The sequence below is a fragment of the Diorhabda carinulata genome, chromosome X (genome assembly GCF_026250575.1).
Source record: "Diorhabda carinulata isolate Delta chromosome X, icDioCari1.1, whole genome shotgun sequence".
Classification (NCBI taxonomy): domain Eukaryota; kingdom Metazoa; phylum Arthropoda; class Insecta; order Coleoptera; family Chrysomelidae; genus Diorhabda; species Diorhabda carinulata.
The window spans coordinates 24,923,475-24,984,422 of record NC_079472.1 but is presented as its reverse complement, the minus strand read 5'-3'; the positions used below and the strand labels follow the sequence as shown (position 1 = coordinate 24,984,422).

The window sequence follows — 60,948 nt, the reverse complement described above, 5'->3', positions numbered from 1 at the left end:
CATCTGCTGCCAATAATAGCATATTGTTGAATATTTTTTTTATTTTTCTTCTTTTTCACGAGTTCAACAAAACTTTTTCATACATCTTTGTCAAACTCCGATAGAATTTGACGTATGCTTTCAATCACTACCGCACCGTAGATAAACGATTATATTTTTGTAGTTTTGCTTTTAATGTACTTCAAACCATTTCTATAGGATTAGACACACAATGATATGACCGACACTCTCAACTCTCTTACAGGCCCATTATGATTCTTAACCTGGCTGGACGCAATTCATCTAAGTGATCAAGAACATTTATTATTGTTCCGCCGTGGAACCAGCCCTGCCTTTGACGTTTGTTTTTTTATATAACTTTTTAGTCGAGTCAACGTTTTGTTTAAGTTGTACAGTAAATCGACAAAATTCTTCTTACTGGGCTTGGGAAAACCCCCACGGGATTCGATTAAAAGACACCCAGCGCCATCAGAAACAATTATTTTTGGGTAAGAATAGTCAGAGGAAAATGTATTGGTCCTTATTTCTTTATTTCTTTATTTAACAGCTGAGCGATATTTGGAATATCTTTGTATGGCAATGCTTCTAATTGCCTCATTTCCCAATCCAAATATTGGATCATATCGTGAACTGCCAATTTTTTTTGAGCTTCTCTGGTGTTAATATTGTCAAATCGAATGCATGTTACAAGAAATTGATAACGGGATGACACCGTATCACTTAATACCCGTCCTAACCTCTCAATTCTTACAAGGATTGCCGATCACTCCTTAGTACCTCATCCAAATAGAGTAATTCGACAAATTCCTTCAATTTAGCAATCTCTGTAGGTCTTTAATTCGTAGAAAGCGATTGGGAAGATAATTTGAAGCTTTGCTCTCTGCTGTTATTGTTATGACCGTCATTTTTGTAAATGATTCAATAACATACTCATTTTTTAAATTATAACTAATTATTGTTTTGCACGAGCCGCAAAGCGGCGAGTGTTGAAACGTAACGAGTGCGAAATACACTTTCCAACGAGTTGTGTACACTATTTTTCTTGCCACCACGTAAAAAAACATATTTTGATGAACGTATTTGTTGAAATACCTTTCAACACACGTGTGATATTGTTTAATTGACTTTCTTATGTAAAAAAAACGTATTTTTTAAATAAGAAAGTCAATTAAGTGGTCGTAAGAATATATTATTCAACTGCGGACAAGAGGGGGTAAGAATCTATACATAAACTATTGATGATTCGAGAAATTGATTTATCATATCTATGTTTTACGGAAACATTTACTTCTAGAGTTACCGGAAGTGGTCATTATCTCAGGAAGGATAATAGATTACGAACCATGGATAACTTTGTTCGATAGATAATTTTTTCAGATGGCTGGCTAGCCTATCGGTGTCTCAGCAATGATGGCTACACTCTAGAGTGGGTCAATCACAAACAAAGATTTGTTTTTGATAGCTTGGTAAATACCCAAAAAATCGAGGCCAGCTGGAGACCTCTGAGAGCATTCTTCCGCGATAGGCATGTACGTTCAGAAGATTGGGAGACATAATCATAGAATATACATGGCGAAGAATATTGAAAATCTGAACTAAAAATAGACCCATTCATTTCATTAATAGAAGAAATCAAAAAAGACTTTCAAAACTAAAAAGTTATGGATTCAAGTCCAATTAAAATATTTGATTGAAAAAATTTTTTTTGTTTACCTTTATTTCAGTCTCTTACATAACCTAACCTAACCTTACAAAAATTACTAAATTTTCATTTGTCTATTGATTTTTCATGGAAATAAGGCATTTGCATACTTGATAAATCGATTTCTCGTAATTTGTATGTATAGAGTTTCATGATGATCGTTGTGGAGTGGCTTATCATAATAGTGCCCAAGAGGGTTCTAAAAGCCAATGTTCGACGGCCCCCCATGTATATCAATCCATCACCGTTCATTTTTTATATAAAAAAATCCAAACTTCATTCTTTTGGACAGCTCTGTCTATAATTTGCAATCTAAATCCATGTACATTGTACAATTGTTAAGTAATTAGTATGGTACCAAGAAAATATGCAATATGATGTAGGGAACAAAATTATATCTTTATATTTATAAAATCAACAATTTTTAGATAATTATTTATGTAACCTGCTTACTCTTAACACACAGGTATCTTATCTTATCATTTAACTGTACCAGTAATAAAAGGTAATCTTATTACGTACTGGACCGTAATAACGTACGTATCAAAATGAGGGAAATCGTACATGTACAAGTGGGTCAATGTGGTAATCAAATTGGGTCTAAAGTAAGTTAAGAATACATTTTCTAAGTAGATATATGTATAAATGATGCAGTTTAATCTATATTCGTTACAAGTTTAATTTTCATTAGTAGTTTGCCGATAACTAGTTTTAATTTACATCATCTCATTGCCGCACCTATGGGAATTAAAGATACATTTTCATTATTAGTATTTGAATTTTTATTGTTGTTATTATTTCAATAATTATCACGATATGATACACAATAATATTCGAATAATGAAATTTATTATTTAAAAATAGAACTTCGTCTATATAATTTTAGGGTATTATTTAGTTGTAGTATTGAAATATAATTATCATCTCTAATGATAAACAAAACTTGTTAAAAAAAATGTTTTGATTTAAAAAAACATATGAATAGTTAATCAATATGAAAATAGTTACAGCTATAAAAATTCATTCCCCGTATTTTTTATTATTCCTCGTATTTTATAGAATTTGCTTACTATCACTACTTCACTTCGATAAAATTCAATGAAAATCCTACAATATGCACATTAGAATTAGTTAATTGGACCGATAATAATCTAATCAATGTTATGCAAGTATCAGTTACATGTCGTGTACAACAGTTTCGATTAAATCGCCAATTGGGAACCTATTCATAAAAAAACCATGAATGATTAAAGGAAAGAGATATTTTTATTACATCCAAAATTCATTTTGCTCCAATGTCTGCATAATTTTTTGACAATTTCGACTAAAATTATCCAACTAGAATTTATTAGTTAAATTCAGGTATTAAAATGTTCAATTTGTTCACAAAGGGGAAATTTAATAATGCAAACTAAATACTTCACGTTTTCTTTTACCAAAAAAAGAACATAGTTATACGAGGATGTATTGATATCTAGTTAGCCTAGACCAGTTCCATGCCTAAACAAAACATTGCGTTACTATAGCAACGAACAATAACTTATTAGAAGTGTCAGTGTAAATTTTGACGTCCAAAAAGTAAACCAGAGTTACGCAATAAATTGAAAGGAAAAAGATGTCCACCGAAATTGTAAGAATCGAAAAATTGGAGTATCGAGCCATCATCAAGTACCTGTATTTAAAAGGGTTAAGAGGTACGAAGATGTGTTTAATACCCTTGGTGATTTCCTTCGTATGAGTCTGTGAAAAATTGAACTGCAAGTTTCAAAAGAGGTAAATTTTCCATTGAAGATGATGACCGAACGGGAAGGTCAGTTTCTGTGTCAGTCCCCGAAAATATCGATGCATTTCATGACATGATTTTATCAGACCGTCGAATTGGGCTAAAACGGATATCTGAAGCACTGAATATTTCATCATACAGTTCACGTCAATTTAGACATGAGAAAAATTGCTGCAAAATGGCTCCCCAAATGTTTAAATGTTGACAAAAAGCGTGCAAGGGTTCGATCTGTACTCGATTTGAAAACGATGTAGACTTTTTAAATCAAATTGTTACTATGGATGAGACTTGGGTACATTTCTACGATCCAGAAACAAAGCAACAATCGATGGAATGGCGACATTCTGGTTTTTCAAGACCTAAAAAGTTTCGTGTCCAAAAATCTGCTGGAAAAGTTCTTGCTTCAGTTTTTTGGGATTGCCATGGACAATAGAACAATAACCGGAGATTACTATTCGACATTACTGACCCCCCTTATTCACCAGATTTGACTCCGTCCGACTATCATCTTTTTCCTCAACTGAAAAAAAGTTTAAAAGGTCGTAAATTTTCTTCCAACGACGAGGTAATAAAAGCTGTGGAGGTCTGATTTGCAGAGCAAGAAGAAATATTTTTTTTAAAGGTCTAGAGACGTTGCAGGTTCGCTGTAATAAATGTATCCCATTAAGAGGCGAATATGTCGAGTAATAAAACATTGTTACGTGGGGTTGTTTGTTCGATTTACACCACTCACAATAATGTTCATACTTCTTAAACTTTACACTACTGTCCAGTATATACTGTTTTATTTATTATTCTTTGCTTCTTCTTCACTTTTCATCAGGAATTCATTATTGCGGCATTTGCACAATAACGCTTGTGGATTATCTCTACCTGCCTTATACATGTTGTTTGTGTACCAGACCCATTTGGTCGATTTATATTTATTGAAATGTCGTTTTTAAAAATTTGATTCATACAAATCTTATCACAAAACTGAGTCAATTGATATTTTGACACATCTGGTTCAATGATATCCTCAGATTTCTTATTAAATTTTTGTTTTTTTTTTCACTAGAATATACATGTAAGTAGAAAATTTCAATTTTTTTTACTATTTTGCAATTTTCCATTTCTATTCATATGAATAGTGAATTAGTTGGTGGAATACCATAACACACATAACTAATATTATTTTAATTCATTTTTCGTCCGATTTAAATAAAGGAGCAAGATGAGGTTCTTCGATAATGGACTTCATTTCTTGGAGGTATTTATATTTGAATTTATTTATCGCCAAATTATGTTTATATAACGCCTCTATCTTTGCAATATTGCTCTAGTTAAAATTTCTCCTTTGAGGAAGCAACCCTATCTTATACATAATAGAACCATCATCTTTATAAAGAAATCTTATGTCTCCCACTTGAGGGTTCCTCGGTTTTTTCCTGGTCGTAATGAAGAGAAATTTGATGTTTTTTTCATAATTGTGGAAAAAATTGGATTCTAGCACTTTTAAATTGTAAGGTTGTAAAGGCCCAGCAAATCTGCTGGTGAATTAATGGGACGCTTGAAATATTTCTCTTCTCGGTATGGCACGGTATGCTATAAGCTTCCATCATAGTGTGTCCTAGTCCAGATATAGTTGCTCGATTAATTTTTTTTAAACTTCGCCAAATCACTTAAAGTAGAGGTTAGGACTTTGCTTCAATCCTAGGAATTACACACGTCGGATATTAAAGTTACTTCTTTAAGTACCTGAGGAAGATTATAAATAAAATCGACAATGCAGGGAGTAAAATCATTGCGGCGCCGCCGTTTCTCTCATGCCAAGCGTACAAGTTCATATACTGTAAAGTTGCAGATTTTGTCTTGGGATGCAAAAAGTAAAGGGCATAATAATACACTCTGAAGGTCTATAAATAGAGCTATTTTTCTTTAGAGGCTTGTGATATTGCATTTGCAATATGTTTATAATATTTGTCCCGACTAACGGTTCCATTTTTAAAACCACCACACATATTACACTAATCTTTCCGAGGCAAATGGATTGCTATATTTTCATCATCCATCACTTTGGTAAACAGTAATCATAGGATGGTTTTATTTCATTAGCAATACATCACTCCTTGTAAACGCTGAATATGTGAAGTTTCGACCAAAAAAGTTGATCCAACTATGGATCAACTTTTGGTAGTTGTCCGGGCCATAACCTAAGATTTTGTTTTCCTTTTTTTCTAGATGTTTCTTTCTTTACATTACATCCCCTCTTCATCTTCAGAATCATGTCCCTCATTTTATTTCTTATACCTCTCGTCGTAACTAATATTTTAATAAAAGCTTGTTTTTCTTTCCAAGTTTTAATTTTCCAAAATTGTGAAGAGGCTTCGGTCTTGTCTTCTTAGGTAAATGAAGCACAACAAAAAGAGAAGCCAATATTTTTTTTATTTAACTTGTGAGAATACTTGGCTTTTATGTATCTTCCAGGTTTAGAAATATTGTTAAAAGCCCTTTTATTGTAACGTTTGTAGCCCAAGTATGGCAAGCCACACACTCGTTTTCTTCTTGTATCTTCTTGAGAAGTCATCTGGCTTATGGTATCTCTTGAATCATTTATTTCTATTGCAGCGGCTTTATCAACTTTGTCCTGTCTTGTATTGTCTTTAACCGATGGAGTATTATTTTCGTGATTGTATGAAAATCTTTCTTAATTTTTTTTTCTCTCTGAAAAACCTCCTGGTCTACCGATATTATTAGATCATTCTTAGACATTTGAATATTTTTAGAGATACTTTTACCCTCAGGTAATACTTCAGTAGGTTCTGTTTGACTAATGGACTCACCACCAATTTCAACAATTTGATTGTTTTTATTTTATAAATGTATTTATTTTCAGTTCTGGGAAATCATTTCTGATGAACACGGTATAGATCCAAATGGAAAATATATTGGAGATTCTGACCTTCAATTAGAAAGATTGAATGTATATTACAATGAAGCAAGCGGTGGTAATTATGTGCCTAGATCAATATTGGTGGATTTAGAACCTGGAACTATGGATTCTGCAAGATCTGGGCCGTATGGGGCGCTATTTCGACCAGATAACTTCGTTTTTGGTCAATCCGGTGCAGGAAATAACTGGGCAAAAGGACATTATACAGAAGGTATTTTTACTTTAAAATTGTAATTTTGTCCATTATATTCATCATTTTTACAGGTGCTGAGCTGGTAGATTCCGTTATGGACGTAATAAGAAAAGAATCCGAAAATTGTGATTGTCTTCAAGGTTTTCAGCTTGTTCATTCTATTGGTGGTGGTACTGGTTCTGGTATGGGTACACTTTTAATAGCAAAAATGCGTGAAGAATATCCTGATAGGATAATGACAAGTTTTTCTGTAGTACCATCACCAAGAGTATCTGAAACTGTAGTAGAACCTTACAATGCAACTTTATCAGTTCACCAATTAATTGAAAATACCGATGAAACTTTTTGTATAGATAATGAAGCACTTTATGACATTGCTATGCATACACTGAAGTTACCTTCACCATCATACGGAGATTTGAATTATTTAGTTTCACTTACCATGTCAGGTAAAATTTTTTAACCGATTTATTGCTCTAGTTCTTAAATAATATATTCGCTATATTTATGTTGTAGGTGTAACCACTTGTTTGAGGTTCCCAGGTCAACTAAATGCAGATCTTCGCAAATTAGCAGTCAATATGGTTCCTTTTCCTCGACTTCATTTCTTCGTACCTGGATTTGCACCCCTTACACCTAGAAACAGCATAAAATACAGAGCTTTATCAGTATCAGAACTTACTCAACAAATGTTTGATTCCAGAAACATGATGGCTGCTTGCGATCCAAGAAATGGAAGGTAATCATTTAAACTAATCATTATATGCGAAATATTAATTCTGATACAATTTTTAATTATTAATACATTAGTCAACATCCTCCTATAAATTATTATTTTTCTTCGGTTCTACTTATTATTCTTTTTTTCTGATCTAATGATATTACCACACTTCAATGTCATAACTATGTTTAATTCAGATACTTCCTCATCTTGTTTCTATTTTACAGGTATTTAACAGTTGCTACTGTATTCAGAGGAAAAATGTCAATGAAAGAAATCGACGAACAAATGTTCAACATTCAAAACAAGAATAGTAGTTACTTCGTTGAATGGATACCGAATAATGTTAAAGTTGCTGTTTGTGATATACCTCCCAGAGGATTAAAAATGTCTGCCACATTCATAGGAAATACCACTGCCATTCAAGAATTATTCAAACGAGTATCTGAACAATTTAATGCCATGTATGCTAGAAAGGCTTTCGTACATTGGTATACTGGAGAAGGTAACTATAATTTTTGTTGTTTCAACTTAAAAAACTATTCATATATGATTTGGATTTAAAAATGATTGTTGCTTCTGCAAATTGACGTTTTTTAATAATCACAATATTATAATATCAATAAAAGTTTTCATAATAATCTGTAACTCTCAATAACCACCTCTTTCAAAATAAAAAAAAAGGTTAAAAATATGGGGAATTAGAATAAAACAAAATAAAAACTTTTATATCAAAGATGAGTCAATATACTCCAATTTTCTTAAAAATAGATATATTCAGATAAATTTAAATGAAATACTTCCTTGTTTCCAAATTAAATTGGAATCAACAAATTACCAAAACTACTAACCAAAGAGAGGACGTGAAAAATGTTTAGATGTGGATACCACAACAAAATATACCGGGAAAAGTTTTCGATAGTTACACTGTAATAAAATGTTTATTTGTGTAGCTTGTGTCACAAACAACAGATGATGATATCCTAAGATAAGATGAAGAGTTTTTCTGTTTTGAAAAGACTCATTATTTCACTTGTGAGAAAATACGACTTGACTACAGCTTAGACAACTAGATGTAAAATATCTTCGGGCTAACCAATGATGGTTGACCATATTCTTTGTATAAAAACTATTTTGTTACTTAATAACCAAAATTTCAATTCTTAATATCTAACCAACAACCATGTTAGTTGGTTAACACACAAGTTAAATGATTCAATTCATTACTTTGGAAAAAAATCTCTATTAATCAAGAAAATATTTAACTAAACTTGGTTTCAATAATCCGACTAGCGTACTCGAAGAATGTCAAACAATTAAGAACCTCGAATCTGTTTACAAACCGCTTTGAATACCAAAATCCTATTGTACAGAAATGCTATAAATAATTACCAAAATGGACACTTACGGACGTTTAGTCACATCAATACAAAATAAAAGTAATTTGATACATTAATGGAATCAAGTGTCTATGAGACATTTGGAATCGCTTAATTAGATGATTAACAGCTGATGATGGTTCCCATCAGAAGTTGTAGAGATATTTTACGCACAAGAGGTTGTATATTTGTCTGGTTTACATTCGTGCAATGTTACCTAATTTTAAATAGGAAATTATTATGTCAAAAGACTAGATTGATTGATTTAAATTAAAAATATTAAAAAAAGAGTATATTGACAAATAAAACTTCTTATTATAATTAATTTGAGGTGACTCGTGATATTTACTACATTTAAGGAAATAAAATTGGTAATAATAAACTTTCATCTATATGAAAAGCTTCATAGTTTGAAATTAATTGTATTTTATTAGGTATGGATGAGTTGGAATTCACCGAAGCAGAATCAAACATGAATGATTTGATATCCGAATATCAACAATACGAAAACGCGGCTGTTGATGATGAAGGAGATTTTGATGACGAATTAGAAGAAGAGCCTGCTGAAGAGAATTGAATAATTCCATATAAGAAATTTAAGACATTCTTTTTGTAAATTATTTCCATTGTCAATCAAAATAAATTTCTTTACTAAGATATTTATTATTATTTAACTGAACTACAATGAGCTTTACAAAAGTCAAACTCTTTGCTTCAAAGTAAATATATACTTTCATCCTTTTCATATTCCTACATTCATCATATGGTAATAAATCATATTATTTTGGTTCTATTTTTAAAAATAGATCGTTCCACATTCACTAAATGAGTAAAAAGTTTAAAATCAGTTCTAAGTATACAAAAAAAAATAAACCAAATCTATTCCAAGATTTATTTTCAACTCAATTATCAAAGGACCTCTAAATTTTTTTTATTACTAATATAATTCTTCAATATATTACATCATATATAGTAACTCAGAAACTTTTAAATTGAAAAATAAATGTTTACATTTCACAATTTCAGACCACCTAAAAAATACAAAAAAAGTGAAAAATAGTCTACATTTTTGGAGATGACGTACAAAATATGAATAAGTGAATTATCAATCTACGTAAAAGCTATAAATCGATTTATTCATTTTATACAAATAGATTGTGAACCATACATGAAAGAAAGTATGTTCCGAAACTTTCATCCAAATTTTTTCATTCATATGCAACATAAGTATTTTCACCAGGTTCTTGTTGTTCTGCAACTTCTTCTCTAGGTTTTAAAACAAACCCACCATTTTCATCAATAACTGCTTCCATTATTATACGATCACCACTTTCCTGTTCCTGTCCTTCTCCTTCTTCTTCTTGAATTACTTCTTCTAATTCTTCTTGACCTTCATATTCCGTTAAATATTCACCAGCTACTATGGAGAAATTTGCAGCATTTATCAATTCGTCAATAACCTCTCCTTCGTAGCGATAGAAACCCCATATCCACAGTTGATTTTCCATGCATTTAATGTAACCTACAAAACGTTAGATAAGAAGAAGCTTCAAGACCTTATTGTTTTTATTATTCCCAAAATAAAAGGTTCATTGAACTAAAGATGAACAATAAGAAAATGATTACAGATGTAATGTTTGCATGTATGTGCACAATAAATAGATTAAAGTAAGTTGCAGAAAATATTTTTTAAAACTGTTCAAATTATTTTGTACAGAGATCCCTGCATGGTGAAAAATAAAAATAAAATAGTTAGTTTTATTGTGATAGCAAATTTCCAAGAGTTGTTTGTAAAACCAAGTGACTAGTAATTTCTAAATTAGGAAAACAGGACAAAGTTCGACCCATAGCATATTACATCCCTCAGTAAGTCATGTGACTGACACACATATAGCACAGCAATTGTCAAATCCATAAGAAGTTTATGAAGTACCACTTTCAAAAGACTATGAGTAAAATTTCATATTTCGATTAGTCAGAAAAAAATGACAGCCATTCAAGTGAAGCTACTTTTAAAAAAAATCGTGTGTTAATACCACATAGAGTTGCAAAAATCAAGGAAAAAAGGCCTCATTTGTCAAAGAAAAAACCACTGTTCCACCAAGACAATGCACCAATTCACAAGTCGATGACAACGATGGTTAAATTGAACGAATTATATTTCGATTATGCTTCCTCATCCACCGTCTAGTCCAGATCTGCCTCCCAGTGACTACTGACTAATTGCTGATCTAAAAAAAAAAAAAAAATACTCACCGGTAAGGAATTCAACTCAAATGAAGAAGTAGTTGCTGAAACTGAAGCATATTTTGAGACAAAAGACAAATCCTTCTACAAGCGCGTCATCGAGAAGTTAGAGAAGCGTTGGAATGATTGTATTGCTCTTAAAGGAGATTACAATGAGGAATAAAATCGATTTTTGGCAAAAAAATGTTTTTCTTAGTCAGTCACACGACTTATTGAGTGATGTGTTACATTTAGTTTAAGAATTTTATTCAACATTTGATATACAGAATCTATAAAATCATTGCAGTAATTTTATTTTTAAACGCACATAGAAGTTTCTAATTCATCTGTAAATAAAACCCCATTAAGGCCATGCACCATTATATTAGAATATATTTCAGAAGTAGGATGAAGTCCATTCTTTTATAGAAGGATGATGTAGTGCAATGGACCTTTACAATTTTTTATTATCGATATTTTTTATCCCCTCTTATATATTATATTCCATTAAAATAATTACTAATCTAGTTACTAATCTAGAATACAACTACTACTGAGTATATATGAAGAGGTTATAAATAATGTGATCTGAAAATGGTCAAAGTAACTTAGAAAATAAAAACAAAATATCTGCTCTTTGTTTCATTATGTTTTAATGAACTTAGTTGACTTAAAAGAATAAAAATAACGCTCACAACATTCAACGTATTAAATACCATGAAATTTCGTTATTTTATATTATTACTAATCAAGAAAAAAATTAGAATTTCATAAAAAGACACTTACCCAAAACTCTTGAAAAGAAATTATTGACGTTAATTCTGGGATGATTTTCAATAAACTGCCACGCCCTCAGTACGTTTTTCTTTTGTGCACTACTTAGGTCCCTAGCAAAAGATTTTTTATTAGGATTCGAATAAGTTATGTGCAAAAACGACTCCAGTTCTATGAGTTTCTCGATAACAGTAACGACATCTGTGGATTTCTGTGACTTTCCTTTGGTCAGCATCAAATAATCACGAAGTTTCTTAAAAGGCGCTATAACATTTTCGTTAATACGATTTTCTAATCTGTGAACGCAGAATAAATCTGGAGTGACCTTCTCAATCCATTCGGATTGAACATGATCAAAAAGATCCTTAGTTAAATCTTCAATTCCCAGGCTTTTTGCTTGTTCTCTAATGTTCTGAAAACCATCTATTATAGTATTTACAGGTAATAATGGCAACATAAGTAGCATGTGATAAATATTTCTGAAAAAATTGTTTGTTTCTAGATCTTTTGTCAGGCGGAAAGAACAAATTTTTTTGTACAAGTTTTGTGTGTAATAAAAGACGGATCCACCTATGCTGGAATCAACATAAATTTCGCCAAGTGCATAATATAGGTTGCCTTCATATTCTGTTACAATTTCATCTGGGCGTAGTCTTGGAGCAAGAGTATCGTGAAGGAACTCAAATATTTTCTTGTATATTTCTTGAGTTTTATAGTTGACTAGAGCGAACATAATTGGAAAGTACTGAAATACAAAAATATAAAATTATGATTCTTCAAAAAATAATAAATATACAAAGTGAGGACAACAAAAAAGGGGAGGAAGAAGGTAGTAGGAGGAAGTTTGGAAACTACAAGAGGAATAAGATTGATAACATGATATAAAAGCCAATTAGGGAAAATATGTAGTAATAATCTATCAGAAAATAATCCAACATCTGCTCAACCACAAAATGAATATTATTGAAAGCAGGAAATAGAAGCCAGTGGGGGAAAATATTCGAAAAGAATCTATCATGAAGTGACTCAACATTTGCTCCCCACCTTACACCTCAAACAGACGTAAAAAATAATTTATTATAGTATTCTTGTTGAATTATTGTTTTCAATGTCACTGGAAATTCAGCCAGTGAGTTTGTATCACCACTTGTTGCTTTTCCTGTAATCTTTATGTTGTGAAGATTATTTCTATGTTTAAATATATTAAACCATCTTCGAATAGCAACGAAAGTTTCACTTATGTTACTTGTAATTAAAAATTCTTGTAGCTTATTCCATTATGATAGATTGGCTTAATGACATATTGTGTTCAATTTCGTCGTTAATCCATATAGACAGTCGTTTTTCCATTTCCTCTATAATGTTAGTTTTAGAACAGGTAATGACAGTATTTTTTCTTTAAACTTAAGAATTGCCCTTTTTGTTGAAGTAACTAAATTCGGTGCAGCACTAATTTGAGATTGACATTACCAGAATCTAATCACTAGCATTTTAGTTTCCAGTTAAATGCTTTTTCTGGTTGCTTTCTTTTCTTGTTTTTTATTATCACCCATGATAAAAGCTATAAATCAATATTTTTCACTGTATTAATCGTTATAGTTTTATATAAATTTATACACTCACAATAATTTAAACAAATGTTTCAAATTATAAAAATGCATCCGTACAACACTGCACCTACCTTATCAACACAACTACATACACTGTTTAGGATATGTTATTTGGAAATCTAGCACTGGGGAGGGAATCCTTAGGTTGAAATAAAAGAGCGCTAAACCGAAACAGCGTTAAGCGGGGTCTTACTGTATCTAAATAATACTGACAAAGAATATTGAATACTACTTACACTGTCTTCTGCCCAAACTAATACAGTTACCAGTTGATATGAAAATGACTCTTCTGTCTCTATTCTAAAGGAAGCATCTATATACATCAGGTCACTTTCTGACATCAACTCTATAGTATTGGCATTAGCAAATACTATTGCTTTGGCATTATCTTCAGCTGTAAATTTCTCTTGATAGAACTGTATTCCGAAATTGGTAAATTGTAATTTATAAAAGGAGTCGTCTTCTATATAATTGTAAAGATCATCAAAAGATTTTATAAATTTTGTTTTGTAAGAAACTTGATGACTACAAATTTCATTGATTACGTTCCTCAAGGGAATGAGTTCTTTAATTTCAGGATCTCTGAAAAATGTTATACATAGTAGTAATATTTTAAAATCAATTTTCAAAATGCGACTTTTTAGTGTAAAAAGGTTGAATGCAAAATTGGTATAGAGACATTATAAGTAATTGCGAATAATCAAATAATAGAAAAGGTCTTATTCCACATTGGTTATACTAGTGAAGCTTATGAGAAGAATTATAGAAATTGTAGTAAGTTAGACTTTTGTACAAGAATTTTTTATAAATTCTAATGTCTAATCAATTTGACAATGGACTAAGAATTTAATGGTAGTCTATAAATTATAAATATACAGTTAAAAATTATGACAATAAAGTAAGTAGTACCTAAGATATAACTTACTTCTCACATACTTCATCATAAACACTTTTAAATTTAAGTGTTTTGTCACTTTGCATTTTTCGTTTCATGACATGGAAAAACATCTGTTTCTTTTTTTCTGCTTCTGTCGGAGGATTATGATCATGGGCCACCAACACCCTTACGTCGTTACTATATAAATTTGAAGTTTCTATTTTCTTTTGAACTGCTTTGGCATTGCACAGTGGTAATAAGCATCTCATATATCTGGAATATAAAAAAAACTGATTTAATTACCTTACATTATTCTGGATAAAACTGTTTTGTCTGCTTCAAAGCTGGAAAGTTTGAATATTTTACTATAGCCAATGGGGTACAGTGAGGGCTCTGAAATAAATCAACTGATCGTTTACCTTAATGTTTAATGAACATGTGACTATTTAACTAACTGCACAACACTGAGACATGCTCAATATTTTCCTCATTTGTACTTTCAAATTATTAAAAAACAGGGTTGACATGATTTAAATAAGTTTAAAACATTTGTTTTAAGCTGAGCTGCTTTAAACCAAATTGTTGTGAACATGTTTAAAACCCTGTTCTTTTAGTTATAATCGTTTCAAACTGTTTCTTTTCAACTGAAATGTTACAGCAAGTGTTTTCTCGTTAGGAATTAAGAGAATTTAATGAAAAACAAAGTATAAAACATATATTTGTATTAATTTAACTAAACTCATTATTTTTAATAGTAACTAAATAAAACTGAAAGTAAAAAAAATTCTTCGTTACTAATAAATGCTAATTCTAAACTTCTTAATAACAGGTCCTCCAGGTAGGTACAAACAAAATTAGTTCTACCTATTTGATAATATCTTAGAATATACAGTATCACTGAAGTATGAGTCTGAATTCAAATGTTTAAAACTTTAACTAATTTTGAAGCTTTTTCTGTGTCCAATCTATTTGGAAGTCCAGCAGATGAAGTAATACCTATGAAAATGGTGAACAAGGTCTATTGTAACTCCGTTAAAGTTATTTCTCAAAGAGTTCCACCACACGTGTTTTGAAAAAGAATAATATTTAAACAGTGATGTTTTTGCTTGATAACTTATAATAAAGGGCATTGCTTCTGGATAATATTGTGACTCATATTCAAGACCTTCTTCTCGTTGTTCCTGGCTTAATTTTATACCCTCAAATAGGTGATCCAAAATATTAGCCATATAGTAGACCGGAAGCAATGCCATTTGTCCCCCCCTCCCCCGAGCTAAGGGAGCGACTGATATGAGATAATAGAGTGGAAATGGGATGTTCAAGTATTAGAGACTAAATGGGCGTAAAAATTGTTATATTAATGGGCAGCAATTTGGTAATAAATAATTTATAATCATTATTTTTCTTGCATCCCTGATTTAAACATGTTTTAAACACTTTTTTGCACATAATTTCAAACTGTTTAAGACACAAAAAGCCAGTTTTTAACAAAAAAGGTTTTTTTCCAACCCTGCTAGAAAATGATTTACATTCAAACTTTGTTTTCATTAGTGTAATAAAACAACAATGGATAAAGTGGGCCTCATTAAACTAGCATATAAAATTATATGAATACAAGATAAGAGTATTCAGATAATCCAAAGCGCACTTTGTACCCAGATGTACACATATTGCTGAATAGAAGAAATATTAAAGCTTAATTACAAATGATTCTTAAAATTTTTTGCAATCACTGTAAGCATTAAAGTAAATTGAATGAATCATTACAATTCCACTCAAAAGCTAGATGATAATTCAAAAGAGTTTTACTTGTCAATAGTGAGATAAAAGAGAAATTTATAGAAATAATATTACAGCTTCTATTTACTGAAATAATCACAAATATGTAAGGCCCTTAGTATGAACTATTTATTCAACTCAATGAAATTATTAGTTACACTTTGGCGACAAATTTTAAATTGTAAGAAATCGATGCTTTGACACGATCAACTTAAATTTTATAGTCTTAGGATTTAAGCTACCCAAAAAAAATTCAAGCTCAAAGTAGAAATTTAACATATTTTTTTAAACATATAAATAACTTACCGAACATTTTGTTTACAGAGCCTGTATTCGAACAAATAATTATCTACTAAACAGAATTCATCCTCATGTAAATAGCTCATCGATATCCCTTGAAACATACCAGGTAGTGACTTGTAAGTTCTTCTTGGTGCGTCATCATCCTCTGACATTCTTCTTCTAGACTTAACTTCAGTTCGGCTTTTCTTAATCCTTAAATCTTCTTTGTTAGCCGATCTAATGACAATTGGTAGTTGTAAATTTGATAACACTGTGCTCTCCTCTGTACTATCTTCATCATCATCTTGAATGTGAATAATTATATTGTCAGCACTAGCTTGCTCTTCTGATAAAGTTCCTTCTAAAACTCGACGAAGTTCTTCTTCCATATTGTTTATAGGTTCATCTTTGAATTTTACTGAAAAGAAAAACGAAGCTAACATTACCTAGAAAATACATCAGTTTTGCACAAGTGGAAATTAAACTAGAAAGAAAGCACCGATAGACTTAAAGTTTACATGGGAGTGCTAAAGAAAACTTGATGAAAGAGAGAAAAATCACAGAGTCACTGTAGTCTCGATTATTGGTTCTAAAGGAATCATAAGAAATGGAAAGGCTTATCACTTACCAGATGTGGGGTACTAACGCTTTGTTTTATGAGCTCGGAGCATTTCTGTGGCGTAGGAAAATGCTCAGGAGAGAAAACCAAAAGAAAAACATTCTGGCTGAAGCTTAGCTCCTTTGAAATGTTAATACCGCCAGATCCAAAAAATCTAGCAGAAAGTGACGTATGTAGATTCTGTGGGGAGGAATATGAAACAGTTGACACTGTATAAGAAATGGGGTCAAGAAAGAAATGTAAAGAAACTGAATGTTTGTGCATTGGAATAACAGCACAATACATCGACCTAGAGGACGGGACAGAAATAAAAAACTGCATGGAATACATAGACTTAAAGAAAGCATTTGACACAGTGATTTAAAACTTTTTTTAAAAAAGTGTGAAAAATGGGATTTCGAAGCAAATACTATGAACTCTTAAAGTCATACTCAACGAAAGAGACACCTTACTGAAGTAAATGGAGCAACATGAAGTGAAATGAGTGTGGGAGTGGGAATTGCTCAAGGTTCTGTGTTGGGTCCATTGCAGTATCTATTACATGTTTATTGTCTGCAGTATGGTAAAATGTAAAATATTTTACATTTGCTGATGATACTGTCTTATTATTCTCGGGTATGAACAAGAATGAGTTAGAAATAAATATTAATAGTGATCTTTAACGTTATTATTAATGGTTGTATCATAACAAATTAACAATGAATATAGAAAAAACTGTATATATGGTCATACAACAGGTTGGAAAAAATCATCAATCGGTAATAAAAATAAATGATGTATGTACTATTAGAAAGAGTGAAATAGTATAAATACTTGGGGTTAATAGTTACAGAAAATCTGACATGGAAATTAGATGTAGAAAACATAATACAAACAGTGTCTCCAATATTAAACTATGCAATCATATGTTGAGTGCTAACGCTAGGTACTTACTGTATAACAGTTTTATTGAACCACATATGCTAAATGATAATTTACAGAGACTGCAAAATAAAGCAACCAATATTATAATTGCAAAAAAATATAACACACCTAATAACTGACTATATTTCTAAGCATCGACAAACTAAAAAAAATTGAGCAAATAAAACTCATACATAAAAAACAAAAAAATCTAATAAAAACTGATATTAAATTGAAACAAAATCAAGATTACCACAATTACAAACTGCGGAAAAAAGAAGCACTTAGGAACAATTGTTTACATACAAAAAGCTCAAAACAAAACCAATATTTGCAAGTATAACTGCATATTATAACAGTGTTTTTACGTCAGAAATAGTGACAAAACTGTGTATAGGGATTTGAAGAAGCTATTGAGAAATGGAGTGAAATAATCAAAAAGTCTAAACTTGCAGATTATTGTTATCTGTTTAGAAATCAGAAATAAATGTTAAAAAAATACTTAGGAATGAAAATAACACAATGGGACCAAACAATATGAAAAGCCAATAAACAACGAATTTATTATAACATTATTTTTAAAAGTATTGTAAAATATAGTAGTGATCTGTGGCAGATGGATTTCTGGAGATGAGCAACGGGCAAATCCTGTAGAGATAGTCTAAGAAATGATAGAATAAGGGAGATAATGGGACACACATTAATCGATGACATCAAAATCAAACAACGAATCTGCTATGGTCATGTACAAAGAATGTCAGACAATAGAATACCTAAAGTGGACACCACAAGGAAAAGGGGGAAGACAAGGACACATGCAACAGAATTTCAATTAGTATATTTATTAACAATTTTAGTCTAGTTAAGTTAGTACAGAATTTCAGAGAAACTTTGAATTGTCTCAATAAGAAGAAAAACAAGTCTAAAGCAGTTCCAAATTTCAAAATACAATCACTTATTGACAAAGAATATTTACCATAAGGGTATTCTTACCAACAAATGTTACATACATAATTAACGACTTGATGGACTATGTAAAGCAGTATTATATTATAAAATATTACCTTTGGCAACAGATGAACTATCCTGATGTTTTGTTTCAGAATTTTTATTGGGCGAATTCTTCTTAATGAGAAATTCCGTAATGGCTCCTAATTCATCATAATTTTCTCCTTCAGTAGCGGTATCTTCAGCATATTTCACCTTCTTTTTCCCTACTGCTTTATGAGCGTCATCCGATTCCTGACTATCATCTGTTTTTTTCCTCTTTTTTGCAGACGGTTGCTGTTTATGCAACGCTTGTTTTTGAATTTTATCATTTTTTAAACATACTGTTCTGAACTTGAAACACACTCGAAGAAGTTCCAAGCATTCACCACATATTATTTTTGGTAAAGAATCTTCATATGAGATCTAAAATAACGTCATATATAATTGTACTTCTTATATTATTTGGGGCTTTGGAGACTACTGAAATGTTTTGATATTACAACATTTAATTTAGTCTCTGAATTGTTACCTTAACAATATGTATTGACTTAAGCTATTTAATATTTGGAAATAAAAGTGCTTGTTTGAGATAAACAACACAAAAAAATTAATTCCTTCAGACATTTAGAAGCCCTGTATATTAACAAATTTAATCGTCGGTTTTGCAGTTTTTTAGGGTTTTCCTGTAACCTGGTGAATTTGTTCACCAGCCAAATGGAGGACGATAAACAAAACTGATTCTGTTATACCTCCAAAAGCTGTTTGGTATAGTTATAAAAACTAATAAACCTCAAAATCACCACAGAGAAATTTTTTCATTTCATTGAACCATTCCAATGAAACTCTCTCATTACCATATTTAAGTAATACTATCAGAGAATAGAAATGAAAAAATGAAAAATGAATTTCGGTTTGTAGATGAATTCTACAATAAATATCTCAAGAGATATAGGACATAATCAGGGATTGAAAGTGTTGACATTAATAGAAATTTAAAAAAAAAAATTAGGAATCACTGAATCAATTTGCTCAACATATATGCTTCTAGCAATAGTCGAGATCAAATTGTAGGTTTCAGTTTCCTTGACAAAATATAATAGATTTTATAAATATTCTAGAAAAATGTACTAAAATTCAACATAGTTTAAAAAACATTTCTTTACTTCTGATGGTTTGTCAATTTTGACATCCGATGACAACAAAAACAATTTTTTTTTATTTTACTATTTGCACATATAATAAAAATTATAATGTTCAAATGGCAATGGCGTTATTGGATTCTTGTGATGGTGTATTTGTCTGCATATATGAATTATTCATATACAGTCAACATGGCCTTTAGCATAATTCCTATGGTGAGTTACAGACAAAATCATACTCCAGAGTGTATACATAAGGTAACCGAAAATAAAACAAATACTTTACCAGATTATGGTCCAAGGTTAGTATAAAAGCTTTATATTATATTAGAATGGAATATTTGTTTCGAATTCAAGAATCAACTGAAAATACCAGTATAAGATATCAAGGAGATAGCTAAAGCACAGCTAAATTCTAATCAAATAATTTTTGTATTTCAGGTATAACTGGGATGAACATAAACAAGGTGCAATACTTGGAGCATATTTTTGGAGTCATAGCTTCTTTTCTTTACCAGCAGGTCCAATTTCTGAATACTTTGGTCCAGCCAAAGTGATATTTTATGCTACAATAATGGGAGCTATAATAAACGCCCTTTGCGTTCCAGCAGCTTGGATTCATTATGGTGTACTGGTGCTATTTAGATTTTTACTGGGAGTTGTGGGAGCTGTGATATATCCAGCATTGCAGTGTCTAATTGCACAATGGGCTCCACCACATGAACGAGGAAAGTTTGTTGCTGGTCTTTTGGGGAATACTATGTCAACTGTTGTAACATGGCCACTTCTAGGATTTGTAACAACACATTTTGGTTGGGATTGGGGATTCTATGCACTTTCTTTTGAAATGTTGCTGTACGCTCTAATTTTCTTTGTTGTTGCATCAGATAATCCAGACTCACACCGATTTATCTCTGCAGAAGAAGTTGCATATATAAAAGAATGCCAAGGCGACAGTGTTTCTCGTAGAAAACATGCTAAGGTTCCCTATAAAGATATTTTAAAAAATATTCCCTTCTGGATTCTATGTATTCTCCATTTCGGTAATTTATGGGGCTTATATTTACAACTCCAAAGCGTGCCCAAATTCATGGCAGAAGTAATTGGTTTCGATTTAAGAGACTCAGGAATAGTTGGAGCAATACCATCACTGACTAGATTCTTTTTTTCTGTAACATATGGAGTTGTAGGGGATTATTTAGATAAGAATACCCAATTATCAACTAAAGTACTAAGGAAAAGTTTTGTTGTTGCGTCTCATATTATACCAGGTGTGTTAATGTTCAGTATAACATTTATAGGTTGCCATTGGCAACCAATTGTGGCATTATTAACTTTCAGTATGTCTATCAATGGGGCAGTTGTATTGACGAATCTAATGAATCCACAGGATTTGGCACCTAATTATGCGGGTACTATTTTTGGCATGATTACTTTTATAGATGGTACAACTGGATTTATAGGTCCAGCAGTTACAGCTGCTTTTATTCAAGAGCATAATGGATTAAAAGAATGGAGTTATACTTTTATTGTAGGAGGTTGCATGTACATACTATGTGGAATTATTTTCATTTTATTTGGTAGTGTAGAAGAACAAAGTTGGAACCATTTGGACTAGATCCAGCCTTAATGGAAAAAATGCAGTAACTGAAAAAATTCAAGTTTGTTCATGTTTCATTTGTAAAATAGAAACAAAAATAATGCAAACTAGGTGTTATTATTTTGGTTCAATTATATATCCAGTTAAGTACTACACAAAGACAGCATCAACTGTAAATAACTAGAGCTTGCAATGTTTCAAATAAACAACCAGTATTGGAATTTCTAAAACAAATGCATGAATCATTGTGTTAAATTATTATAAATGTGTTTGATATCATGGAATTTTCAAATAATTACCTCAATTGGATGAATACAAGCAAGAATGGCAAAAACAATATGAATGCCATCCTCGATTTCCTCCACAAAAATATTTTTCACATCTTCCGATTTCTCTTTCATACATAACCTACAAATCTCCCCTGTACTTGTTGAGAAACCTGCCAAAAAATTGAAAATATTTACATTTACTCTGAATCCAGACTAATATGTGGAAATACAAGTTATTTCTATTTTTATATTATATCAAACTAAATTACTATTTGATATGTAAATGATGTATAAAATTATTAGGTAAATTATGTTTTAGTAAGTCTATTGAATTAGAATGAATGGAAGTAACCTCACCTGCTTCTTCTGAAAACTCCTCCGCTGAAAAAATTTGATTTTCTATTGATGTATTTTCTCCATTTTTTTCAACTTTTACTGGTTTCTTACTTGATTTTTGCAATGCTGTAAATACTTCACTCGTTGTCTTTAACTGTTTACCAATTATACCATCTGAAATCATTACATTAAAGATTAAAATTAATTGTAAAGATTTAATTATTTATGCAAATATTAATCAATAATCATTAGAAAGTTTTATAAATTCGAGTGAAATAAAACACTATTACAATTGCCAAATATAAATTCAAATTTTTGACTGATATTTCAGATAAATGTTTCCAATTGTGGATTATTTAAAACTAATATTTTTTTAACTCTCAATAAATTGTTTAACTAAAAGGATTATGTAAAATTGGTGGCATTAGATCCTACAAATGAATTATCAATTAACTAAACCATAATAGTAAATGATCAACTTGGATATTACATTCGAAATTGAAAGTAATATAATTTAATTGGCAAATTTTTAAATCTTTTAAGGATGTTTAACAAACACTAACCAGCTTCTTCATTTTCATCTTCTTGAAAGTGGTCTAAACAAACAAAACTGGATGATTCGGGTTCAAGATCTGAGACTCCTAATATTTCTAACCATTTCTTTTTTACTTCAGGATCTTCAGGAAATGCTATACCTACTGTATTATTACATGAAGGTACAAAACATTTAGAACTCATTTTAATTTGAACTTTTTTTGTTGAAAATTTTATTTAATGAATCGTAGATAAACGCATCATTATAACTAATGGGAAACATCCAGTCTCACTTTATTATATGGGAAAAATGTGACGTTGCCAAATCCTTCCAACTAATATATGACAAATTTTTTGGTTTGATTTGGGTAACTGACCGTTCTATCTACGTAAAAAGCTTTAAATTCACTAAGCCTGAAGTTAAATCATTTTTTCTAATAGGATCTAGTTATTTCATAGAAAATAAAGCAATTCATTATGTATTCACTCTGGCCTTCGTTCATATGACGTCGCTTCAAGAAAGAAGAATTTCGTTTTGCCATTATATTCTCCTAACCTTTCTTATTTTTTTAAACCTTTTGAATATCTAATTACCAAATTCATTTACAATAATTATCATTTTTTATTACAAATCTATTCACATTCATTTTAACTAATGGGAAAAAGTGACGTTGTCACATTAGCTTAAGAAAAAATTATTTTTATGGTATCACTGAGAAGAAATATAAAAAACAGCTGTAAATTATAATAAATTATTGAAAACACAGAAAATAGTTTCTTAAATAGTAAGTATATTGGTTTCTGCTAATTATATTATTAGGTTGAAGTGTTGCCATCTTTTGTCTAGAAAATGTATTAGATACGTCAACTAGAAAAAGCGCGACATTCATATAATATAGTGTGGATAATTTTAGTTCATGCTTTAAAATATCTGTTATATTGGAGAAAAAAACATAATTGGTAAAATTTAATAGAATCTAACAGAATATACAGTTTCTTATTAAGATTTCAAAATGAAACGTTTGAGATGATGAACTAGAAAATTGGTTTGAAATTATAAATATATATAAACTTTTAATAAAATGCAAAAATAAATGCTATTTACACATAAACTCAATATGTTTAATTTAGAATGCAACTTATGGAATACAAATTTGAAAGTTGAAAAGGATTATTCACTATTGTAATATCTTGTGTACCCGTATCCTATCCAATAGTATTTGTTTCCATTAGTATGTGAATGTATTTTTTAAAATAAATACAGCCATTAAAAAATAAAATATGCGACATCATATGAAAAAATACACGTCCAGTATTAAAACTGCAATGTGAAAAGTATCAAACAACAGTTGCTAAGCAATGTTATAAAATCAAAACAAACAGAAAAGAGACAGTTGTTTAATCTAAGTTCTGAACATAAGGATCTAATTTAGTTTCTCAAATGACTTTGTATTTTGAAACGCCAGTTGTGTTTCCAGAACATGGCTCGATTTCAGTTAACAGTGTTTGGCATTCAAATGATCCTCTTCTTGCAGTCGCAAGTTTCTCACAAGAAAGAGGCGGGTTTGTAATTATTTTCGATGAATTGGTAAGTTTTTTATTTAGAAATGTATAGACTAAGGTGTATAGAGTTCGTCAAACCCCTTTATTTGGTAGGAACTAAACATTCTCATACAAAGGAATATTTTCAGAACAAACATAACCATGGGAAATGATCTGCTGTTTTCAGATTATAATCAACAGCTAAGTTATGTAACAAAACAGTTTCTCACCAAATATGAAATGATGAAAAAAGTATGTTTAATGTGTACTATTGAAAATAAATAAATTTTGTAGAAAAAATGTAACAAAGCAATTGGCATATTTAGAAATTATGTAAAAATTTATGTTTGGTTTAAAAACATACAATATTATTGTAACTATATCTTGACCATACAAACAAACAGTAATTAGGATTTACAAAATAAAAACAAATGTGATTTCTACTGTTATTACAACTATGTTGTAATTATTGTCTTTGGACTTAACAGTAATTTATTAGGATGAGGTTTTTAGTACAAACTTACTTTAGGTAAATAGTTACGATTTATGGATATGAGATATGCGTATTTTATAATCTTATAGTATGGAAGGAAGTAGGGTAACAACAAGAATTGAAAAATTTTTTTACGAATTATAAGAGCCTATAAATTATAAAGAAAATTTTTAGCTCCTGTAATGGACAGAAAGAATGGAAGTCAAAGAAACCATGGGTCAAAATGACCTATAGGGTTTTCTTATGAAATAAACTCAAATTGTATTTTTTTTGTCATATGATATTCGTCATTTTTGTTCCTTATTCAATATTTTTCTTTGCTCCAATATGGACAACTACAGAGACCACACACACTTTTATATTTTAACTTCTTGTTTGGATTCTAAGGAAAAATATTATCTTGAAGAACAAGATATTAAAACGATAATATAATTATAGTGCAAATAATTATTTGTCACTTCTTTCGTGGCAAAAAAAGTATAAAAAAGATGTAGTAAATTGGTAATATGCTATAATATTAATGCAGGTGCACTAGTTTTAATTTAAAAAAATAGGTACTTAAATAATAAAACAGGAAGAATTCATTCCACTCATAGGTGAGAAAATACAAATTAAAATGCTATATCATAGTAAATTGAATTATGTAGTAGACAGAAGTAAAAGAGTCTCTAGCAAACTTAATTTTACTTTTAGAAGATACTTTGTGAGAGGGATTGAGGAAAATGGAGATGAGGGTAAAATTGCTGATAGCATGCAAAAGAACCTAGAAAATAATCGTATCCTGTATTACAAACACGAGACGATAGTTTATAGAACGATTAAAATTGATAAAAACTTATATTATGCTGTCAATACTTTTATCTAACCACCATTAAACTTAAGCATTTAAAAACTCATATAAATACGGGAAATTCCATATTATACATAAGGGACGGGAGGTATGATGGGTAATAACAAAAATACAGTCTTTGGAGAATCAAAATATCACATTTTTGATTAATTAATAAGAACATTATGAGAAACCATCTTGCCACATACTATGGTGTATGATGAGACAATGAAATAGAGGCATGATGGGGAAGGCTAGTTGTTCTCACAAAACAAACAAATGTGTATTTCTTCCGGATCTTCAAACTCCACGCTAGCACAAGCGTTGTGAGCCCAACGCCCACAGAGCTGGCAGCCCACTCAAGGTTTTGACGATGCCAGAAAATTGTTGTATACATCATTACAATATAAGCAAATGGCATTATCGTCATTGTTCTTTTGTGTTTTGGATTAGTTTTTGGCCTTTTGTTTATTTTTAGCGTTCTTTTTTAGAAGAAGATCATTAGAATTGGATGTTTTCCCTGGCTTTTTCATATATTCTAGCTCATTTTTATAAGGAGTTGAGCTGTTTTTCCAGCCATTTCTTTATAAGTATTAAAATTAAGTGCCTGTCCATTTTTAATTGACAATTAATTTGCTAGACGTCTTAGTTCGATTGTTGTTGTGTAAATTTAAATTTTTTCGGGCCTAATGGTAAACCAAGAGTAACTTCACCCCCATCTTTCATTTTTTTAACATCTAAAGTAGTCTGAGGCACTGCGTATGCAGAAACAGCTTTTTTGTATCCCATCTCTTTGCTAAAAACTTTATCTACAGCTGTTTTCCTGAAATCTATCGACCATTCTCCTCTTTTGTATTTTATCTTTATCTTTATCTTTTAGGTAAGTACGTACCATGATTTTACACAAAAAATAATAAATCTATATTACTTATGAAGAAACCCAGAGCCACAACCCCTTTTTGCCCCAATGCCTCAACTTATATCACATCCAATACCCCATCTTGCCTCATAGGGTCACGCTGAACAGAAAAAAAATTAACGAATAAAATGTTCGACGGATTCCTACCAACAACATACCATATCAAAATGAACAACACCAGTAACCAAAGATCAACAAGACATAAATGAAGTGATCATAATTACCTTACAAAAAATTAAAAAAGGAAAACGTTAAACCAGTTTTTAGTTTGTAAATAACTCTCGCACTAATTGTCGGTTGAATGATGCTTCCTATTGGTTTTCTGTTTTATATTCACAAACGTTTAGTTTCTTTCATGTGTCTTACCTAGCTCCCCGTTATGCCCCCCTTCGTCAAAGTCTAAAAGCGCGTGAAAAACAAAAATGCTTTTTAACTGGAAGCTTCATTTTAATACCCAGTAGAGTGCGTTCTTTTTAAATTGGATAATCAATATTAATGTCCCGAGTGCATGTCAAATTGTCGATAATTTAATTTTCTCGAGTGCGCGAATGCGCACAAGAGGACATTATGAGACAATTTGACATGCACGAGAGGGCATTTTGGCAGACTATTTCCTGAGAAAAATTTAATTTACAATAAACTTAATTCTGTGTTTAAAATTTGTTATTCTTTAAATTATACCGTAGTTGACGATCATCATATTGGCATTGAATTGGTCTCTACGGTAACTTATTGACAACAGTTTTGTTCGTGAAAAAATATTTCAAAATGAGTTTACATCCTAGACGAAAATTTGGCACTAGTGCAAATTATCGATAATTTGCACTAGTGCAGTATTATCGCTGAAATTTGATCGTTGCTAGGTAAACATAAAATATTACAGCTTTTTGGTTGGCTTAAATTTTTCGAAGGAAATAGTCAATATTAATGTCCCGAGTGCATGTCAAATTGTCGATAATTTAATTTTCTCGAGTGCGCGAATGCGCACGAGAGGAAATTATGAGACAATTTGACATGCACGAGAGGGCATTTTGGCAGACTATTTCCTGAGAAAAATTTAATTTAAAATAAACAATAATTGTTCCTTTTCTTAAAATATAAAATTAAAACCAAATGATGTTTATTAATCCTTGACGAAAATTTGGCACTAGTGCAAATTATCGATAATTTGCACTAGTGCAGTATTATCGCTGAAATTTGATCGTTGCTAGGTAAACATAAAATATTACAGCTTTTTGGTTGGCTTAAATTTTTCGAAGGAAATAGTCATTATAACACTCTTATTTATTTGTTAACTTAGTTACCTTAAATCATTTTGTGTTGTGTGTTCTGTAAAAGGTTATGTAATTGAAACGTCATCGTCATATTGTAAAATATTTTTCAAATTTTGATTGATAAAACACTGATTGTTAAGCCAAATAAACATGGAAAAAGAATCTGATTGCAGTCCTCATTAAATGTGTAAGGCCAAAAATCTGAAGATATACCCAGAGTAATACACTGGAGCCAGAACCCAATTCTATACGATTTTATTGATAATGGGGCGCTTTCAGTCTCAAAAATAGAAACGAGGTTACAGTGAAAGAAAAAAATTACCAAATAAAATGATAAATAATAAAAATTATCCAAATGTCACTGTAAAGATTAATTTGAGTAATTAAAATAAGTTTTTATGTTAGATTATGTAATTTAAATTGTAAAATTTTGTTACAAATATATGTTTATAACTCTATTTTCAACAAATTATTTTCTATTCTTTCCGTTCCACTATTGGATTTACATAATGTCCTTTTCAGAATTAGTTTTATATCATTTTTTGGCTCTTCTGTGAAATTTTCTATTTCTGGGTTGCGAATTAAGCCGACGATATGTAATATATAATTGAGGAAAAGTATTATTTAATGTGGTCATAAATAGAATATTGTATGATACTCGTGTGTGAAGTACTTTTGCGCACATGTATCATAAATATTTATTCTTATTTTTATATCCATTTTCATAAAAAAGAATATTGGAATTATTAGTTTTTGCCCATGTTTCTAATTACAAATTACATTTTCATTACTACCTCTATTAAATTTCATCATATAAATCTATAAATTGTTCACCCTATCATTGTAAATTTTCATTATATCCCCCTCTCACCTTAACATATAAAACATATTATTTTTTGAGAAAAATCTATTAACAAGATTTGATTTTATAGGGCGAGTCGTTGAAAACAGTAAATTATCCTGTTCATAGAGGTTTCCAAGTGACAACTCTTGCTTGGCATCCGACTAAAATTATTTTAGTGACAGGATGGGAAAATGGCGAATTAAGAATTTGGAATGGTACCGACAAAGATTTTACGAATGTAGTTGGTCCGCATAAGGCTCCAATAGCCTTCCTGGGATTTAGCGAAAAGGGAACACGATTGGTGTCATGCGACTCGGTAATGCTATTGAATTATTTACGTATAAATAGAATTTATATTATCTTCTTTTCCTTTTCGAAAAACTCCATTTTCTCTCTCTCTCAATGTTACTTCATGAAGTGAAAAATTATTGAAATACAATTTTTTTTTCTTTTCAGTTGTAAATTCTAAAGATAAAATGAGACATTTTTCTGTTACTTAGTTGCTATTTCTATATCCTAAGCTTTCTAGTTAAGGCTTAATATATCATTTAATTCGAATTTTCAACGACTTGAGCTTTGATTTTTTGAATACCTTTCACTTAATTCTTTTATTTTGTCCCTTCAAGTCTTATAATTCTAAAAATAGTTTCACATTTACAAGTTTTTTCAAAAAAATGTTTTTTATTCACGTTCATTATGATATTACATCTACCAAACATATTATAAGGTAACATGTGTACGAACCATTTAAATGATTTCGAAGCTGTTTTACATTTTGAAATCTCTTTGGCTAAGGGCTCACATAGATGATTTATTTTACAAAAAAAATTTTATCAGAGCTGTAAAATCAAGTTAATTTACTGAAAAATACTATTATAGAATGGCAACATACAAAATTGCACATTTCTCAGTTAGACTTGGACCTGTGACCATTTGACTGCGACTTAACCACGCCACGATGTATTTTTGTTATCAATCGTTGTGCGCCAAAAATCTTACATTATACCAGTCATCGTTAATTTGGTGAAGAATATGTATGACAATAAAAATTCACGCCGAGATATTGCTATTTCTGTAATTAATCTTTTTCTTCGTTTTCATATTTTTAATATCACTTTGAAATTAGCAACGCCATCTTTAGATGAAATTATAACTATTCTTTGTTTCTTGAGCGCCACCTATTTGTGAAGTTTTGTTTAAAAGATTGAATAAAAACGTTAATAATATTCTGTGTGTTAACTTTTGTTTGGATACCCTGAGAAATAAAAATTGTGAATATATGTTTGATGGTATTCTATCCATTTTGGGATTTTAAACGGCAGTCCTAGTCTGTCAAAGAACCTCTTAATTTAGGTTGATTTGTATTTACCTTTTCCAACATTGCCAAAAGATATCGAAGGCCTTCACACACAACCGGGACAACCGATCTTCCAATTTTGTTCTTAATCTGGTCTCTGTTCATTTATAGTTTTGTTCTTTTGGATTAAAGTTGGTATCTGGTAATTACTATTTATTTTCGTTTTTCACACATTCCGCACTATTTTGAAGTAAAGCAGTCAGTCAGTTTTCACTAGGAATGACACACTCGTGTCTGTAACTGGATTGACTTTATAAAATTGGAGAAGAGAGTGTTTGAAGACAGTATTGAAAATTCAAGGCATTTTTATACGTTTTGTGACAATAAGTAGAGAAAAGACATTCAGTCTAAAAAGAAATAATCATTAGGAGAAAAGATTTGTTTTATTCGTCTGTATCCTTTCAACTTTCCAAGTATGGATTCAACTTATAGAAGGCTTTGCCAAGTCTTCTCTGGTGTTCTTTTTTTAACTATAGCTTTTGAAGAATCTACGACTACTTTGAAACAAAGCTAGTCGATTGACGAATGTTATATTGTTAAAGATAATCTTGATATACTTTGATAACCACTGCTTGTTACCTATTATTAAGGTTTAGAGTATTTTTCGTCATTCATATGAGCAAGATATCTAAATTATCTTGTTTTATCCACTACCACAAGATATATACTTGACTGTACCGATTTAGGTTCCATCAAACGCTCTTGGTTGAAATTCGTAATTGTTACCAAAATGTAGGCTAGAAATTCCAAAACTCGTCGTATGCAAGCTGTTAATACTGCTCTAGGAGAATATAAAGATGGGTGATCAAGATGTCTTTTGGTTCAACGAAAATTGTTATTGCCAACCATCTTATAGTTTATCTTTATAGACAGGATCTGTTATTGGTTGGAAAGTTGACAGCAGAGGGGAGACCAATCTTTCTTTCCACTTGGATCTCAAAGAATCAATTATTCATCTAACATTTAGACGTACAGTTAAAAGTAATGTGGAATTTGACGTAGAAGGACTAGCTAAAGCAGCTGTTAATGGTGACGAACATGCTTTAGATATGTTCAGTAACTGGAGACCAAAAACAACAGCCAGGAAGTTTAAAATTCAAGATAGAACAGATAACGTCAATTTTTTTGTTGCCACTCAAAGAGGTAACATTACGAACATATAAAATATATATTACTCCTTTGAATTTTAAATTGTAGGATCTCTCCATTACATAAACACCAGTGGGTCTTGTTCTAAGGTGTTTACTACTGATGGTATCGTAATTTTGAACATTTTATTTCATCCGACGAAAGATTCTATGCTTATAATGTTAGAAGGTTTCACTATTTGTTATTTTTCCGTGGATTATCAAGGAGTCTTGAATGAAATGGCAAGGGTAAAACTGAGCGGTAGAGTACAAACTAGAAATATCGGAAGTCAAGGAATTACTTGGGCTGGAAACAGTTGCGTCGCTATATTAACAGGTAAAATCTCACATCCAATTTATGCTATTATATTTTCATTCCAGTATGCATCAATTAATCGTTGTGAGTTCTTATATTCTCTTCTTCACTCTGATTTTTGTTGATTTTTTTGTGAGTGGATCTGCAATCTAGCGATACAGTTTGAATTTTGAGGTTCTCAAATACCTAAAACCCTTCTCACATTTTAGTTATTTATTCAAAATGGAAGTATTCTTTATTACTGACATTTTCTTCTGATTAAATGATTAATTAAAATCATCACCATAATATATACTGTTACCTACGAAAAAAAAAGTTACAATTAACAATAATAGCATACAAGGAAGCTTTCTCATGCCCGTTATCAGTTTTTGCTGTCAATTCAAATATTTTCGAGTCCTCATAATTAAATCTAGTTTCTAATTAATCATAAACAAAAGATTATTCATATTGAATGTGCAGTACGTGGATCACTTGTACAACCGACATTGAAGATACTGATCCGTTCGAGGTACTCTGACTATATACTTCAGATCAATAACGAATTAAATTCTATTTACTTATATGTATACGAATTGACTGCTTCATAGTTCATATATATATTATTCTAAATTAGAAAATACATATTTCTCCTCAGTATATTTAAACTCTTTAAGTGATGTTTTATTCTTCTTCTTTATCTCTTTACTATACCTCTCTATCCGTTTCTTTCCTCTGTTCTTTCTCTACACTCAGTTATTCCCACTTTTCTCCAAATTTGATGTTAACATTCCTATTAACTTCTTTTTGGGCTTTCTCTTCTTCTGATTCCCGCTCCTTCCATTTGTGGTCTTTCTACTTGCATTTATTCAACACACACTCTCCAATTACTTAACTCTTTGGGTTTTACTACTCTACTCTACTACTTTTGTGATATTAAGCCCGTAATATCTTTATTTTTGTTAAGCATTCGTTTTCCTTTTTCATAAATCATTGTCCATTTTCACGCCTGCCTCAGTAATTTTTGGAGCACTTTCTTCTCCGAAACTCCTATTTTTTCACCATTCTTTTGAGTCAGTATTTAGAATTTACACCCACACTGTATAGTGGGTTTAATCATGATTTGGAAGAATTGTATCTTTGCTGCACTGGATATTCCTTTTACTTTCACAATATTATTTGGGGACACGATTGCTCTACAAACTTATGCAACTACATTTTCGTCTCATTATCCTAATAATGACATTATTGTTGCATTTCCAGGTATATTTAATCTTTTCGCCATTTACCCTGAGCTCTAATATTTTTAATTCCTTTTCCATCCTTTTGTATATTTGTTCTTATTCAGCGTGGGATGTTAATATCAGTGTGCAGATGCTAAAATTTGATTCTTCCGGTAGTAGATTAAACCATTTGTCTGTATTTGTGCTCTCCTTATGATTAGTTCTAATGAAGGTGGAAAAGTAGAGAGTTTCTGTCTCGTTTTCCTTGGAAAACTTCTGATAACCTCCAGACACTAATTTACTCTCAGGTCTATTTAAAGTTAGCCTCACTATTGCATTTTTATTGCGATATTATCCTAGGTCACTTATATTTAGCTCTTGACAATGTTTTGAGCAAATTGACGTCATCCAGGGGTGTAAGTCTTAACTATTAAACAAATCTTAGACCCTACAGTAACATGCTATTCTGCCCAAGAAAGTGGTGAAATATTAGAAGAATTAACGGTCCTGCATGATTATGCACTATTTTTCTTGGCTGCTTTTATTGACTCCGAAGGAATTGAATTTTCTTCAATGCTTTTATGGTTTGAAACTTTTTTTTTGATACTTGATTCAAAATCATTGTAATTATTTTAAAAGAATCATGATCTTCAAGGAGTCGGGTTATTAGTTTATAAAAAAAGAATCGGAAAGCAATGTTTCTGTTCTCTTTTGTTAATTGAAATCTAAAAACAAAATAAATCGTTTTTGTAAAATTAAATTTCCGATTTTAAGAAAGCCAATCTATAATTCTCACTGGTTGAGGTAAGTTCTAATAGATATAACGCCATTTTCCTATTGCTGAGAAAAACAGGAGTAGCAGTCCATATAACTGTACAGTCTAAAGTTCAACCTCATAATTTTTATCATAATTAACAAGCTCGAATTTATATCTTCTTCTGCTACCTTTGATCACCGCTTCTTTTTACTGAAAAATACAATCACATTCAATTTTTTTCATCTGAGTGTACCACTCAAAGGTGTCAAAAGTGATGATTTTCTACTTCCTTTTTGAAATAATCATCCTGATCACACTGTTTTACACATTTAGGTGATTTAACGGTTCGTGTTTGGGATATCGAGTCTAACGACAACTACGTTCTTCCCACACAAATGAAACTATATGATACTCAGGACAAATACCAGACAGTAAACGAAATATTTACCTGCATTGCGTACTGCACCTTAAATCAAACTCTCTGTGGCGGTACTAATATAGGAAGACTATATTTTTGGACAAAAAAACAGAACTATGTGAATTTGGAAAATCCTGAAGATGCTTGGGAATTGAACAATGTTAATACAATCAGTGGTACTATAAAACAGTTAGCTTGGGGCTCTTTAATGCTCAGGTTACCTCTGTTGAGCGTTAATTGTGTCACATCTGTATATATAATGAAAGAACAGAGCATTTGCAGTTCTTTTTCAGAAAAAATTTGGGCGATACAGAAGACTTCTACACAAATTTTGATTGAAAGTGACATTGGGGAATATTTGTTGGAGTTAGATGCCCAAGTGACTAACATGTCTATTTCTACTGAAATATTAGCATTTACTACAGGAAGAAGTATTTTGGTTTATGAAATATTATGGAATAATACCAATATTGACAGAGCGAAGGAACCTTCTGGCGATAATGGTGAGTTTTATTTTACTTAACCTCTTTTTAATATATCTTTATTGACTGATATTGATGGTTGCTTTAACAACTTTTTTATAACGAAAAAAATAGATAAGATATTTTGATTTTCCCAAATATAGCGCAACATTTCAATAACCATAATTGGCTTACCATTAAGAATTTTCTTCCGAGACAGTTGGTTTCTTTCAAGTCGACACCGTAATGAACCAGGATAACGTACTCAACTATCCTACGGAGTGTTTAAAATTACTGGTATTGCCGGGATTACCACCCCATAATTTGTAGTTAAAAGAAGGATCAGTTGTCATCATGCTGCATAACATTATCAACCACGACCGTGCTATGGAACAAGACTGGCTTTGAAAAAGGAAAAAAATTATAAATGGAAAATACAAAGGAGAGAATGTCTTGATACCGCGTATACCGATGATTCCAATGGATTCACCATTCGATTTTAAACGTACTTCTGGCTTTTGCAGTAACTATAAATAAATCGCAAGACCAGTCATTAGAAGTTTGTGGAATCAACTTGGAGTGTCCCTGTTTCGCGCATGGACAATTATACGTCGCGTTTTCATGCGTCGGAAAACCGTCATCTTTGTTTATTTACGCACCACAAAACAAAAAATATAGTTTATCAAAAAGCTTTAAATTGATTAACAGACTGAAGCCTATAAATAGCCAATATTTCAAGAAAACTCTTTACTGTAAGTAACCAACATCATGTGTAATTAATCGAAAATAATAATAAAACTTCATTCATACCGAGCATTTTTTTTATTTGTTGTAATAAAAAAAGTCCTTTTGTGTGATTTAAGTTTATATCATTTCAAAAGTTTAGGTCTTTTATTTATCGATTGAGGAAGTACGAAGTCTGCCGGATCAGCAAGTCAAACATATAAATTCATACAAGAAGATATTAATATTTACTTATTTTTATGTTACAATCCTGTATATAGACCTGTATTACTCGTAGCTAGCTACTTTTTATGAACAAGAGAAAATTTTAACTGATGTTAAGATGAGGAGAACAGTGATATTTTCATTTATTTCTAGGAACCAACAATTTCTCAGTTCGTCGTCTAACAAGTTTTGACGATGAAAACGAGTCCATTAGAGTATATTATAAAAAAATAATATCAATGAACGCGAAAACTGTTTCCATTTTTACATGGAGTGGTACTTTTCTATTTACCATAGCTACAGGTATGGCTGAAGGTGAAAATATTGATATTGATGTTAGCTCTAATTTTTTGACTATCTTTACTATGGAAGGTTATTTGAAGATTTATGATTTATCCATAGGTTAGTAACTAGATTAATATATTTATTATGTAGTTGGTAAAACATTTATTGAAAGCCTATTGTAATTTATGGTTTCACGGCCAAAAGTTTTTCAGCAAATTTAACTGTAAAGAGAAGTTCTATTTTTGCTTTATTCAATTGCATTTAAAAGTCTGTTTTCAAAAAATACACTTGTTCTATTGGTTATTATAATTTTGGTTGTTGATATTTTTCAAATTGATCAAAAATGCTTGATTTTTTCTCTTCAAAATCACAATTATTAGTACTACACACAATCACGGACGAGGATACCCACAGATTTATTGGCAAAGGACCTCAAATGAACGGAGTAGTATATTTTAAAAAAACTTAAAACATTGCGCCCAGATACTGCAAACCTTACGTTGTGGGAAATTCAATGAAATCTAATTGTAGTTTATACAGTCTTCAACTTCATTTAAAAAATTACAAAACTCGCATGTTATTATTTATTGAGATTTTGCTGTTACAAATATCAATTATTAACAGCAAAGTCTCAATACAATTGAACTGTTCAATGCAGAAGTTGCAGCTCTAAAATTCTTTGGTAGATCTTTTCCTCCCGATCCCAAATATACCAGCAAGTGCTTTTGTATAGAGAATATTGAAAAACAGAGAACCGGTACAGACGACCAGATATTGTGGCTGTTATAAGAAGTAGAAGAATTAGATGGCTGGGCCATGTAAGAAGAGTGTGGAGAGGTCAACCAGAAGGGAAGCGCCCACTGGGAAGACCAAGAGCAAGATGGAATGACCAAGTGGGTGAATATGTAAGGAGACTTGGTGGAGGGTACAAAATTACGGAGGCAACTTGGATATGAGTGGACACAGTAGTAGTAGTAGTAAGTGCTTTTCGGAAACTAAACTGGGTTCAGATAGAACACCTATCAGCTGATTGCGAATCATAACTCAGAACGAGATTGAGATCACAGTTTCCGAACATTACGTCAATTCACTGTGGAAATTTCAAATTTAAAACATGATCTAAAAGAACTTTTTTGAGTTAATGAAATATTTATGTAGTTATATAATAGATTTTTTTATGTTTAATATTATCGAGCAGTTATCAATAATTCATAGCCTTACACGGATTTTGTTTAATACCAATAAGCTATTTTTATGTTGAAACGCCGAAAAGTTTGAAAAATAACAAATAAATTACGCTGCTCATGGGAATTAATAGTAGCCAACCGTTTGAGGGAAATAAGTCATTTTTAATTTTCAAGACACATGAAGTAAACTATCAGCTGATCGCATTTATCCACTGGTTGAGGGTGCAAAGGATTCTATCATATGACTACGACTTGATTAACTCAGTTTTCTAACAGGAATGAACGTGATCGGGGTTAGTTTCCGAACAATCAGATTTATATCGGGATAACCCCGATCATAGATTCCGAAAAGTTCTAATGTCAGTCTGTTTCTCTATTATTAAATAAAAATATTCACAAAAATTATGTGAACATATTCCAAAAATCTGATTTTTCCATTATGTCAATACCATTCAACAAAAGCAACTGGAAATAAAAGCTACAAACAAAATTGAAAAAATTGAGCCCTAAAATGACTTGAATAATTTTCAAAAGACCATGTGCTAATAGAAAGAGGATGACGAAATTGTTTATATACTGGAGGATATTATAAAAATGGATTATCAGGGAGTATGCACAGTTAAGTCTTATGGAACTGGAAAGTTTTGATGGGACGAAGACGTATGAATGGTTCCGATGATATAAACAGTATCAACTAATAACTGTAACCTTTATGTACAGAGCTATTATAGTTTTCTCAATTTGGTTAAACTATTTTGGATGGTACTGAATACAATGTTTACACCAACACTAACAATTACACTGTCTGACGCACGTTTCGATAACCAAGTTATCGTCTTCAGAGACCACCCTTTAGTTTAGTAGTCAAAGAATGAACATGAATATTCCCGCCAAGGAGTTGATTGATTTACGTGGGAAAAGGTTTATTGGTGGGAAAATATAAGTATAAAACAGGTAAGTCAAGTTATTAGTGTAATTGTGAGTTGGTGTAGTGGTGGTGTAAACAGTGTATTCAGGTTGAATATCGCCAATGGCTCCAGATATTCCAACTTATTTGGGGTGGTACTATTATAGCTTTGTTTGCAGTGGATAATTTTTGTTTTTAATAAACTCAACAGTGTCATTATCATTAAAGTAAATTTGTTCTCCACAAAAATATCACAAAAACATGTCAGGACTATTTAGTTCTCATGGCCACTAAAATTTTGTCCACCTTCCAAAGCTTTATGCGGAGGCGCCAGTCCTGTTGCCAATTTATTTGTTCTTTAACAGAAATTACCGATATCTCTAGTTATCCTTTCTAAATATGTAATCCTTTCGGTCACCCTCACACTAGCCCATAGGATTCCCCAGAAGTTGACAATTCTCTGGACTACGCTAGCTTTGAAGGAAGACTCTTTCATAGAGTATTTTTAGATTTTGATTTAATTCCTTCGGTTTATTTATTTTTTCCACAACGAAAACAGTTTTCTTTTTATGGGTATTAAAACCACGGTTTTACATACAGGTCTTGAAACTGAGACCAATTTCTACACAATGGATTGGTTATCATATTGTCCGAAGTTTACAATAACCATGGCGCGGCGCTGCTATCTAGAGAAGGATACTTACATCATCAACAACATATTAATTACTTTTATTCATAACAATTCTTTACTTAAAGAAATAATAATCATTATTATTAGGTTCACATAATTTGGTACCGTTAAGCTGCATTGCGCATGTGCTTATTATCCAACTTGTATGTACGATTGAAACTAATCTATTATTCTTAGATCTATGTAAAATGTTTTTTATACATTATAATAATTTTTTAGTAATTTAATGAATTTTAACTCGATAGAAAATTTTCCCGCTAATTATTAGCAATATATAATCAACTTTCCTTTACATTTCATAAGTTCATAATATACTTTTTCATATTTGTCATTTCCGGCATCTATTCTTAAATACCAAATATACAAAAATTTACGCCAAAAACTTCATTGTTTAATACAAGTTTGGTTGTTTTAAAAAAATTTTACTCAATCAACCTATTGCACTGATTATTGAATTTTGATATTTATAGAAAAACCAAAACTTCTAACTCCGGTGCGAACGATGTTTGAAATGGTACCCGATTTTGGAGAAATAATTCAGGCTAAAACCAACTCGAATGGTACTAAAGTCGCTTTCACATTGGCAGCTGCAAATCTTGTACCAGATGGAAAATTATATGTTTGGGATATAGAAATAGATACAGTTGCGGTTTATGATTTTAGAAAATATGATTTCTTGGAAAACCATCCGATTGATAATATTGATAATAAGGAGAAAGAAACTAGAACGGAACACATTTTAGATGATAACTGTAAGAATAGGATTCCAGTGGGATTTTGTTGGGAACAAAATGATTCCAGGCTGTTAATTTGTAGTGCCAGAAAACTTAAGATGTTATTGCCGAAGAAAGGATTTAATGCAAGATCTAAATCAGGTGAAACAAAATGATATTTTGAAAATTTAACAATTACCATAATTGAACGCTTTTATTTCTAGAAGAAAATAAAAACGTAACAGACGATGATAATATTTTGGTTACGATGTTTGTGTCTCCTGAAAACAATATCAAAATTCACGACATTAAACCGACAGATATTGAAACCAAATTGTTGGCATGCGTTGCTCCTTTCGTTGTGTCAGTTCAAAAATTGAGTATCATGAGAGATATTATGAATGATTTTATTGGATTGGAAAAATGTGACGACGTCACTGGAAAAGCTATATTGGATTTCAGTTATTACTCGTCTTTAGGTAAGTTATGTAGCTACTAATATAATTTATAGCAACGAAATAGAATAGCTAAAAAGTCTTTTCTGAATCTTACTTAATTTTTTCTTTACAAAAAAAATGTTCAAGTAGGAGTATTTTCTGAAATATTCTCCACCTTAGATTTTTGTTATTAACATTGTCTTCTATTACGTTTAACCACTTTTTTCAACGATGCCCTAACATTTTTAAACCTGCCATAAAATAACTTCAGTCTTTCTCCTCAAAATAAACGTTTACGTTTGCGATAACGTTTTATCCTGTAAGTGAAAGCTTGAGGCTAGGTAACAGAAAAAAGTCATTAATGGCCAGATCTGGTGATTACGGTGGATGGTCAAACAATTCGAAGTACAATTCGTGAATCTTATCCATGGCAATCACCGAAGTGATAGAAGGTATGTCATCCTTTTGGAAAAACACTTTTTTTCTCTTCAAATGCGGTCGCTTTTTTTGCAATATCACGATTCACTGTATTCAACAATGATGCTTGATACTCTCCTATGGAGATAATCCCATGACCATCCCAAAAAACAGTCGTAATTACTTTGCCGGCCGATAAAACCGTCTTTGCGTTCCTTAGAGCAGGTTTGCTATTTGCAATCCACAATCTTGACAGTTTCTAATTTCAGTAGTGCAGTGGTTGATCCAAATTTCATCTACTGTTATTAATCGATGATATTTCACTTAAAACGCGTAAATAAGTTATGGAAAGTGTTCATTCAAATGAAGATTGGGTCCAATAAATGTGAATTATGTATATCTGGGCCGTTTTCCAAATAATCTTTAGTTTACATTTCCTTCATTAGAACAACCTAGCGAGCTTTTTTGTGTGGAGCACCATCAGCATCAGTAGTAACTTCTTAAGATGCTAACAGCACTAGTTGGCGAAACTTCTATTGGCAATAGTCATTTTCGATGATGGCCTAATAGCCCAAGAAACATTCACATGGTGATATTTTGATTGTCTTCTAGTTATTTGTATAATATTTATGAAATATGAAATTGCCCCTCCCCAAAACAGTTGTCTGGAAACACCCTTGTCATTACTAATAATTTAACATTATTCTATAGGTGATATGGACTCCGCCTTTAAATCTATCAAACTAATCGAAAGTAAGGGAGTATGGAATAGTTTAGCAAAAATGTGCGTAAAAACTAAAAGACTAGATGTTGCCAGTGTTTGTTTGGGTCACGTGGGAAATGCAGGAGCTGCTCGAGCTTTAAGACTTGCTGATGCCGATAATACTTTGGAATTAGAAGCGAAAGTTGCTCTCTTAGCTATTCACTTAAATATGCTGGTAAGAAATAAGTTTGTTTCAAGGACATTCAGAAATTGTCGTTTCATTTAAATTACCTTCGAAGGACCAATTCTTGATCTTATTCTTTCTGAAATGGAAGACTGAATAAATATTGACTTTTTTTTTACACCAAGATTTGTTTGCACGGTTTTTAATTACAGTGTAACGATACTGGAGGGTCTGTGCATTTTATGGCGTTATAGAAGAATCAGAATTATAAAAAGAAACGTTTATTTCAGAACTAGTTATTAAATAAAAAACATCTTATTTTAACGGAATTGAGTACATTCTGATATTTTTGTCTGAGATCTTTTGATGCCACCACTTTTTTTAAGAAGATGCGGAAATCCAAGTAACGGATTCCACCAGAAGAGCTGATGGATATGTAGAGCTCCCGTAGCCTACCCGCCATCTTCTGGCATCTCCGTTCAACCAGGAACCGAAGACCATTAAATTAATTCCAGAAATGGGAATTGACAACAAACAACAAAGAGTGGCCCTGTCTTGACGAAAATTCAAATGCTGGACGACACAATAAATTGCCTCAAAACAGAACTAGAAATAGATTCTGATTAGAAATGCTAACAAATAAGCTACAAAAAGATAAAAGATGGGAGGGTCATTAGCTAGTTTCCAAATCGTGGAAAATAAAAGGTAACATAAAGAGCCCCAAGCTCACTAGTTAATCACGACCAATCCAGACCGAAGGTGTCCGTACCTAACCTATATGGTATATATATATATATATATATATATATATATATATATATATATATATATGTATATATATATATATATATATATATATATATATATATACTGTATATTACCTTGTAGCTATCTACATTGTTTTCGTACTTATTTCAGTTTGGTTATTTATGTTTTTTGTTTGTTCTGTTAATCCTTCATAAGTCATAAAAGTTGAGTATACTGCTGGAATCAATTCTTTTTATTCTACTCTACTTATATTTCCAAAAAATTCTTCACTATTGTTTCTTAGTTTATTTGAATTATATTTTATTATTCATAGGAAGAAGCAGAACAATTATATATCCAATGTGGGCGATACGATCTTCTAAATAAATTACTTCGTAGCCGTAATAAGCTGGATGCTGCACATGCTGTAGCCGAATCTAACGATAGGATAAATTTGAGAAATACAGAGCATACTTGGGCTAGAATGTTAGAACAATCGGGAGATTTTAAAGAAGCAGCTGCAAGATATGAGCGAGCTAATACACACCTATACGATGTTCCTAGAATGCTTAGCGATCATCCGCAACAGCTGCAGAATTATATGGCGAAAACGAAAGATAAGTAGGTTTTTTTGAGTGTTTAACAGAAGTTATTTAAACGCCATGTCATTATTTTGTCGAATGATTGATGTTTAATCAACGTTTATTTTTAGAATTTAGAGATTTATTAGTTTTAACAATAAGGTATTCATTTTTGTTGACGAACGCTCTCCATTTTCTTCTGTTTTTGGTTATTTCTGCAGCTTCTTTCCATGAGCATAAAGAGCTGTCTCTTCTCTTTTGCTTATTGTTTTATAATTTAGTGTTTGTCTGGTTATGTTTGCTGTTGGTTTCCGTAGGGGATAATGTATCCATTTCCATTTTCTCTTTACTTTTTCAAAAAAGTTCGCACATAAGTCATAGCTGTTAATTAACGAATGAAATAAAGAAGGCCTGGTCCCATGTTGCAGAAGGCATACAATATTTTACTTGACAACTATGTATTGAAACGCATCAATACCACGTGGCGTCGTCCTAATGGGACGAGGGCCTTATAAGTACCTAATATTTCATAATGACTTGCTGTTGAATCTTGACATACTTTAAGGCAAATAAGAAAAAGCATGATGTAGAAAATTGTTATATTTTCAGGACGAGAACCCTCATCTTGCCTTATGTATAATATGAGAGGAACCTTTGGTGATATTTTATGCATTAATAATATATATTTGAAATTATAAAGTAATTTATACTTACCACAATCTATAATATTTGAACATCACAATGAAAGAACGTCAATCTTCACAATTAATATTTCAATGTATCTTTTAAGACATTGTTCTAAACTTTACTTCTCTAAATTACGAGGATGTATTGATATCAAGTTAGCCTAGACCCTAACAACGAACAATAACTTAAAAGTGTCAGTGTAAAGTTTGACGTCAAAAAGTAAACCAGAGTGAAAATCGAAAAATTGGACTCACGAGCCATCATCAAGTACCTGTATTTAAAAGGGTTAAAAGGTAAGCAAATTTACGAAGATATGCTTAATACCCTTGGTGATCAATGTCCTTCGTATGCGAGCGTGAAAAATTGGACTACAAGCTTCAAAAGAGGTAAATTTCCATTGAAGATGATGATCGATCGGGAAGGCCAGTTTCTGTGTCAGTCCCCGAAAATATCGATGCAGTTCATGACATGATTTTATCAGACTGTCGAATTGGGCTAAAACGGATATCTGAGACACTGAATATTTAATATGAACCCGTTCATCATATAGTTCACGTCAATTTGGACATGAGAAAAATGGATCCCCAAATGTTTGAATATTGACCAAAAGCGTGCAAGCATCGCGTTCGATCTGTGGTCGATTTGAAAACGATGTAGACTTCTTAAATCGAATTGTTACTATGGATGAGACTTGGGTTCTACGATCCAGAAACAAAGCAACAATCGATGGAATGATGAAACTCTGGTTCTTCAAGACATAAGAAGTTTCGTTTCCAAAAATCTGCTGGGAAAGTTCTTGCTTCAGTTTTTTGGGATTACCACGGAGTAATCATGATTGATTTTTTGGATAAGGGTATAACAATAACTGGAGATTACTATTCGACATTACTGACTACTCTACGGGAAAAAATTAAAGAGAAAAGTCGAAAGGTGTTTTGTTTTTGCAGGACAACGCCCCTGCACACAAATCTTATGTTGCCAAGCAAAAAACTCGTGATTAGGGTTTGAATTACTAGAACACCCCCCTTATTCACCAGATTTGGCTCCGTCCAACTATCATATCTTTCCTCAACTGAAGAAAAGTTTAAAAGGTCGTAAATTATTTTCCAACGAGGAGGTAATAAAAGCTGTGAAGGTCTGGTATGCAGAGCAAGAATAAACATTTTTTCCAAAGCTCTAGAAACGTTGCAGGTTCGCACCTAGCTACATGAAATTGTTATCAAATATAGGGCATTCCACTTACAAAAATGTGTAATTACTTTTGGGACATCTTGTATGTCTTAACAATTTTAAATCGTAGTCGTAAGGATCATAGAAAATAGTAACATAAAATGAGCAGCTGATTGTCGAAAGTCTCCTTTCAGAATATAAAAAATTTTACTACATAAAATCGTGATTTTAGGGAAATGTTAAAATGGTGGGGACAGTATATTGAGTCCCAAGGAGATATGGCATTAGCTTTAAAAATATATTCAAATGCTGGTGATATTTACTCTCAAGTTAGAGTTTTGTGTTTTATGGGTAAAGAAACTTTAGCTTCAGAGTTAGCAAGAAGTAATTCAGAAGGTAATTTTTCTCAATTGCAAAAGTTTTGCACTTAGAGCGCATTCCACTAAGCGGTCACGGCGCCTGAAACATTCTTTTGGGCATTCCACATAGCGGTTACGATCGTTGTAGTCTCGGCTAGAAAGTCACTCATGAGGTCATAACTAACGTTCACGACGACCCATGTCAGAAGGTGGAACGAAGTGAGCGCTAAAAGAACTCAAGCAATGTAAATGGCAACGTCTTGTGAGGCACTATCACATATTTTACTATCGTCTCAGAAGATATTTTTGATGTTACGTGAATGTAAATCAGTTAAGCACTCCACTAAACTGAAGAATTCGACAACTTACAAATTATAACATAACCTCTTAAAGCTTTCGCTTTATTTTTTCTGTTTTACCTTCCTTAAGACTAAGTGGAAGGGGAAAGATTGTGGTCGTGAGTGTTTAGTAGAATGCACCCTTAGTACTTTATTAGCCATCGGTAATTATTGATAAGTCGGTTATTTATTATTTGTTATTATAGACAAAGCAGCTCTTTACCATATGGCGCGATATTACGAAACTGTTGGAAATTACGAAGAAGCAGTCAACATGTTTATAAAAGCCACAGCTTATTGTAACGCTGTACGTCTGTGTAAAGAAAATAACATGATTAATGAACTATGGAATTTAAGTGCTACCGTATCTAATAAAGAAAAAATACAAATTGCTAAATATTTCGAAGAACAAGGTGAGGAACATTGTGGGGTAATAAAAACATGAAATAAAATATCTTAAAGAGTCATGGTTATTGTTATTCCAAATTAGCTGTAGCTAAATAATATATGGTCATTTTTTGATTCTTTGAAAAAAATTCTCTTCAATAATAATTGATTTATTGCAAGGACACTATTATCATTAACTTTTTGTCATAATTTGGATTTCATAATTTCATCAGGGTAGAACTTGTAGTTTGGTGGTAAAAATCTTGTCCATATGGTTTTCGAAGTCTCCTTCATTATCTAATTTTTTCCATCGCGTGAATTTGCAAAGACTGAAACAAAAATTATAGTCAGATGGTTCAATATCCTGGTTATACAGTAGGTGCATCAACACTTTCCAACCAAGCTCAGTAAATTTCTGGCATGTCCTTTTGAATTTCATTAATCTGGTTACGGAAATGTACAAACCAGTTAGCACGGTACATCTCACTATCAATGGCACAAATTTCTCTATATTTGTTTGTGATGCGCCCAAACCTTTTCTATATTGAGGAAATTTCTAAATCTATCTATGACCTCTATATCTATTATACATGTATAAATGATTAACATATATTTCTCTTTTTTACTACTACCTCCCCTATACTTTGCCGGTCTTGTTTGTTTTATAGAAGTTGTTATAATTGGAGCTTAACTCCCTTCGTTATGATACCAAATGTATACCAAGAAATGTGAAGAGGAATTGCATCTGAAACACCCTACTCATCTGATTTTGGATAAAGATAGGTCCCTTCCATTTCAGGAGAACCCTGGCTCTCTCTATATCTAAGAAAACTTCTAGAAACAATTTTATTTCGTATTTGTAGCTGATTTGGAAAAATCTGCAATATTATACCATAGAGGAGGAATGTTGCATAAAGCTATAGATTTGGCGTTTCAAACAAAGCAGTACGATATCTTGCATGATATTGCTTCAGAGTTGAATGTAAATTCTGATCCAGCGCTAGTTCAGAAGTGTGCTGATTATTTTATTGACAATGAACAATACGATAAAGCAGTTGACTTGTTGGCAATAGTGAAAAAGGTAAGTAACAACTTATAATTAGCTCTGTTACTTTTCACTTTTACTTTTAGTACACAGACGCTATAAACTTGTGTATGAAACATAACGTACAATTAACTGAAGATTTAGCAGAAAAGCTAACTCCTGCTAAAGATGCAGTAGATGATGATACCAGAGAGACTGTTCTAGAAACTTTGGCTGAAAGTTTGATGGTTCAAGGAAATTATCATTTGGCTACTAAGAAATTTACGCAGGCTGGAGATAAGGTATTAATTCTATTTATTAAATTCAGTTTTATTCTGCATTATTGAATAATAATTCTCTGATATCGATATTTGTGTAAAATTATATAGTAAAGTATAATAGTGCATACATACTCTATTTTTATATACGAAAGAAAAATGAAATATCTAATGTAAAACTTCACGGTTAATTTAAATGTTATAACAGAATAATCCAAATATTTCTTATTATTTCTATAAATGTATCTAATACAAATTTTTGGTCTTTTATAACCATAACCGGTACAGAACAATAGAAAAAAGGTTTGGACTGGGCAGAAAGAGGTGGCGAGTTTTACTTAAGGCTCCAGAAAAATCGAAAGATCAAATAAAATTGAAAGAAAGTCTTCAAAGAAAAGTTTTATTCAGAACATGATAAAAATTATTCTGAAAGAAGTCGAAGAACACCATGGAAACTTTTGAAAGAAACAGAATTTTCTATGGAAAAATTATTCTAGAGAGTCTATTTTAATAGAAAGAATCGATATTGTAGTGTGGAAAAGAAATTACCAAACGGCTATAACGGAAATAAAAAACCAAAGAATTATTTAGTTTAAACATGGATCAACGAGTGACTTACACCAGATAATTTTTGGCGTGATGAAACTAGCGGTCAAGCTCCTCCAAATAATTTATTTACTGGTTTGATACCACCATCAGGAAAGGGATGTAGACTAATAATAGTACACATCGACAGTTTAAATGGTTTTTTCTTAGGTGGTTTATTCGTTGGACTCACTACGATGAGGACATGTTTTTAAAGTATAGTTTGAACAACTACTGGAGAATTTTTATATCAAAATTATTATTTATGAACGTAACATTGTTTGAAAGTTTGAACATCTACACTACTCCACTTTAGCCTTTTTAAAATTCTTATGCCCCGCTATGTAACACAAATAAAAAATTTGATTGTTTACCAAGAAAACTTGAATTAAAATAGGTTGTAGGAAGAAATTATTTTTAACGAAAACATATAAAAGAAAATTGTAATTCAAATTCCATATAATTTTAATAGGAATTTCTCCATACTAAGTTATTATTTAAATTTACTCAGTTTCTTATGCTTAATGCTGGCTGCATCGAGATTTTATATTAGGTTCCAATTTGGTTCAGTCTCAAGTCTTCATGTCATGTTATATTTCTTTGGAAATATAAAATAATTGAAATAAAGCATTCGGAATCGGAGAAAAAACAATCTAAACAAAACAAAATTTCTTCTGTTTATGCAATAAAAAAATTATTTTATTTTTGGTTGGCAATAAATTCTACAAGGAACATTTTAGCTACAGTTTCAAAATGTAATCTGTTGTGGTTTTTTTGATTATGGCTGAACTATCAAGGAAAAAACTTTCAATGTTATGTCCTGGGATAGTAAGTGATACTGACAAGGAATTCTGAAAAGCAATTTAAAAAACAGGCTACACACTTCTACGAACAGTTTCTTGAAATCGACGTTCTCTTTATTATTGTTCACGAAACTTTGCTATCGAAAATATAAACCGCCGGAGCGACTGATAGTCGACTCGCATCATTCGTTTCTTAAATATAAAAAGCCTATCAAAAGCCGGACGAGCGAGTTTCCGTTTGCTTTGGTCGGACATGCAATCGAAAAACCTAACTGGGTCCGTTTATCCGGACGTCTTCTGTTTTGTTTACAAATAAACGAGGACCGTTTTTTGTTCAACCTCCGATAGGCTATAAATAAAAGACATGTTCATATAAAACAATAATTTTATTACCAAAATATTGGTACACTTACGGTTACTTTTCGACATAATCACCGAAGAGATTGAGACATTTGTCATATCTGTGGACAAGCTTTTCGATACCCTCTTCAAAGAAAGTTGCCGCCAATGTAGCCTAACCGTTCAGTAACAGTAGAGTACAGAACACAACTTGAAACTTCTGGAAATTTTGTAGACAAAACAGTAATGGTGAATCTGCGGTTTTCTCTAACTATTCTGTCACAACACCATCACTCATGAAGTTTTCCCCATACACACGACTCATTCTCCGAGGGATTTTTACATCACTGTGGCTTTTAGCCTGTAGAAAACGAATCGCTCTTCGTAATTCACACTTGGCGGGATCATCAATAATGGCGGACATGTTTACGCGGCTGTGGCACAACGCCGACTGACGACTAAATGTCAACAATAGTGAGGTGTATAGTGCATGCCTGCTTTCTACTGCCCGCATAGCGTCGGTACGGAGCGATCGGAGGTTTAAAAACGGCCCTCTTATAAACAGAAGAGGTTGAGAAGATTTTCGGTGAGAAATATTTTTAAAAGTGCAATGGGCATTTACTTAACGAAAAATGGATAATTCGCCTTTGGATCCACAATCAGCTGGTAGCGAATCTATCTGATTTAAGATCATAGTTTCCGAATGTATTATTGATATTATGCCGAAAATTATTTTATTGCTTTTAGACTAATAACAAAATAGTAGAGTATTGTTTAATACTCTAATACAATACTCTCTTTCAAGCCGTGCTGTATAAATGTATCTCATATTCATAATAAAAAAGAAACTATTACAGGAAAATAAGCTAATAATGCATATTTATTCTTGTCACTTAACTAGTTATATAAATTCCAAAAAAAAAATAAATTTCTTTGAGATCCTAACGAATATCAAAGAGACCAAGACGAATTGTTAAGGCCGCTTGACATGATGCAAGTTAACGTGCAAAGCAATATTTCTTGATCAAAAGTTCAGCTGATTGTTGCATGGAAGATTAGAGAAAAATGAGTTTCTACTCTGATGATATTACGTTTTATTTTCCCGAGGAGTTTTATCTATTCTCAACTAATTTTTGAATGTTTACTCGTCTAATTCTATGGCTAAACTCACGTTTCCCCTTTTTCTATCTAGCCAGGGCCTGGCTTACCATCCCCAGGATACTATTTTCTTTCCTTCAGACTTCAAAAACAAGGCAGCTGCAGATATAATTATTGCCAGTAATGCACTGATCACTTTTTTCTTGTTTATTTCACTTAGTTTTGTTATTTTCATTTTTAAAATGTGCACAGAATATAAAATAAAGTTTGAGGTTAGGAAATTGTTTGCTTTTACTTTTGGAATTTTGATTAGGTGTAATGGTAAGAGACTTGCATAAAGTCAAACGACATTGTCTTGAATCATGTCAAGCGGCCTTTATGCCCCCTTTTCTTTCAATTTCAGATACGAGCAATGAAAGCTTTACTCAAATCTGGAGATACTGAGAAAATAATATTTTTTGCTGGTGTGTCTCGTCAAAGAGAAATTTACATTATGGCCGCTAATTATTTGCAAACCGTAGATTGGCAAAATCAACCAGATATTCTCAAACATATTATAACATTTTATTCCAAAGGTAAAGCTTTGGATTTATTGGCGAACTTTTATGTCGCGTGTGCTCAGGTGAGTACAAATCCACAACATCCACACATATTTTGATTTGATGATATTTTCGTTTTTTTCTTCGAATTTCAGTAACAGATCAAAGGATAAGTATTTTTTGTTTTTGGGAATAGAGAACTGAAAATCTCCATGTTTGAATAAAATTTTTTATAAACATAAAAATGTTGACAGCCATGATCAAATTTATCGTGACTACACGTAACTTGTAAACCTCTGACATAGCGTCAATAAGACACTTTCAAAAACTAATTTTCGATCGTAAGAGACGTAAAAACAAGACAATTTAGCAACAAGAATTTCTAATATAATAGATACAAATACAGTAATTATCATAAATAACTGGTGCTAGCCGATAACACCAATGTCTGCAGTAGCTGAAATGATTGTAACAGCCAGGTAGGCATGCAATATAGTGGCTGATTGAATACATGTCGTTAACTGACTGTACTTCCCTTGCAAAGGCAGTTTTGGGATGGTGAAAAGTCACTTGTTTTGTCGCTATTGTTCGAATTGACGCCACGTTTTAAAGAAAGTAAATAATCTGCTTATCCGTGAAGATTGACAGGATCTCGAGTAGAGAGAGCTTGAGTAAATGGATCCATTCTTTAATATCGTCTTTAGTCCTATTAAATCGGCACAAAACAAAATTTGCCTCAAAAACACAATCATAACTAGAACATCAAAGTAGACGAAATACGAAGTAAAGAACATAGAAACATCCTGAAGTAAAAAAAAGCGTAACTGGACACCACAACCAAATCCGTGTAATAATGTTGAAGAGCGAGCAGTAGAGAAGATTTTGATCCCATCGACTGATATATGGGAGTCGTAGGAAGCTCTTTTTGGAATTCCCTTTCTTGTTGGGTACATTTTGGAAGATACGACAGTGGAGTGATTGTTAAGTGGAAAGCACCCACAGTATGGAAAAATAAATTTTGTACAATATTATGGTTCTTTACTTTTAAGAGCTCCTATAAGAAGAGTTAAACTTTCGGATTGTACGAAATCCCCCAAAATAATACTTAAAATTGGGTTTTAATTTATAAGAAGCTCAATTAGTGATAATTAAAAATGACTGATAACGAATAGAGATTTACTCACCACAGATTTTATCTCTAACACAGCTTCTTTTAAGATGTTTACTGGTCTTTATTATAACTCAAGAAACGTGGAAAAGGGATATGGATACCCACTCATGTGAGTTTTCCACCAGAATTATACCAACTGATTTCCGTTTTAAAAAAATTGCTGGCACTCGTTCAAATTTCGAATATGATGTGAATCTCAAACAAACGCAAGCATCAAGGGAACCACATCTACAAAAGCTTGTTTATTAGGTTGTCTACCTTTCATAACGAAATAATTAATTTAATGGAATATATGGAAACTCCATAAAAACGATTCTTTATTTATCTTTTATTTAGTATAACTCCAATGTATTTTTGAGAACCATTTCAATGTAAGTGCTTATTAAATTAAATTGAGAACGTATTTATTCTAATAAGGAACTCGACTTGTTCCCCAGAATGTAATATAATTACATATCAAATAATTACGAATAATGTTTACATTTGGATTCAAATTTAATTTATATTTTTAGGAAATTTTTAGTTGAAAAATAAATCCATCTAATTGGTTATATTAATATATCGATAACAAAGTAAAAATATCTCTTGCAAGAGCTTCTAAAATAATCAATGATTTTACGAGCAACGAAACGTAGTCTGCTAAAAATCATGACAGCGTAGCTCGAGTGTTTTTTTGTATTCGTCGAGTTACGAGTGAAAAATAATAATCGATTATTTTCGATTCCTCGAGCAGTATTCGATACTATTATATAACGAAGTATCGCATTTGACAGAATAACAAAAAACTGCTTCCAAACGCAACGGCGCGACGTTTGTATGAACTATGGCCTGCACTGCTATCAAAACTCCATTTTAATAATAAACACAGTTTTTCCAGCTCTTCATCTTTAAGTGACTGAATCACAGGTTCCAGTGTCATTAATAGACGTTTAACTGTGTGGTCAAGTAAAGCTTGCAAGGTAACTTCCGCACAGGTAGAGGTTACTGTAATAAATTCTTTTTCTGGATAACAAATTTTTTTGCTGCTTGAGCTACTTTGTAAGAAGGAAATTTTTCTGGAGCACTCAAACTAGTTATGTTATACTGGTTTCGAGATAACTTCGCGTCCACTTAAACCGCTAGAGCGCCTTCAACTGACATAATTTGTTTCTCAAGCGACTTCTCAAATGCTTTTCTGTATCTACTCGCATGATTCACTTCTGAAGATTGCGTTTATTCAGTACCTCTTAAACTCATTTGAGTGGCATAATTTAATACATTTATTGATGTAGACTCTCTCAACTGTTTTGTTTTTAGTCGTTTCGTTCGCTCTGAACTAGATTCAAATGGAATTTCGTCTTTTAGGAGTATCTAAATATTCTCTTATTGTAAATGAAATTGATGTATCAAGCCACTCAGCAATATTTTTGAGAAACCATTTTTCTATCCTGAACGCTTTCATCCAGCGCATTTAAACTGTGATTTGAAATATGAAGTTTTATTTAAGCGCTTTAAAAGCTCTTCACTTTAATATTTCCTTGGCTTCATTATTGCATCTTTTAAATAATCAAATGGTTAATCAATTTCATTTTTATTTAAAATTCCGAGAATATTAAAAATTTCTCTCCTTTAAATAAACACGGTGTTTAATTTCGTTCCTGAAATAAATTATGATAAAATTAAACATTATTCTTACATTATCTCATTTCATCAGTGCAAAGACAAAAAATTTTTTTTAAAGAAAAGTGCAAATAGGTGCAAGAAAACTAAACAAGTTTGAAAAGCTAAAATAATTTCAATTATAAAAAATTATTTGAAAATTTGGACTATATTGGAACCCAACTAAAAGCTTGCATATATTTTGGAAAATGTTAAAATAATATTGTTTTATTTTGTGTTTCTTGTTCCAAATAATATTAACTAAATGCATAAACTTTTCTGTGGATATAATTTCATCAAAATATTGTTACATATCTGAAGTTGAAGGTTCCATGTGGAAATTTTTACAGAAACTATGAAAATATAGCTTTAAATCCACACAAAAACATTCAAAATTTGAATCTACAACAGTACACGTACACTATCCGTAGAAAACTGACTTTAGTACAGGGACCTTTTGGTATTAATGATAACATTTACCTGAGTTTTTCAAAAATTATGAAAAGTAGGCTTTCTTTGCTAATTACTTTTCCGATTTATCGGCAGGTATAGGACCTTTCTGCCCCAGTGTACGGCGTTTTCAGTTTGTGTCGTTACTTCTATACTTGAAGCTATTCCAAGGCGCTATATTGTGATTTTAAGACGTTTTATTATAAAATTAACGTCTTTCTTCTCGAAATAGATGTTTAGGTATGCGATAACGTCTTCGTCTGATAAAAATATTTGCCTTGGAAAAATTTTTTAGTCAATACGGTCGCCTTTTCACAATTTCTCCCTTATCCTTATCAAATAATAATGCGTAATACTCTCCTGTTATTTTTATACCTTTTTGAAGATGAATAAAATCCCATAGCTATCTCATAAAACAGACGCCATCACTTTTCCGGCCAATGAAACCGTATTTGCCTTTCTTGGAGCAGGTTCGCTGCTATAAGGACTGTGAAATGTTCATTCGAATCCACTATTGGTTTAAAGTGTGCAAATGCCGCACCAAACGAGCGGATATTTTACGCATTTATAATTCTTCAGTCACTATATTCACTCTTTCGAACGCTAATGGACTGTTCTGTCTCTCTAACATTAATCCGATGAACGTTCAGTACCATTTGGTGAACATCTTCAATGATAGTTTTGGTGGATATTTGAAGTCGAATCAAGCGAAAATTGCATTTGGTCATGGTCACTTTTGCATTCAGCTGCCCAAAATGTTTCGGTCATAAATGATAAGTGCAGTGCAGTGTCTAACTCCTCTTTCATTTGCGTAGGCATATGCCTTTGAAAAACAAATATTTAACCCGATATCCATTTCTTTCCATATTCAGCAAAATTTTTTACAACAACTCACTTATACCATTGTCAAACAGAAAGTAAGTGACGAAGGCGTAAATATATTTTCCAACTTATATCAATAATTGCAGACATCTTGCAATGGTTCTTAAGAAACATTACATTTTTGTTCTCTTCGAGTAATAGTCTCAATATCACCCGATTTATTAAAACAACATACGAAAGACATTTGCTTAAACTGTTTCATCATATCGGAAAACGTTTTCGTTTGTTTAAATAACTAAAATGACTAAAAATTATATTTTCAAATTGTTATGTTATAACCATTATGAATTCACATAAATCGATTTAGTTAGATAAATATTTTATGAATTTTGATAACTGACAAAACCTATGTTCATTATGGAATTTTAACTATGTGTGAATGATATATATTGCCATGTCATGTCTTGCGTATATTTGATTCAAGTGAAAGATATAATCTTTAATATCACATTTATTGAATATTTAGGTCGAAATAGACGAATTCCAAAACTACGAAAAAGCTCTTGGTGCGCTTACAGAAGCTTCTCGATGTTTGCAAAAAATAACAGAACCGCGTGATCCGAAGCAGATACAACGAGCAATGGATATAGTGCAACAAAGACTCGTCTTAGTAAAAAGATTTGTAGATATTCGAAAATTGTTCGACAGAGGAGATTCTCAATCTGGTAAGAATTGAAGAAAAGAACAAAATACGAGAGCGGTTTGACGGATAGTGAGAAGATAAATAGTAACGCAGTTCGGCTAATTGTTCTGCGATAATAGCAAGCGCATTGTCGTTACATAACAAAACCTTTCTTTTTTCAATATATGCCATCGTTTTTCTTTATTTCGCCATGGAAATGCCAGTCAATTAATGTGATGTTGACCAGTTATAGGATTACATTTTAAAAGATGAAAAGATTCGTTATAATTTTTTAATGAGAAGGAAATTTTGATTGGTATTAAGAAATCGGGCAATCTACCTTGTAGATAGCTTTTTCATATTTAAAAATTGCATATACATCAGCTAACTAACGTATTTTTATTTAACAATCGATACGAACAAGATAATAACGGTCCCTTATATTTACCATCCTCCGTATGGCCGTTTTTAAGAGCAGTGAAACTATTGCGAATCATTTCGAGGGATAGAGCTATTTTAAAATAATATGTACCTAACTTTTTCTAAATTCTTTTTTTAATTTTTCCATCAGGGCCCCCTAAAGACTACTGGCGGCTGTATACAAAAAACTATTTATATATATTGCCTATAATATCTATATATGAAACAACTTCAGTCTTTTTCAAAATATTTTGATAAAGACTGAAGTTAAGTTAAGTTAATTTTTTATCAATCTTCAAAAAATTATTGAAAAAAAACTAATTAGGCTCTACTTAAAAATATGCAGATACTTTGAGAAAGATCGCTCGCCAGACGCTACAGGCAATGTCAGAAGAATTCTTAATGAAATGCGTTTAGAAGGGTAGAGATTAAATTGTATTCAAATATATATCGTAAAATACTAGAGGGGGTCAGTTTCATCAGATAATGAAAACAATTTGAATCCGAAAATATTATCATACTCATTTAATAAGTCAAATCGGTTTTTTAGAAAGCTTAAAGTTTGATTTATAATTTTTAAGAAAAAACGAATTTTAAAGGTGGTTTTTCGTTCATGAAGGGTCTCACCTCGGTGTTCATGGTCAGTTCCGGTTTAAATTTTCTCCTCACCGTTAGTAACGGTGGAAATTATTTTTTTTAAACACTGGATTTTGGCGCTTCTAATGGATGGTGCCCGTGTGCATTGCACACTGTGCACATATAATAGCGGGGGCCTTGTTCCCAACAACGAACACAGTATTAAAACCATAGAGGTAAGGAGATCTCTTACAGAGCTCAACTGTCAAATGTAACCCTCTGAAAGCCAAAAATTCAATTCAATAACTTTCCACAACAGTGCTCGCAATCAACACGGACGCGATCCCAATTTAATTATATTGAGAAGAATAATTTTTGACATTTATGGAGATACAAATATTTTTTTCCCTTTTAAATTTTTGACACTTTTTACAAATTTTCGGATTTTGATTCAGTAGCGCCATCTTAAAGTTTCGCCACACTAGACACGTAGAGAGAGTCCAATCCAAATCCAATCCATATGTAAAATTTGGACATATGACATCAGAAATACGGCGGAAACAGACAATATAATCACAGTAGAAATCAGTATCTTCCGTCAAACGCCCTTATAATCTTCATTGAACGCATCCACGTATGTTATAAATATACCAGTACTAGGAGAGTTAATTTTCGATATTCCTATGAGATGACACCAATATGCGTGCCACCATTTTGAATAAGACCATGATCCACTGCAAGTTATTCAGTTAAAATATTTGACTTGATATTAATGTATAAACATCCACAGTGTAATTTTCTGTAACTACCTGCTAAACTGATTTTCTATCAGTGACAATCATCATTCAAGAATAATTAGCTTCACACAATGATTTCTGATTAACCAAAAGAAGTTATTCACATTGAAAATTACGTTCAATGTAAGTGGGCAATTCAGTATCTCGAGATAAGTAATCGAACGAGATATGCTTACCAACCAGCGCAAAGTTATTTTTTTGCAGATATAAATAATAAATGAACCAGAATGCGTGATAATGAAAGTTAACTTTTGGAAAATAATTGAAGCCAAATGAAACAGACATGCATTTGGTCATGGTCAGATTCATGCCACAATCATTTTAAGAAAATCGTTCCTGGTAGGTACTGAAATATTTTAGACGTATGTGAACGCATCTAAAGTACGTAGCTAATCAGTTTTTAACGTGTATCTCTACATATCTCTACAAGGTATATTCACAAAGTAGGTTCCGTTTGGTTGTATAAAAAAAGTGTGCAGGTCAGAAAAAATATTTTTTATACTGTTAACCTAATTTTCTACATAGCTTCCAAAATCTTGTAGCCACTTGACATGATGATCAAACACGTTCCAGCCATATGCATGTAGGAGTTTTTTTCCCATATTCACATTGTGAAGTCGGGTATTATCGTCGAGAAAACAACACCTTCTGTCAGTAATCCTCGGCGCTTGTGCGGTGTAATTTCTTAATTGCCTTACAGTAAACATGTGAATTGATTGTTTGGCCTCGTGACAAAATATCAATTAGCAAAATTCCTTTTTCTGCTTCACGAAATGGTGTACATGAGTTTTCAAGCAGGTAAGATTTCTTTATGCTAAACTTTCGTTGAGGCCTTCATTCCTTTGATTGTCGTTCATTTTCTAGATGTAGCAAGATATCGAAATTTCATCTCAGTCCCATCTGAAAAAGAAAATAATCAACATCTTTATTATAGGATGTCAAAAATGGAAGAGCACTTTCCGTCCGTTGTTTTTTGTATTGTTTAGTAAGAGTCCTACGTGAGCAAAGTTCTCAAAATTTCAGTTTTCACTAACAATTTCAGACATTGATGATTGTGTGACTTGGGAAAATGTCATAGTGAAAGCACTAATTATAAACTTACTATTTTTGTTCAAGCTTTTCTTCAATTGCTTGAGTCAGCATATCAGCAACCAAAAACGGACGTCCATATAATTCTTCATCGTGCACTTCATCACGTCCTTCATTGAACTGTCTGATCCATATTCAAATTACTTAATCTTTCATAGTATTTTGTCCGGGAGCCTCGCAGATCTGTCAATAAATCTCACTTCGTTTAACTTTCTTTGCATTTAGAAAACGAATCACAAAACTGATTTCACAAGCGGCTGCAATTTCAATTAAGGCTGACATTTGTGATAAACACTATAAAGAACGGCGGCGATTTGAAAATGGCGTATATTTCTTCTGCTCGAGTCAGAGTAACAACCACGCATTGCGATTGCAGCGTTGCCGTTGATATATATAAAAACGAAATTTACATTGCGAATATACCTTGTAGACTACAGTATTAGTTCATGTATAATTTTTTTAGCCTTAACACAATGCCAGCAGCTTCTTATGACCGGCGGAAATGATTTGGAAGTTGCCGTACGAAGAGGTGACATATATTCTACTATGATTCAGCATTTAGTGGCAATAGGCAATTTTGCAGAAGCCAAACAATGCTACGTTGAATTGCGTAAATTATTGGAAAACAGTGGAACAACATCAATTACATATTACATCAACAAATCAGTTCTAGAAGCATTAGCGAATGGATTAGGGATACCAGTGACTCATCTAGTTCCAAAATTATCTAAAACACATGTTAAATCGGAAAACGAAAGTGAAGATGTTGAAGAAGTTGTTGAAGAATAAATATTTTGTATTAATAAGCATTCAAAACGTGAATAAGTAGATTTGAATATGTTTCAAACGTTGCTAAGAATCATTAAAGACATATTCCAATTGACGTGACTAATTTATTACGATAACTTAATTTTAAAATATTGCAAAACAGTACAATTAAAAGCATACTTCTAGAAAACTCTAAACGAAGTGAGAAAATAATTTTAGTTTGTAAAAATTCCTTTATGACAATTTATGGAATAACAAAATTGGATTCTCTGACGTTGAAGGAAAATCTGGAGATGGTGGAAAAATACCAAGCGAAAAAAATATTGTTATAAATTTAGTTAACAAATTTAAGGCTTTGAAAGCCACTACTGTATCGGACAGAGTGAAAGGTTGTACCTTGATCGTGATTCGAGCATAAGAAACTTGCGGTTTATAGATCAAAACGAAAATAGTGCGATTTGACGAATTAAGAGCTGGAGTGACGAAAATATCAATAGAAACTTAATAACTGATGAGAGAATTATATCCAAACTACTTTTGTAGAATAAATAGAAGTTAGCATGGAATTTGACTTTATTACATACGTCAGTTTCACGAATGTCGGGAGCACATCAAAAAGCCAATTAAGCCACCGTTACTAGCTTTTATTGACCGAACAATGAATACAGCAACATCTTGAGCACTTCCAACTTTGATGATGGTGATACACTTAAACTGATGTGTAATGGATTTGACAGCGAAAATAAGAATACAACTCTTATTAGTTTGTATCGCAACTGGCTTTATAAACAAATTCAATTACTTAATACCTATAGTCAGAGTATTTGGTCTCATTGATGGAGATATTCGGGAAAAGAAAATCATTTTATATCCAGGGACATATATGGATATCTACTCGTGGTATAGAACTGTGTAACTTCGTTTTGTGAAGCTAAAACAAAACTTTTGGCATAAACGCAATTTGCAAATAAAAATCTCCTAAAACGACATTAGTCAAAAACAAAAATTTCCAGGGCAAAGTTGTAAGGTTTTATGGTAAAGCTTCATACACGAGTCGAAAAATCTCGTTATATTTGCTCTATGGGATGCAAGAAAAATTTGTATAAAATTGAAACTTCGGTTAAAACAAAGAATTTTTTTCTTTCAACTAGTATAAATCAAATTCGTTTAAAAAGAATAATTTAGGTTGAAGATACAATTGCAAATTGAGTTAATACCGATATTGAAGGTACCAATGAAGAGAGTAGAATGTTGCAGGAATGAACATTACAATGAATACCGGAGACATAGATCGTCGAAACTTTAGTTCAAATATTCAACATTAACATCATCTCTATGTACAAAAGATCATGAAATATAGGAGGCAATTACTCATTTCGTAGTAATTTGAGCTGCTAATAGATAAACACTAAAACCGGCGTCCCATACATTCGTTTTCCTTCGAAATGATGATCCGACAGGTTTCTAATTGGCAAACGCGACCTGGATTGGTCCTGCGGAGATCTGAGGGCCATTCAGTTACCCATTATTATGGAAGCGTAGTCAACTACTTAACCACCTTCCCATCCTTCTCCCTTCTACAGTACATTTTGAAACATTTCCAACCCACAATAAACCTTTTTCACTTTTGTGCCTTCCATCAGCATTTGACGTCGATTTTCAGTCAAGGCAGGGCAGATGTTCGATCGTCTCGTAATCTCTTTACTACAGTTGTCTGACCCCCATTTCTAGAGTGTTGTGCCAACAGTACAACATCCAATGGTCTTCAGGATTAAGTATTTCGTTAATCTTATTACTTTTTTTGTTTTCACTTCATGATGGTTGGCTCTAGTTCTTGTGTTAATACCCAGCAGATGATAACTTGAGTGTTATGAATCCACGAGGCTGCCTCGCAACAGCTCATTAACACTTTTATTTTTGTTGTTTTTAATTCTATTGTTTTTAAGGCTGCCAAGACAATTATGTAGATTGTTGTGTTTCTATTTGATGCATCACTTCCTATTTCGAGTTTGGCAGTCTCCTCTATTACGTAGAATTTCGCTTGAAGCATATTACATTCACTACTCAGTCTGTACAACTGGCGTAACTTGTATAATCTCACATCTTTCCAATATTCTGAACCTACGTTGGAAAGCTACTATTATTGTACGTATTTTCATTATGTCATTCATTTGAAGCGTTAACAACAATAATTTTTTTTCGCTCAAATATGTCGAACTTTGTTCCTGAATACGTATTTTGGCGGGGATCTTTTCTTCATTACTTTAATTTGAAGAAAAATGCTGCTGAAAGTCATCGTATTTTGGTGGAAGTTTATGGTGAACATACTCTAGCTGAGCGAACGTGCCAAAAGTGGTTTGCATGATTTAAAAGTGGTAATTTTGGCTTGGAAGACGATGAACGGAAGCATTATTTGATGAAGATTGTTACCAAACACAAGAAGTGCTCGGAGAATCTTTGGGTGTCACTCAAACAGCCATTTCAAAACGTTTAAAAGCAGCTGGATATATTCAAAATCAAGGAAATTGGGTTCCACATGAACACAAGCCGAGAGACGTCGAAAGGCGGTTTTGCATGTCCGAAATGCTGCTGGACGCCACAGAAGGAAGTCATTTTTGCATCGGATTGTTAATGGTGATGAAAAATGGATCCATTACAACACCAAGCGCAAAAAATCATATGAGAAATCCGGCCAACCAGCCAATTCAACGGCAAAGCCGAATATCCATGGCGCGAAGATAATGCTCTCTTTGTTGGGATTAGAAGAGTGTGCTGTATTATGAGCTGCTAAATCCAGGTGAAACCATCAATGGAGATACTACCGAACATAATTAATCCGTTTGAAAAGAACAGTACCTGAAAAAGCCCCGAATATGCGACCAGACACGAGGCAATAATTTTCATGACAACGCTCGGCCCCACGTTGCTATTCCGGTTAAGA

General features: G+C 31.9%; 4 protein-coding genes across 4 annotated transcripts; 3 read left to right on the top strand and 1 right to left on the bottom strand.

Moving 5' to 3' along the window:
* The first annotated feature begins 2,172 nt into the window (after positions 1-2,172).
* On the top strand, positions 2,173-9,367 carry LOC130902580 (tubulin beta-4B chain-like). Its single transcript, XM_057814803.1, has 6 exons — positions 2,173-2,307; positions 6,361-6,628; positions 6,682-7,059; positions 7,127-7,349; positions 7,559-7,836; positions 9,145-9,367. The coding sequence occupies exons 1-6, from the start codon at positions 2,251-2,253 to the stop codon at positions 9,285-9,287; spliced, it is 1,347 nt and encodes a 448-aa protein (XP_057670786.1). The 5' UTR covers positions 2,173-2,250; the 3' UTR covers positions 9,288-9,367.
* Positions 9,368-9,588: 221 nt separating this feature from the next.
* Positions 9,589-22,962, bottom strand: LOC130902577 (uncharacterized). Its single transcript, XM_057814801.1, has 9 exons — positions 22,678-22,962; positions 22,136-22,288; positions 21,809-21,948; positions 18,845-19,193; positions 16,283-16,676; positions 14,246-14,470; positions 13,557-13,902; positions 11,723-12,455; positions 9,589-10,232 (listed from the first exon to the last, which is right to left on the bottom strand). The coding sequence occupies exons 1-9, from the start codon at positions 22,850-22,852 to the stop codon at positions 9,919-9,921; spliced, it is 2,829 nt and encodes a 942-aa protein (XP_057670784.1). The 5' UTR covers positions 22,853-22,962; the 3' UTR covers positions 9,589-9,918.
* Positions 19,580-21,616, top strand: LOC130902578 (sialin-like). The gene is made up of 2 exons (XM_057814802.1): positions 19,580-20,211; positions 20,351-21,616. The coding sequence occupies exons 1-2, from the start codon at positions 20,021-20,023 to the stop codon at positions 21,525-21,527; spliced, it is 1,368 nt and encodes a 455-aa protein (XP_057670785.1). The 5' UTR covers positions 19,580-20,020; the 3' UTR covers positions 21,528-21,616.
* A 1,047-nt stretch (positions 22,963-24,009) lies between the features above and the next one.
* LOC130902576 (intraflagellar transport protein 140 homolog) lies at positions 24,010-58,122 on the top strand. The gene is made up of 17 exons (XM_057814800.1): positions 24,010-24,236; positions 28,638-28,865; positions 30,776-31,049; positions 31,104-31,370; positions 33,642-34,229; positions 35,289-35,537; positions 38,676-39,080; positions 39,143-39,397; positions 40,484-40,710; positions 41,741-42,027; positions 44,077-44,240; positions 44,748-44,954; positions 45,792-46,009; positions 46,060-46,254; positions 49,459-49,677; positions 54,202-54,400; positions 57,703-58,122. Exons 1-17 carry the CDS (start codon positions 24,090-24,092, stop codon positions 58,026-58,028), a joined length of 4,455 nt encoding a protein of 1,484 aa, XP_057670783.1. The 5' UTR covers positions 24,010-24,089; the 3' UTR covers positions 58,029-58,122.
* Positions 58,123-60,948: the final 2,826 nt, after the last annotated feature.

Excerpts from the sequence above, each read along its gene's own strand:
- LOC130902580 (XM_057814803.1), top strand. The coding sequence starts at position 2,251 with ATGAGGGAAATCGTACATGTACAAGTGGGTCAATGTGGTAATCAAATT. Across the intron at positions 7,350-7,558 it reads TGCGATCCAAGAAATGGAAG|GTATTTAACAGTTGCTACTG; the intron begins GTAATCATTTAA and ends TCTATTTTACAG. Across the intron at positions 7,837-9,144 it reads ACATTGGTATACTGGAGAAG|GTATGGATGAGTTGGAATTC; the intron begins GTAACTATAATT and ends GTATTTTATTAG.
- LOC130902578 (XM_057814802.1), top strand. The coding sequence starts at position 20,021 with ATGTTCAAATGGCAATGGCGTTATTGGATTCTTGTGATGGTGTATTTG. Across the intron at positions 20,212-20,350 it reads TTACCAGATTATGGTCCAAG|GTATAACTGGGATGAACATA; the intron begins GTTAGTATAAAA and ends TTTGTATTTCAG.
- LOC130902577 (XM_057814801.1), bottom strand. The coding sequence starts at position 22,852 with ATGAGTTCTAAATGTTTTGTACCTTCATGTAATAATACAGTAGGTATA. Across the intron at positions 19,194-21,808 it reads CTTGTATTCATCCAATTGAG|ATCTCATATGAAGATTCTTT; the intron begins GTAATTATTTGA and ends ACGTTATTTTAG. Across the intron at positions 14,471-16,282 it reads CTCTGTAAACAAAATGTTCG|ATATATGAGATGCTTATTAC; the intron begins GTAAGTTATTTA and ends TTTATATTCCAG.
- LOC130902576 (XM_057814800.1), top strand. The coding sequence starts at position 24,090 with ATGACTTTGTATTTTGAAACGCCAGTTGTGTTTCCAGAACATGGCTCG. Across the intron at positions 39,398-40,483 it reads CAGTTATTACTCGTCTTTAG|GTGATATGGACTCCGCCTTT; the intron begins GTAAGTTATGTA and ends ATTATTCTATAG. Across the intron at positions 54,401-57,702 it reads CAGAGGAGATTCTCAATCTG|CCTTAACACAATGCCAGCAG; the intron begins GTAAGAATTGAA and ends TAATTTTTTTAG.